The sequence below is a fragment of the Podarcis melisellensis genome, assembly GCF_964234715.1.
Source record: "Podarcis melisellensis genome assembly, chromosome: 5".
Classification (NCBI taxonomy): domain Eukaryota; kingdom Metazoa; phylum Chordata; class Lepidosauria; order Squamata; family Lacertidae; genus Podarcis; species Podarcis melisellensis.
The window spans coordinates 20947567-21019655 of record NC_138537.1 but is presented as its reverse complement, the minus strand read 5'-3'; positions in this window follow the sequence as shown (position 1 = coordinate 21019655).

Below are 72089 nucleotides of genomic sequence, written 5' to 3'. Positions count from 1 at the left end.
TAAATTGTATCCATGCGGGGAATGGGAGCCAACCCCAACCACCTTACCCCAACCTCCCCGCAATGGGAAAAGGGAAATTGCAGGCACATTTTGCTGGATCCATTAACAGACCTACCTGCAATCAGAAACCTGTGCAATCAGCATACTCATGCTGGGAAAGGGTTGCAAGGATGCAATTTAAGAATGCCCAAAGTGGCTTTTCAGTGGCATCCGCTGATACATTTCTCTTTGAGTCTTTGAACAAATAATAATAAAATATAGAGGAACCGATCCTATGCAAGTTTACTCAGAAGGAAGCCCCACTGTGTTACACCCAGGAAAGTATGCATGCAATTGCAGCCCATAGGTGAACCAACCCTGTGGCTCCAAAGAACTCAAGGCCTATTACAAACAACGTATTAAATTTGGCATTCAACATAATGGCTCTGCAAACTGTGTCAATAGGAACCCCAAAACCTCTAGACTCCGGCTGTTACTTTTCCCCCACTCGCAATCAGGCCGTCATCACTTTGAAGAGAGAAATCAACAAGGTAAGATTCTTCCCACTCCTGCATCTCCAGATCAGGAAGGGCTTCACCTTTGACTTCTGCCCACCTTGGAGCTGTCAGAAGGGTTGACCATAAGTAAGATGGCCGCTCTAATTTTGACAGTGCTGCATTCTGGTATACTGGAGCTGCAGGACGTGCTGTGTAAACACGGCTAAGCAGAACAATTAGCTTGTCTGGTGAGCTGCATAGATGGGCTCACACGGGCAGCTGCTTCAAAGCAGCTCTTCCTAATTGCATGCAGAGTTGTTGGCTCCAGGACAATAGTCAATTTGATTGCTCTTGGGGAATGGGAACACAAACTGGTAGCCCTGGAGCAAAAGAAACTTGATCTGAAGCTGCAGTTGCATGGGAGCAAGTCCCAGATCTGTCAAAGGACTGTCCCAGTTTTATGTGCATTATCCAAAATGCTTATTGAGCTTGCTGTAAGTGAGGCAAATATGTTAACTACAGGGCAATTGATATAAAAAGAGAGAGAGTGGTCTTTTTTCTGCCTGTTGTTCTCTTCCTGGAGAAATCAGGGAGGAGTATTTTTAAAATATTTCTGCTTTGAACCAGAAATATTAGGGTTGTCATTGGATATTCTGGATCATTTTAAAAGAGAAAATGCTAAAAGAAGCTACTTCTCTTTGCTTGCAAAAATCATAACCTGAGACCCGAGGAAGGGTAGTAATTCTACTAGATAATAATTTATGTTACGTACAACAGATAGATAGATGATGATGATGGTAGGTAGGTAGGTAGGTAGGTAGGTAGAGATACAGTGGTACCTCGGGTTACATACGCTTCAGGTTACAGACTCCGCTAACCCAGAAATAGTACCTCAGGTTGAGAACTTTGCTTCAGGATGAGAACAGAAATCGTGCTCCAGCAGCACAGCGGCAGCAGGTGGCCCGATTAGCTAAAGTGGCACTTCAGGTTAAGAACAGTTTCAGGTTAAGAACGGACCTCCAGGACGAATTAAGTACTTAACCCGAGGTACCACTGTAGATAGATAGATAGATGATAGATGATAGATATAGATAGATAGATAGATAGATAGATAGATGATAGATAGATAGATAGATAGATAGATAGATAGATAGATAGATAGATGATAGATAGATGATAGATAGATAGATGATAGATAGATAGATAGATAGATAGATAGATAGATAGATGATAGATAGATATAGATAGATAGATAGAAAGATAGATAGATCTTGTAGACTTGTTGAGCAAGTTGCATCTTGTAGACTCTTGAGCAACGTTTCAGGGAAGACATCACCTGTGCTGTTCCAGAGGGTTCCCCGACCCTCTTAAGCAGAATTTCAGGCAGCTGAGCGGGGAAATACGAAGTCAGCCAAGATTGCTTTCCTCCCCTTCCTCCAGCAGCAGTGTCCCACTGAGCTCACAGGAACTCTGGATCTCAGCCACAATATTACATTACATGACTGACAATTTGCTGGCCTTATCTCAAAAATCAGCTGCCTGAAGCAGACTGCCTCACTTGGAGCACAGAGACCGCTTTCCCATCCCTAATGGTTTTAAAAGCTTCTTCTCTCTCTCCCTCTAGTCTGAATGAATGAAAACCACATCTTATTTATTTTAAGTTACTGTTGGGAACTCATTGTTCCAACAAATTATTGAACAAGATCTCTTTGGGTTCTGAACCTCACACCCTTCTGAAGTCATACCTATGCAGTGGACAAGATAAAATTATTTTTGGCTCTCCATTTATAACATCCTTATCAGCATGTAGGATGAGGAGGCAAGACTGGAGTCACCCAGTGAGGGTGGCATTCAGACAGCATTATTAGCAAACTCTCCATTACAATCTAGACATGTCTTTATGTAGACTAATCATATTATAGGGCTAGGGGAGATTTACAATCAGATTTGCCACATCAGACTCCATGTAATCTTCACTGAAGACTGACACCATTTTATCTTCACGTGGTTCCCTGTTTCTCACACAAGTAATTCTGTCCCTTCTGCATTGTCAGTTCTGACAGGCTGATTTAATCTGCCGTATTCTGAATGCCTCTGACCACTGCGCCGAGTCATTAACCTTGACTCGCGTAATTGAATTCAAGGTTGATTGCCTGTGACCCTCCTCGCTGAGGTCCTCAAAATGTACATATTCATTACGCGCGGCATTGCTAAACGGATTGCACAGCCAACGCTGAAGCCGGACGCCTCGCTTGGTATGCAGAGGGCGAAGAGGGCACTAATTGCATGTTAGAGCTGAGGATTAGATTATGAAAAGAGTGAGAAAATGAAGATAGATCCTTCTGACACTGTCAGATTAAGGGCAGCGACGTACAGGAATATGACATTGAAATTTACTGTGACATTAATGGGAGGGGGGCAGAATTAGATGGAGTGCAGGAGTTTCCTTTGTTTTGCTTAAATACATTTGCTTAAATTCCCACACATTTGCGGAAGTCAACAACTGTGTTGTTAATAGAAATGCATTTGAATAACTGCTTGGCTTTGGCGTGATAGTTTTAAAATAAATTTGAACATGCACCTCATTGCTTTTAGATACCAGCTTTGAATTCAGTTTGTTGATGATTGTGGCACACCATTCTGTTATACACAAACTGCCCAGGGCACCTTTGGGAGGAAAGGTGGGGTATCAATTTAATAAATAAATAAAGACACCCCCCCCTCTCTCTTCTCTCCCCTCCGCCAGCCTGAGAAAGAGCCTTTGCAGCAGTGGCACTCACTTTGCAGAACAATCTTCTTGGAGAAGTCTGACAGGCTTAGTTTTATCGGCAGGTAAACACATTTTGGAGTTGTTGTTTAGGACGGCTTTCCCTGACCATTACTAAACTCTGCAGTTGCCATGATGGAGCTTTCTATTTACACATTGTCGGGCTTGGTGGAGTCTCTCTTTAAAAAATTGGCAAGAGGAGACTGCTTTTCAGGAAGGCAAAAATGTGCACATACATTGATCTCCCGTTCGACTCAGCTCTTTTCCCCAGAATGCATCTTCACTGCCAAGGCAAATGCATCATCTCTCTCTTGCTCTCTCGCTTATACTGTGCTGCACTGAAACTACCTCAGTGCAACATGGCAAAATAAGGAGCGCTGGTCCAGCTGCCGTGGCAACGGGGATGCTGAGTTCTACTCCCTCTCCGTGAGTTCTAGCCTATCACATGGAGTAGTCACGTGTGTACTGCAGCAATTCATGTACAGTAGTACCTCAGGTTACAGGTGCTTCAGGTTACAGACTCCACTAACACTAAGAAATAGTACCTCTGGTTAAGAACTTTGCTTCAGGATGAGAACAGAAATTGTGCTCCGGTGGCGCAGCAGCAGCAGCTGGAGGCCCCATTATGTAAAGTGCTGCTTCAGGTTAAGAACAGTTTCAGGTTAAGAACGGACCTCCAGAACGAATTAAGTTCTTAACCCAACGTATCACTGTACATGCTCCATTGCAGTTAGGCTTGCCATGGATTCTTTCTTTACAAGAGATCAGCCCTCTGTTTGAAGTTATCCTCTCTTTGAAGGGCTGTGTTGTTCAAGTCTGGTTTAAAGATAAAGAAGCATCAGGAGGAAGAACAGGGTCCCTGTAGTTGCCCATCTAGGGTTAGTTTTTGGGCAGCAAACTGAGCAAGCAAACAAGTCACCAGATCATGGTTTTCCCCACTAAGGTGAAATGTGTTACATTTCTCTTTACGTTATGGTAATTATTTCTAAATTTGCTTCTGTACACACAACATAAATTAGCCCATGCAAGTTTTGTTTGAATTGGTGTCCTCTTTTGTCATCTTTTTTGGTGATACATTTCCTCTTTTTTTGGCAGTGTGCAAGTGGCCACCCTTAACAGATATTCTGGTGAACATGTGGCAGGTGGACAGGATGAGTAGGACGAGTAACATCAGGTGCACTCGCCACTCACACCCACCCACACATTTAGTCACTACTTGGAGGAACACCTGGAACTGGCTAAAGTCATCTAAACACAGTGGTTAGCATGTAAGCCAAACCATGTCTTAGCATGAATACACAGGCATGTGGACTCCCAGAGAGGCGATTGCCATAGCTTTGCTCCTTCTCCTGTCTTGCTGCTGCTGCACTAAGTCATGGTTTGGTTTGGCATGTCATCTGAACCTGGGCTCATGGTTTGTCTCATTCCAGAGAGTACTTGGGCTTACAGTTCATGGTTTTTCTGGAGTGAGAGAAACTATGAGCACAGGTTAGGAGAACTTCAGCAGAGATCTTCAGTGGAGGCTGAAGAGGCTGTGTCCAGCCAGAGGGGGAAAGCAACTGAACAAAGCTAGAAACTGTAGGGTCTTTTGCCTAAAACCAGACACTCCCGTTGCAGATGAGAGAAGACCTATCTGCGCTGATGGACCATACAGTTGCAATCCTGGCATTTCTGCAAGGTTAGCAAGACTCATAAGTGAGTGTACCATGGCTCATCCTTAAAAGCTTGGTGAGTGGGGTGTGGAAACGTACTGGGACATCTTCAGAACTTGTTAGGGCATCTGCACTTCTTCTCTTGATCTTGAGCTTGCACCATTACCTACCTGAATAATGATCTCATTCTTACATACAAGGAAGAGCTCTGTCTTTTTGTCTTGGGCAGAAGGAGGACATGGAAATCTCTCTGGGAACCTCCATGCTCATGTCAGGAGCCTGCCTACTCTTGAGTAGGACTCTGGCAGAGACACTGGCATGTTCTCTCCCTCCTGGTCGATCATTTGGGAACTTCAAAAGCCTTCTTCTGCCCAAACATCACAGCGACTGATGTCAACAGACATTGGCACACTTAGGGATCCGAAGAGTTCGTAGTTACGTAACAGAACTCAGTAGCTCAGCATTTGGCTAATCTACGTTTATTGGTACATATAAAACATTTGGAGCATTCTGACTTAGCTCCATCCTCTTTTTCATCAGACAGCAAAGAGAAAGAACAAAGGACAATAGTCCCACTTCACGGAACACAGTAACACAAACATCCTGTCTCTATCACTTCCCACACTGTGGAGTCAAAACATACACCGTCATGTGATAGACAACAATCCCATGACTGCAATCATGGAGCAGGAATCTTAACAGCTCGTGCATTCACGTGAAGCTTTGGTTTGGCTTATCTTATGTGCAAACTGAGCCACTGTTTGAATGATGTTCTGTGGTGTCTTTAAGCCATGTTCCTCTTTATCCAAAGAGCTGTTTCTCCATATCTTTTGGGTGTCCTCCAGTATTTTGTTGCAGGCCCCACTTGTCTAAATACAATAACATCAACGCTGTTCATCAGCTCTGGGTGTGTTATGTGACAATGTAGTTGAAAAAAAGCAGTGGGTGTTGAGCAGCTTCGGAAAGATCCCTTTAGTTGCATGGACCCCAACAGTAGTCATTGACCAGGCTTGGCTGCTGCCAAGGAATCACAATCCCCAGCTGGTCTCCAGCTGCACAAATGGCCACCTGGGAATAAAAGCAATCAGGCATATTCTAAAGCCATCATATAAATCTAACATAATCTGAGGGTTTAGAGTGGAATAGCTCAGGACCAAGCAAGCATACCATGGGTTAGGTTAGTCAGTTTTTATTTGACATTACAAATTAATAGGCTGTATATAAACTATCATCTTGTCCAAGGACACAAGAAGGAAGAAAGGGGTTTTAGAAGATTTCCGATATACAAACAATGACTGTGTTAAAAGGTCCTTTCTCCATCCTGAGGTAGAGATTATCATTCTGACAGTGTACAGATAGAAACCTTTTATTGGGGCGGGTTGATTTGTTGCCTTCCCTTGTTCTTTCCAAATTAATTAATTTTGCACTTACTTTTTATTCTTAATTTGTTATTTGTAAATTTAACAAAGGAAGAAGGGAAAGAAGAAAAGGTAGCATTATCATTAGTATTAACAACAACAAAAAGTCACTGTCCATTCATATTACAGATATACTAACCCTCAGCATCTTACATTAAACAAATGAATTAATACAAGCTATCCAGATGTCCAAACAGGTATCAAAATCAAATTGATGTCTATATATTCAGATGCAGCCAGGCTCAAAAATATAAGGACGTAATGTGAGTTGTGAATCTTTTATGCCTCCTTAATTTCCCCCTCGTCCCTGTGGTGTTTTCCTCCAACTACTGTTTTTCCTCACTGTCTCCTTGCTCAGTCTGAACAGGAGAACTACATCAATTGCACAGGGAATCTATGGTTTTAGGGAACAGAAAAGTGTGGCACCCTCTGGATGAGAGAGAATTAAAAGGGGCACAAGGTCTTCACAGAACCACAGTGGTTCTGATGAATGCCTGATGCTGGATTGGGACCTTCTAATACATGTTTCATCACACAGATGAAAATCATGTTTCCAGACCCCTTCTGAATGAGTCGTTTTGCATTTTTTAAAGTGTTGTTGGACTTGATTTCCATAAATGATATTAAGAGCTAGGAAAGCAGGTCATCAGTTTAAATGGATTGAATCTCCCAGCGTCCCCCATTCTCCTGAAACAGAAATGTGCAGAAAGTTAGGCACGCCTAAATCTCGCTGAAATCAATGCAATCCAGTGCCTAACAATTTCTAGACGTCAGTGCACATTAGAATAATTTTAAAGCAATGCCCCCTATTCAAATACAATTCTGTCTCCCCTTAATCTACTCTGAAAAGAAATAAATAAAAGTAATATGCAGTGCAATGAAAGAGATATTCAAAACAATGGAGTCAAATACAATAACAAGTTCCCAAAGAAATGCAATGTTTGTTAACCACCAAAAGCTAGGCTGGGAGAGAATGTCAGACTTTCAGGATGTTGTGATTTGTTATGCCAGACAATGGGGCAGGAAAAGCCCAAAAGATGGGGATTTTGAAGTCACTTACAATATTGCTATTGACATCTGCTATTTGGTGTCTATAGTACGTTGCTTTTCAGCATAAGGTGGCCAATTTACTTGGTGGGCAAAGTACTGGACATGATCCTGGGGGTAATTCTGTTTTCTGCTAAAGGGGCAACCATGTGCAAGTGACTTAATTCACAAGGGCGCTGGACAGCCGGAGAAGGGAAATGCTGTAAGCTCTGCAAAGGCCTTTCAGCAGGAGAGGTACTGTACAAATCAAGAACACATGACTGTTTGAACTGGCTGAATCTCCAGCTCATAAAAAAACTGTATATTGTATATATATTTTTCAGGGAGTTTGATGTCTGTTCCCAGTCCTTCAGCTTTAGTTAATATATGCACGTGCAGTACCAGAAACAGAACAACGATATACTAGCTGCTTCTCTTCTGAGGATTCGCAGCAAAGTGTTAGAGCTCATGCTTTGCATGCAGTTTCACTCCCTGGCAGCTCCAGTTAAAAGGGGCAGAGAGGAATCCTATGCAGGGGTGGATGTGCTGTAAAACTAATGAAGCTTAAGCTTCAGGGGTCCTAGTCCTGGAGGGGCCCCAGAAGCAACGTGTGTCCACATTGCTTTAAAAATGGGGTTTAGTAGACCCAGTTTCGATTACATGGGATGCTGGTGGCGCTGTGGTCTAAACCACTGAGCCTCTTGGGCTTGCCGATCAGAAAGTCGGCAGCTCAAATCTCCGTGGCGGGCTGAGCTCCCGTTGCTTGATCCCTGCTCCTGCCATCCTAGCAGTTCAAAAGCACGCCAAAAAGTGCAAGTAGATAAATAGGTACTGCTCTGGCGGGAAGGTAAACGGCATTTCCGTGCGCTGCTCTGGTTTCAGTGTTCCATTGCGCCAGAAGCAGCTTAGTCATGCTGGCCCTATGACCTGGAAAAACTGTCGCGGACAAACGCCAGCTCCCTCAGCCTCTAAGGCGAGATGAGCACCGCAACCCCAGTGTCGTCTGTGACTGGACTTAACTGTCCTTTACCTTTACTTTTTTAGACCCAATTTGAGTTGAGTGACTCAAGTTGATTAATCTTTCGTTGTATATATTCAACACTCCCAAAGTTTGAGACTCAGTAGCACAGATGTTGTAAAGGTGTGGTGATCTGTCGTGGAACAACCCAACAGTGGTTACCCAGATCTTGTTGCTGATTGTGAAGGAGCCCCCATAACAGTTCAAGCTTCAGGGCCCCCAAAACATAGGTCCGCCATTGGTGATGTGAAAGCTCTCTGCTAGAGACCCAAGAGAGAACCTGATGGTCCAAGTATACATTACAGTGCTAGATAGACCAATGAGCTGAGTTCCTGTAAGTTGACTTCCTATATTCCTATGATTTCCCTCCAAGACTAGTGTTTTGGGCACAAGGGACAACCATCCAAAATGCTTGAAATGGAAGCCAAGCAGCTGCAGTGCAGCCGCAGGATGGACTCCCTCACAACTTCCAGTGGTGATCACGTGAGGAGAAGCTGCAATGATGACCAGGTAGTGGCATGCTGGACAAGGGAGGCTCAGTTTAAATGTACAAAGCTATGATTTCGGGTCAGGATAGAGAAGGGAAGGGAAGGGTGAGCAACTATTAGAAGGAAGTGTACTGGGCCACTCCCAATTGATTTAGGCAGACTCTGCAACTTCCTAATATGTAATGTAAATTGTACATAAGGAAAATAATGTATTGCTTCTGTTCCACCTTATATACATTGCATGCAAAGCTGTTTCCATTCCACTGCAATTCACCTTCCACCAAAAACTACTTTATTAGTCTCACTGTGACGAAATTACACAACTTGTGTTGATTCAGGCAACTTTATTTTTGCAACTCATTATCGAGGTATCAAGGTTAAAGACTCCAAACTAAAATAGTAATTGCTATTTTATTTTATTTATTATTGCATTTCTATTCTGTCTTTTTTTCCCAGAGAGCTCAAGGTGGCATGCATCCCCATGTTATTCTTACAGCAACCCTGTGAGGCAGGTTAGGCTGAGAGGCTGTGACTAGCCCAACGTCAACCAGTGAGGCTGATGGCTTAGTTAAGATTTGAGTCTGGTCCCCTTTGTCATAGTCCAACACTCTAAGCGTTACATCAAACTGAATATTAGTTGTATATGTGTGTGTGTGTGTGTGTGTGTACATAGGGACGCGGGTGGCGCTGTGGGTTAAACCACAGAGCCTAGGACTTGCGATTAGAAGGTCAGCGGTTCGAATCCCTGCAACAGGCTGAGCTCCCGTTGCTCGGTCCCTGCTCCTGCCAACCTAGCAGTTCGAAAGCACATCAAAGTGCAAGTAGATAAATAGGTACCGCTCTGGCGGGAAGGTAAACGGCGTTTCCGTGTGCTGCTCTGGTTCGCCAGAAGCGGCTTAGTCATGCTGGCCACATAACCCGGAAGCTGTACGCCGGCTCCCTCGGCCAATAAACTGAGATGAGCGCCGCAACCCCAGAGTCGGCCACGATTGGACCTAATGGTCAGGGGTCCCTTTACCCTTTACCTATGTATGTATGTACCGGTAATTCATTTCTGTACCACAGCTATGTGGTGTACGGGATCTCAATACCAATCAAAACAATATAATGGGGGGAAATGTCAAAGAGAATACATTAAAGAAGCAGAAATACAAAAATATGTCATCTGGCAAGAAGGTTAGAAAGACTATAAATCATTTTCATAAGAAGACTTGCAGAAATAATCAAGTTGGCGCCCAAAGCTCATTATAGATGATGCCAACTTGATTTCACTAAGTAGTGAGTTCCATAACTGTGGAGCTTCCACATTAAATGCATATTTTCTTGCCGAGAACAGTCTGACGCTGCCAGGCACCTTCAGAAGTGCTTCTGTGGCAGATCACAGAGCTCAGACAGAGGTGTAAGGAGTAAGACCATCTTTTAAATACACTCGCCATGTGGCAACATCATATCATGCTTTTATATCATCAGATGCTGCAGGGCCAGCCCAACCATGAGGCAAGGTGAGGCGACTGCCTCGGGTGGCAGGGTCCACGGGGGCAGCAGATCTGGGCTCCAAGGAATGCATTGGCTGCTGCTGCTGCTGCTGCTGCTGCCGCCCCCACGGTGGCAGTGACAGCTGAGGCACAGTCCCTAGAGGCTGGATCTGTAGCAGCCTCTTGGCAACAAAGGGGCACTGCTGGTCTCCACCCCCACCCCATGTTCCTAAAATAGATCTTTATTCACCCTTCTTCCCTGGTGGGGGGGGGGATGCCATTTTGTGGTTTTCTTCAGGTGCCAAAATGTATTGTGTTGGCCCTGAGGTGTTGTGTTGGAGAGATGAAAAGCAGACATGAATGCTTTGTAATCACCACCCTACAACCTCTAAGCAACAATCTTTAATCAGGAAACAATTCTTATTGGCTTAGGTTCCTCATTTCTTTCCCCCTCAGTTGCCCTGGGGCTTTTTAGTTCAGCGGCCTATTAATAAGCCAAGCTGAACAATCGCTATCAGGGCTACCACCAATTCTGACTTGGTTAACCATTTTTTATCACAGACCCTCCAAGTGTCCCTGTTTTCCAGGGACACCCCTGATTTAAAGAAGCCATCCCGGTTTGTGATTTGATCCTGGAATGCCTGCCTTCCCTTAGGATGTCCCTATTTTCATTTGAGAAATGTTGGACGGTATGGAGTTATCCAACCGTCTGAGGGCAATCCTATATAAGGAAGTTTTTCAAATGTTTAATGTTTTATTATGTTCTTATATAGCTGCCCAGAGTGGCTGGGGCAACCCAGTAAGATGTGTGGGGTATAAATAGTAAAATTATCATTATGGAATGGGACATCCCTATTTTCATTGGAGAAATGTTGGAGGGTGTGTTATTATGAGGCTGTGGGACATTGTCTTCATTTCTCCTCCCATTGCTCAAGCTCCCTAGATTCAAGTTACTTCATTTGTCTTTGGAACAAATACTACTTGAAGACTGGATTCTGAAGCATTGGGGTAAACATATTGTTGCATCCCCATCAAGAGAAATTGCTTGCCAGGATTAGAGCTGCAGCGGTCCAAACTGGCAGCAGGTTTTATTGTTCACCATTTGTGGTTAATATTGCTCATAACAATACATTGATTTCCTGCAAGCATCTTCCCCAGAGCCTGGGGTACCTAAGCTCATTGGAGACCCTGTTTGTGTTTGCTGCAGATGTATGCTCTTTTTGGCTTCCTCTTCTCCCCCCCCCCGTGCCCCCTCTCAGTGACCCAAGTGGCTACTATGGTGTCCTAATTAGGAAACGATAGTAACCTAACAAACCCTTCCAGGCATATAAATCATTCAGTTCCATGGCACTTATTGCTAGAAGAGTCACCCGACTTTAATCCCTTCAATCATTTTACCATTTTGACAGTTGCTCCATTAAATACTTGGTTCCTGCCAAATCAATCTCGTGTCCTTTGTGATGAGAAAGGGGAGAAATTATAGGTTTTAGGCAGCATAATCTTGTTACACAAGTGCAAATGAGAAGAGAATTTCTCGCCGGCTCACTTCAGGATCTCAGCCAATGCAGTATTTGGCCTAGAGTCCTTGTTTGTTTTTATCCTTTTCCAGAATATCAGTTTTGATTTTATTTTCTTTCTTTTTTTTCTGAGAGAGACAGAGATGTTTCTAGGCTATCTTGGATTAAAAGAGGCTTTTCGTCTCCATGTAAAACCAATGATCTCTCTCTTCTGAAACGACACCGCAGCAGGCTGAAATAACAGTCATATTAGCAGGACAGATGTGAGCTTCCTCCGTTTATCATAATAATTAGCACCCACATAATGCCAAAACTGTTTGCCTCTAAACAAAGTGCTTGAGACAGCCAGCAAATGCACTTTTGCCCAGTATGGAATTACTGTCCACTCCCCCCCTGCCCCCCACAGAATCAACAATTGCTGTCAGAAAGCAAATTCCAAAAAGCATTCACATGAAGAAGTCATGCAAGCAGTGTGACTAGTAATGGACCCATTCCTAAATCTGGATTGTTGGCACTTTGTGCCATCTGTAAACCAAAGAATGCATGAAACACAAAGAGACACCTTTTTCAGATCTTCCTGCAAATGCAGAAAAGTTCAAGGCTAGTATTGGTGCACTAAGTCATACACATCTTGGGTCCAGGATACAAAAGATGGTCTCATCCCTTATATACCCAACCAATCACTGCGCTCTGCAGGAGAAGACTTCCTGCAGATTACATCTGATCAGGAGATCTCTTCTATACAATACAGGGATCTTGTCTTTACCATGGTAGTACCTACCTTTTGGAACTCCCATTATCACTAGACATTGCTGGGGGAGATTGCAAGGTTGCTCCCTGATGAAATGCGAGAGACCCCATCAGCACTGGCATCCCGCCGGCACCTGAAGACATACCTGTTTAGGCAAGTGATTCCCTGAACTGAACGCCTGATTTTATTACAGTATTTTAGGCAGTGCTTTTTTCTAGGGGTACTCAAAGGTATACAGTACCGGCACCTTTTAATCCCCAAATGTTAAAAGTGTGGCACTTACTGTAACAACTTTGTGGTGAATACCGGCACCTTTTTTCTAATTAAAAAAAAAAAGCACTGGTTTTACCCATTTTTTTAACTGTTCTGCATGCAAATCTGTTACTAAGCCACACCCCTTCCCAATCAGCACTCATTGATGAGCAGATCTGTAGAGGTGATCACATGTGGGATAGCTCATCCGCAACTTCCCAACTCTCTCTGCATTCCAGGGTGCAGTCCCACTTCCACTTGTGGCAACAGAGCATCCAGTAACCAAAGCAAACTCTATACTTCCGAGGCTTTTAGTGTGACTGCCCCTATTTTGTGCAACAGCATTTCTCTTGAGAAATGCCCACTATCTGCACTTTCCAGAAACAATTGAGAACATTTTTAATTCTGACAGGCTTTCCCAATAAATTGGCATTTGCCATGCGTGCCTATTTTGTGTTGTTTTGGTTTAAATGTATCAGCTGTTTTTGGCCTTTTAACCGCCGGAGCACAATTTCTGTTCTCATCCTGAAGCAAAGTTCTTAACCCAGGGTAATATTTCTGGGTTAGCGGTGTCTGTAACCTGAAGAGTATGTAACCTGAGGTACCACTGTACATTTTGTTGAGACAATAGTGTAGAAGGTTGTATAACAACAACAACAACAACAACAACAACAACAACAACAACAACAACAACAACACCCTAGAACAGTGTTTTTCAGTCCCCAGATATTGCTGGGTTTACAGCCCCCACATGCCACTGCCCAGCCATCTTAACCAATTGTCAGGGGTCATGTCAGTTTTAGTCCAACACCTGGGAACCCAGGAGGAACACTGGCTGAAGTCATATCCCAGAATCCTCTGCTCTCTTCTTAGGCTCCTTGACAAAGAAACCCTGAAGGCTTCCCTGGAAAGGGAATGTTTGAAAACCAGTGCCACACACATTCCTGGCATCTGAGGTATTCGTTGTGTCCATAGAATGATCAAGTCTTTCCTTTTGACTCTGACCAAAGGATCAACTTTACTTTCTAACCCACAACCAGAGCTGTTCGTTGCTGAGCTTGCCTTAGATTGACTTCAGCGGCTGATTTTCTGATAACTGGGCATGGTTCTCTGATCTCTTCCCGGAGCCCCAGCCATTTGTAATTTTGAACTAAATGGAAGTTAAGCATAAAAACGTTTTGCCCACAGGGAGTTCAGATTCACAATGTGCTTTTAATAACTATTTGTAAAACATCTAGGAAAATCTATGCCAACATGTTTAAGGGGGAAAAACTAAATTACTATTGCCTTAAGATGTTATTTTAGTATCTAAACTTTATGAATCAGCTTGTGTGGCCCAATTATTGAGCTAATCTACTCAGCAATGCTCTACAATGCATTGTAAATAAAGAGGCCTTTATTTAATTTGTCTAATATTTTCTTTAATAAAGATGCTTGTTAGTGACTCTTTCTTAGCATCCAATAACTTGCCATTTATGCAGTCAATCACACACAATTTGAACTGGAGTTCTCTTTGGGAACATCGGCAGTGTTTCATATTTCACAATGGGCTTATAGCCAGCAGTGGTGCTGTAGAGGATTTTTTTCATTAGATGCTGCTTTGCATGGGAAGATGGTAAAGGTAAAGGGACCCCTGACTGTTAGGTCCAGTTGTGGCCGACTCTGGGGTTGCAGCACTCATCTCGCTTTATTGGCCAAGGGAGCCGGCGTACAGCTTCTGGGTCATGTGGCCAGCATGACTAAACCACTGCTGGCGAACCAGAGCAGCGCACGGAAATGCCATTTACCTTCCCGCCGGAGCGGTACCTATTTATCTACTTGCACTTTGACGTGCTTTCGAACTGCTAAGTTGGCAGGAGCTGGGACCGAGCAACGGGAGCTCACCCCGTCATGGGGATTCGAACCGCTGACCTTCTGATTAGCAAGTCCTATGCTCTGTGGTTCAACCCACAGCGCCACCTGTGGAAAAAGCTTGGGGCAAAAAAGAACCCCACACTCTGACATGGAACGTTAAAGCAGTCTTCCTCAATCTCGGCCCTCCAGATGTTTTGAGACTACAATTCCCATCATCCCTGACAACTGGTCCTGCTAGCTAGGGATCGTGGGAGTTGTAGGCCAAAAACATCTGGAGGGCCGAGTTTGAGGAAGCCTGAGTTAAAGCATGGACCTCTGGCTGGAAAGAAAAGAGCGAAAAGTAAATGTGGAAAACCCAGACATGGGACACAAGGCATTAATGCTCAGCAGCTCACAGACAGACAGGGGTGCTGAAGTGTAGGTGGGTTCCCATGAGGCAAGACACGGTGATAACAGCAAGAACCTTTATTGAACTACATAACTGGGAAACAGGGGCAAAGCAACTGCTTATATACATTCCTGAGCGCCTGGGCCACTCCCACTCCCAACATGATTGGCTGTCTAAACTTCCAAGCTGCGAATCACAACTCAGAGTTCAAGGGCCAATGGTAGAGGCCCAAATACTGAAATGTTCTGTGATTGGACATCATGTATCAAATCCAAATACAGGAGCTCAGAATCCGGAGTCCAGACTCAAGATCAGGCAAGCACAGACCACTGAATACATGTTGTTGTTGTTGTTGTTGTTTAGTCATTTAGTCATGTCACAACAGGTGCCAACTTGAATAAAATATTGGGAAGGCCTAGGTAAGCCCCATCCCATGTAATCAATCACAAGACGCTGTGCACACACACTATTTGAATGGCAAGGCTCACCAACAGGTCTCTGGCCCCCTCGATTATTTTATTGGGAGGGCCAAAGTCCCTAGGAGTCGGACAGACCACAGAGATCCATCTGCCCCAGATGCCATACACACCTCTGTTTTCTTAATATGTGTGACTTTTTCCTCTTTTATAATCCACAGAAACAGAGCGCCTTCCCAAAGACGAGGCTGGATACCCTCAACCAAATTTCTTCAAGGAGATCATCTGACAGCTTGTGAGACCATAGGAGTAAATGCCCTGTTGCTGGCCAATACTGATTTCATTTCATGCAGTGAAAATCACAGGGCCTTTGTTGAAGATCTTAAGAGGTGAGAGGCTCCTACAATCTGCAACCAATCGTCTGCCCTGTAAAAGACCTCTAACACTTGCTCTGTCCGTAAGTGGGGGGGGCAGGGATGGGGGGGCTGCTGCATTCATCATCCACTTTGTGTTACTTTCCCACAGATGGTGGAAGAGTTTAAATATGTTTATGGTGATGCCAGGAAGACTTAACAGTCTGTATATAATCAGTGTCCTCAGTCGGAATTTTCCTGGGAATGCAGATATATTCTCCTTCTCCTCCTCTTGGCATGGCCAGGTGGAAAGTTTGCAGCTCTTCTGTATCTCAAACTGCATCTATGCCACTGGCAGTTCCAGATGTCAGGGAAGTAGGTTTTGGGAAGCTGTCATGAAAAATGCATTTTTCTAGCAATTCAGTCACTGTCTTCACAAGAATCTTCGTTGCTAATGGAACTGGTATTTCTTTGAGGGGGGCGGGCAGCAGTTCTGTCCACAGAAAGCATAGAAACTGGCACGGTGAAAGAAAAAAGCATCTTGTTTTATTTGCAGACACAAATTAGATTGCTATGCAAAACCCTAGCAAGCTCACTTATTAGAATACCATGCTAGTCCTATCCAAGCTTTTCCATTCCACTGTTGCAAGGAGGAGGGGCCATGCTGATCAGCCCCACCCCTGATGTCAAACACTCATCCCTCAATATCCATGCCAAACAGCATAGACATCTGTTAGGAGGCTGCCTTCGGATCACTATGAGTTCTAGATTCCAAGCAAGCAGTTGCATACACTAAAATGTGCATTAAAACCTCCTTCTGACAGGTGTTTGTGCTTTATGTGCAGCCACGAGAAAGGAATATGTTCCTCTGCTGTGTTCAGTGTGGGGGCAAAGAGAGCCCAAATAAGGCTACTGAAATGTTTTATATATACATATATAATTAAGTTTTTTTAACATATCATTTTCAACAGTAATTAAACATACTTTTACATCTTATTCAAATTTTTGACTTCCATCAATCCTGTCTGAAAATTTTCCAATCTTATCTCTCAGTATGCATTTCTTATCTTCCCTATTACATTTCAAACTCATAACCAATTATCTCTATCTTTTTCTACTTTGTAACACTTCGTATATTTCTCCTTACAAAACTTCTTGTAGTTCTACTAGCGTACTTTATTGATTATAGTTGCTCTTCAAATAATTCATATTTTTCTTCCAATCTTCTATAAATCTCTGGTCCCACAGGTTTCGAATCCTTCCTGTCATTTTGTCCAATTCTGCAGGAAAGGCTACTGAAATGTTCTGATCTTAGACTGCACTCCCGATTCTTACTTAGCAACAACCACAGCTTGAGCATTCCCGAACCTGAGGTCATTTAGAGAGAGAGAATGGAGTGTACCTCCAAGGGTTAAGTCAAACCACTGTGTTAGCAGCACCGAGTAGATGACCCTTTATGTTCCCTTCCAACTCTACAATTTTATGATTCTATGAAATTAGGCCTATGGGCCAGATGTTCCACCATCACAGCTGGAGAATCAGTTATTTACTCAGATGCAAAATCCAAAAGAACGTTGAGTAAGCTGAGCTCCACAGCTAAGTTACACCGAGAACAGAAGTTACGCTCTGCGTGTTGTAAAATAACCATATTATAAAACTTGTGCCAGCAGCAAGAGGACTAATTTGTCAGTCTTATTCAACTTGAGTCATCTGTTGGTAACCTATCATCTTCTGCAATCCGGAATTGTCAGTCATCAATGATCCGCCTTGACTCCGGGCACTTATAAAGTCACAGAGTGTAGTCATTTAATGAGGGCTAGATAAAAATTCCAGTCAGACTCAAACCTGTGATGGTCCTGACATGTCATTTGCTTAGAGTAAAGCCCTCTCTTCTGTCATTCAGATGTAAATCATCTCAGTAATCCATGGTTAATTATATTAACCAATGGCGACTGTGTGGCATCTTGAAATTTATGGATTAATGTTTTCTGTGCCTTTTAATAGCAGCAGCAGCAATTCCCCCAAAACCAGGCTGGTACGAAAGGGGCTAAACCAGGGTGGGAAAACTAATTTTTACTCTCCTATTATTTTTTGACCGGGTATTCATGCTCCTGGCATGAGATTTAGGAGGTGCTAGGAACAGAAAAATCTCATTATCCACAGGCCACAATGGCAACCATCCCCTTTATGGTTGAAAGGTGGTGTTAGCACACATCTCATGTTAACTTATATCTTATGCCAGAGATGCTGTCCAGGCATTTGAAATGCACCACCCCTCTCCCCTCAATGCCCCTCTCCTTCCTGCAGCTGAACGTTGTGGCTATATTGTTGCTGCAAAGCAATTAAACCGGATAAAGCAGCTGAGAGCTTGCTGGAGATCTTACAAAAAATACAAAGTTAATATGGGATATAAGTACACAAATAATTCATATTTTTTTCGGCAGCAAGAATAATATTAATTGGAGACTATGGGTTCAAGATCCACGAGGATGAGCACTTTAGGATGCAGGCTCAGCCAGTGTCAGGCTTCAAGGAATCAACTTCCTCCCCTGTGGCAGTCAATAAGAAGATCAAACGAAGGGAACGTCTTACCAGTTAGATTCTTTAATAATCACAGTGAGAGACAAAAGAACACTTCTCCCTAGAAATGGCGGTGCTCCCAATTAAGGCTCACTCCCCGCACCTTCCGTGCCTATTAATCTACGTCGCTCCTACTTCTTGTAATCTGATCTTGTACCCTCTGCTCTTTCTGTTCTGAGACCTTCTGAGCTCTTCTCGACCTTGGGGAGGGCGGTGGAGGAATGCTGCCCAAAGACTGTGAATCTGTTAACCCTCTCTCTCCCAGTGTTTCTTCTTCTTCTAGCTGTTCTCCCATCCATTATTTCCCAGCTTCTGCCTTCTGAACTATGCCCCTCTGCAAACCACTGTTCCAAATCTACGCTGTCCTCCTGCTGCTGGGAAGATTCAGGAGGAAGGGGAGGGGGAGACTCCCACCATTCCTCCTCAATGCAGCCCTCCTCAGCACAGTCCCTCACAGCCAGGTTAAGACCTCAACCCCAGCTCAGCCAAAGATGTTGTTGTTGTTGTTTAGTCGTTTAGTCGTGTCTGACTCTTCGTGACCCCATGGACCAGAGCACGCCAGGCATTCCTGTCTTCCACTGCCTCCCGCAGTTTGGTCAAACTCATGCTGGTAGCTTCGAGAACACTGTCCAACCATCTCATCCTCTGTCGTCCCTTCTCCTTGTGCCCTCCATCTTTCCCAACATCAGGGTCTTTTCCAAGGAGTCTTCTTTTCTCATGAGGTGGCCAAAGTATTGGAGCCTCAGCTTCAGGACCTGTCCTTCCAGTGAGTATTCAGGGCTGATTTCCTTCAGAATGGATAGGTTTGATCTTCTTGCCTTCTTGTCTTCATGGGACTCTCAAGAGTCTCCTCCAGGACCATAATTCGAAAACATCAATTCTTCGGCGATCAGCCTTCTTTATGGTCCAGCTCTCACTTCTATACATCACTGCTGGGAAAACCATAGCTTTTGCTATATGGACTTTTGTTGGCAAGGTGATGTCTCTGCTTTTTAAGATGCTGTCTAGGTTTGTCATTGCTTTTCTCCCAAGAAGCAGGTGTATTTTAATTTCGTAATAGATTGGCATAATTTGCTCATCCCAGCTGAGCCTAAGCTGCCTGACCTGAGGGGGAAGGGGAGTTCCTGGCGTCTGGCAGGGGCAGAACCAGAGTGGACTTGGGCTGCATCATAAACCCGTTCAGCTCGGTCATGGGACCTGGCAACCCAGCATATAACACTACTCTAAGGACTTGTGATCAGTCTGCCAGGCTTAGGCCAAACAGAATCAGCAGCAACCTGCTAAATTTACACTGGCTTGCTTTGATATGTGCTGGTATCAGCAAATGGCAAAAGTATTGCTTTCTGGTAGCAGTCAATGGGTAGTGGCTTTATTTACATAAAATTTGTAATCATAAGCTTTATAGCATCAAGGTAACTTTCCATGGAGTTTAAACATCCATGGAGGGGGATTCATGTGAGCCTTGTAATGAAAAAAGTTGAACCTCAACACACACCAGTGTGAGAAGCTAGTTACTTGAGGCATGGCAGTCAAAAACCGAGAAGTAACTTGTTTTTTAACTTTACAAAAATGAATTAATCCATTTCGTAGAGTGATAGCAGTGCATGAAAAGAAATACATGAACAGGCTACATCTTTATCCGTTAAAAAAAAAAAGTAGTGATTTATACTGAGAAACTTTAACTAAAGAGTTATGGGCATCTCATAAATCCTAACCCTAACCAAAGACAGATCCTCTCATTCACTATTGCTGAAATTTCATTTACTCATCTACCACACTAATGAGCCATTGCTCAAGGATTACTAATTAGATCCAGTTTATTTTTGTCACCAAAATTAATTTCTCCAGCTCAATTCCTAGAACTAATCTGATATTTTCCCAGGTTTAAGTGGGATGAAGACAAAGCTTTCTGCGAGCAATAAAAATGCTTCTGCGTTCATGTTTGTTTTACATTTTTAATATGACAGCGCATAGAATATTTATCTGCAGATTCAGGCTTAGAAAATGTCCGGGTTACATAAGAAAGTGCAGGGCCATATTCCTGATGCTTTGAGAATGTTGGTGATGCTTCACCACAAAGCTCTCAAGCTCCACCTTCTAGGGGGAAGGCAGCCAGAAAAAGAGTGACCAGGTCATTATGGGAAAAGGTCTTCTGTAATTTTGGTGCAGCCACTGAGAAGGCCCTGTCTTCTACGCCAGCCTATGAGTGAACTGAAAGAAGGCGCTTCAACTTTTTGGGCAGAAGTCAGTGTAAGCCACTGGACCCAATTCAGTCTATATGTAGAATGAGTTACGTTGAACCTACAATCAAAGGTTACTACCCTGAGGACTGCAAATTCCCCTACCATCTCAGTTAGGGACATAAGAAATTGCCTCGTACTAAGTGGCTCTCCTGGGTTCTTCTTCTACCTCAGCTCTACATGAAGATGCCAGCAATTGACCTTAGGGCTTTTTGCATGCAAAACAGATGCTCAGCGGAGTTGCAGCCCTTCACCTTGTGAGCTGCTGATTTCATTTTTTTTTAACTAATATTTTATTAATTTTCCAAAAATAACAAAAACAAAAGAACAATACAAATTCATAACCAAACACAGAAAAATTGACTTCCCCATAGTCCCATCCCTGGTTCCATTATTTGTCTGCCTACCTTATGTCCATTGTAAATTTTAAAAAACCATTAGAATTACTTATTGTCCATTCATTATTACTGTACAAGTAGTTCTAGAATTCTGCTAATGTATTAACCTGTGTACATTGCTTCTGTATATATGCAATAAAGTCCTTCCAATCTTCCTTAAATTCACTGTTGTCTCTTTCTCTTAGTTTAATTGCCAGTTTTGCCATTTCAGCATATTCCATTAATTTGGCTTTCCAGTCTTCTTTAGCTAAGACACCTTCTTCTTTCCAATGTTGTGGTAGCAGTATTCGTGCAGCCGTAGTTGCGTACATAAATCCTGATATATCTACTCCTATAATACCTAGTAGGAAAGCTTCTGGTTTTTTAACAAAAGTTATTTTAAACGTCTTTTTCATTTCGTTATAAATTACCATATTTTTCTATCTATAAGACACCCCCATGTATAAAACGGCCCCTATTTTGGGGGGCTCCGATTTAAGAAAATGGGGGAAGATCTATCCATGTATAAGACACCCCCAAATTTTGGACATTATTTTTTAGGGGGGAACCCTAGTCTTATACATGGAAAAATACGGTATTTCCCAATAATTCTTTACAATTTTCCAATCCCACCACATATGAAAAAATGTCCCTTCTGCTGTTTCACATTTCCAACACTTGCTTTCTTTATATTTGTACATTTTTGCTAATTTGACTGGAGTTAGATACGATCTACTGATTTCCCAGGTAATCGTACTAATACATGGTTGCGTTGGGGGCCGGATAGCTGTGTGTGCTGCTGTTCTCACATATGAGAATGATGACTCCTGGTGCACTGAGGGAATTTTTCAGCAGGTGTGGCTTTTTCTTTATGCCAGCAGGTCCGGCTGCACCTGCCAAAACCCCAACCTCGTTTCCAGCTATTAATTAAAGGGGCGTGAACCCCGTCCTTTTGCATCGTGCCGCTCAAGCGGATTCACGACGCGCACTCAACACAAGAGCACTACTGTATTTGAACGGAGCCTTTCTAGGTGATAGATAACTGTCAGCTAATGACTAAAACCCCAGTCTCGGTAAACATGTCAGCAAATCACAAGCCCATCCAGACAATTTTGTTTTGTTAAAATAAATAATGCATTAACAACTGAACAGTTTGGACTCCATCCAAACCACTCTGCTGTAAGTGCTTTGTTCAGTTTTACCAATGATATTTACTTGGATAAACAATGCGTCGGTCTTTCTGTTTATTTGCTTGTTTTAGGATGGGTTCCCCCTCTTCCCCCTGCGCACTTTACTTCAGGTTTCACTGAATAAAGCGTAAAGAATATTTGAGGGGCTTGGCGACTCATTCAGAAAAGTAAGTTCCCAAGCAACCGATATGTTCAGTCATTCTTTTCACTCGGGGAAGTTTTAAGGCAGCAAGGTGCCAAACGTCGCCTGTGTACAAGCCCACATTTTATAAGAGACTTGACCAGGTATAAATGGCTCCAGATGTCTCAGGGCAGCCAGAAGTCAAGCTCTGAAAATGCCATTTCATGGCTATTTTTAGAGATGAAAAACCACCGTTAGAAGTGTGGTGGGCTTTAGTCCATCTCATTCTTGTGCTACCCAAAGTGTTATTTTGAGGTTCTTGACATCTGTGTTATTTAAAATTTGCTGACTGATAGATATCAGCTGTCATGCAATGGAAAAATAGTATTTTATTTTATTTTTGCTGAGTGCGCTGTCAGGTTCCATTAAACATCTGAAGCATTTCCCTGCAGTACTTAGCTTTGCCAGCCACATGTCTCTGGGAGCAACATAAGCACATCTTGGCCATGCTCAAGAAGGGGCTTGAGTGCCTCCTTGAAATTAAGAACCTGCTTTAAGAGAGTTTTTGCTAAAATGTATACATGCATACAGACACACAGTGAGAGAGCCCTGTGGCAGAATGCATAGTGGGGAGAGAGCTTATGTTCAGGGTTTCAACCACTCCATTGCATTCCTCCTCCCCAGTTTTCCATGCACCTGCCGGCCCTCAAATTCATTTGCCTCTCTTTCTGAAAACATCAGCATTTCCCCCGGACCCGCTAAAACCTACACTGTGTATTTGTGTTGTGCCATTTTGGCTATGTCATTAACAGCATTCACCTTGTGACTATTGGAAGGTGGGTGATATGTATACAGTGGACGCTTGGGTTCCGAACGTGATCCATGTGGAATGCAGGTTCGCAACCCACAGTGGCGCGTCTGCACACACATGGGTTGCGATTTGGCGCGTCTGCACACATGCGACCCCTGAAACCCAGAAGTAACCCGTTCCGGTACTTCCGGGTTTCGGCAGGTCCGTAACCCGAAAAAACGCAACCTGAAGCATCTGTAACCCGAGCTATGACAGAATTTCTCTTGCCACTGTTCTTTTGTTGGGGTTTCCTCATTCTTTAATCCTTGTGCTATCAAGACTCTTGCTGCTGATGTAGCATACATAAATAAATTCTTTATTTTCCTTGGCAGGTCTTGTCCTACAATCCCTAACAAAAATGCTTCTGGTTTTTTTTACAAATGTCATTTTAAACATTTTCTTCAATCCATTATATATCATTTCCCAAAAAGATTTAATTTCTCTACATTCCCACCACATATGATAAAAACGCAAACAAGTTTTACATACTGTAATCAATTCACTCTCCCTGTCTCCCCTCTGCCTCTAACTCACTCTGACTCCTATGCCTCCCACCCACAAGAAACCAACCAAACTAACTAACTGCCAAAACCCCTGTGTTGAGCCTTAAACACAGTCAGGCTCCGCCCCTGGGCGTTCTTATTGATCAGCCTATTAACCCTTTCTCTCTCCCCCCAGTACAAGGTCTCCATAATGAGTGGGCAAACGCCACACCAACGTACCTTTTCTGGAAGGGAATTCCATGTACAGAAAGGGAGGTGTACTCATGATGGACAGAATAATAAGTCATTGCGTTGTGGAAGAGCTAGGGAATGCGAGGTCATGGGAAGGGATATATCAAGATGTGGGGGCAGAGGAATAAAAGGCAGAGGGGCCATGGAGAGCTTTAAAGGAAATGACAAGGCATTTGTACCGTATGATCTCATCAGAAAGCATATGAAGATGTCGAAAGAGCTATCTTCTTCCAGTCATTCCGTTCTCCCGGAGGAAAGCTAGGTGAATGCAGGAATTAATGCGTACACCATCAGGATTTCTCTTTCGGTGGCAAAATACTCCGTTATTGCAGCCACCTTTATAGAAACAACCACAAAGAAATGAATCGACATCACTGGAAGAGAAGCAGGAAGCTTTCACGCTATCACACTAAACCTGATGTATAAAGCACTCAGGGGCACCCAGCAGCAAGGGGTTAATGCAATGCAGTTAGAGTAAACTGCTTGTTCAGATACAAGCATCCTGTTCCAGACAGCTCATCAACACACTAATGGGACTTAAAGCGGTTGATGCCTCTTGCACAGTAACATAATGATGGCTGGACAGCCTGGGAGACCCATTAACTCCCATCCAGGCTTCTAATTCTGTCTCATGATAATGATTTCTTAGGACAACAGCAGTGCATTGGAATTCCATTTCCTTCTGCACCATTGTATTTTAATAAATTCATCAAGGGACAAACTGATATATATCTATATATGTATCGTGCTGCAGGATCACACAGTTCGTAAAATGCAACCCACCGGATGTTCATCGTTTTGCCGTCCGAGCCCCCAAAGAAAAAGATCAAAGTAGAAATCCCCTCTCACATAATGACAGGTTTCCAAAAGGGAAACCTTTGAATGCAAATGGATGGGCAGGGGGAGGAGTTTTGTTTCTTTGTGTGTGTATTCCCCCCCCCCAAAAAAAATCTAGTATAATGTACCTTAGCTCTACTTGAAGGAGAATCTGATCAAAATCTTTTAAGCTAGGGGAAAGAATAGATAATTGTATTGATTTTGAACTGAACTGATCTTTCTGCAAATCAACAGTAGGGAACTCCAAGACCATGGACCTAATTTGGCCGGGCAGGACTCCTAATTTGTCTCTCACACAACTGTTTTGGACTGTTTTCTCCAAAAAAGGTGCCCACCTGCCCTACACCTGAAATGTAACGTCAGGCGGGAGCAGGTGAAGACACAGCCACAAAGGAACAACTGGGAGCCTTAAAATGCACTCCTGATCATGACATGCTAAAGGCGCTGGCTCCAGGGGGCCAAGCTGTCGGGAATTCAAGCCCATATCAGCAGAAACTGGCAACAATCCCAGGCACCCGGCTTGATTCCCTGTTGACCTCCCTGGCTGCACTCCCCATCAAGCGCAGGCTAGGTCTCGATCGGCGATTCTTCTCAAACGTGAGAAGAACACCCCCCTCTTTACTGCCCCCCTCCGGCAGGGGAAAGAGATAGACAGAAACGTATTTACATGCCTTTATTTCTGTCTTTGCAGCATTACAAAAAACATGACTGCTCTCTTCCAACTCCAGCAGTGTTGTAATAAACACTTCCTGCACTTCCTGGACAGGAATAAACGGAAGAGCTCATATTACACTCTGAGCTAATTCCGGTGCTTCGCACTGTGAATTGACTGTCCCTCTGTTTCCTACGGGCAGTCCCAACATTCCCATCACGTTTACTTTTCAAGCTAGGACTTTGCAGCAGCATTGCTTCAATATCGTAACCATGGTTGGAGTCAGGTGCAGAGCGACACCAGGACATCGTGTCAGGGCCCCTTCAATGTGCTTCAGAAGATGGCGCCTCTATGAGTGTCAACCACCCCTGCTGTAAATCCAAATAAGAAACACGAGGATGTCCTCAAGTCACATTGTGATTGATTGATTTTTTTATTCACTTGGGCTCGTAAACATTGCATAGTGCGGCCTGATTTCCTGCTTAGAGGCCTCAGTCCAGAGAAGAGACTCTGGCATGCATCTATAACCATTGCACTCCTAGGGGGAGCCTCTTCGACTTCTCAGACACCCCTGATCCTTGCAAGCACCCATGTCACGACAGTAAGAAACTTGGCAATGTGATCAGAACAAGGTAATGTAAAAACAGAGGATAGGGGCAAGTCACCTGATGTGGGGAAAATTTTCACACAAATTCTGCCACCCTCCATTCCTATTGGAATTCTGTGTCTTGCCCCTTTTATTTGGAGATCTGAAATGTTTTGTTTTGTTTTGTTTTGTCTTTTGCCAGGTGCCCTCCATGGAATATTGCTTCTTAGGGGGCACAGAGATTAACAAATGCTCTTCCTTGCTCTCTCTTGCTTTTCTGTAGTCTGTAGACTTGGAAGGTTTTAGGTTGCCAACAATACAACACTCTACCTCTGGAGCAGCCCTGTTGGATCACAGGCCGGGAGTGCTGACTTTGCAGTGGTGTCTATCTGCAGCTGTTATAGAGTTGACTCAAAAGACTGACCCACAGACCTGGGAAACCTCCAAAATATCAACTGTTAGCTCTGAAATAAACCACCAGCGTTGAGTGAGCATCGTAGAGCAACAAAATACATATGCTTTGGCCCAAAGAAGCACTGATCAGCACAGACATTCCAGTTAGCTTTATTTCATGCCAGCCTTCTAACATTCATCTGTATGCTCCTAATTAAATGCATATGTTTATTTCCACTTATGGATTATTCACAATGGTCGCCTAATACAGCTGAGCATTTTGCATGTAGTCTGTGTAACCGAGCCCCGTGATTCACTTTGTGCTTAGTGAAGCTCATGAGGGAAAATGTTTTCTCTCTTTTCTCTCAGTACAAACCTTCCATCTTGGATTCTTCTGTTTGTTTGCTATTATCCTAAGCTAAACTACCGAGGCTTTTAAAGTCACCCGTTGTGGTCACTGCATTTAAATGAAATGTAGCAACAAAAACAGAACTCTTCCTTTAAAAAAAAAGAAAAAGTAATTTGGAAGACAAGAATGCATTCTGCTTTCTTTGCCCTGCAATGCATAGACAGAATACTAAAAGGAATCATCAAGGATCTAGGAGACAAGTGTCCACACAGCTTCTTTCAATACCCTTCTAAGAGGATCTTCAGCTCCATGAAGATTTTCATCTGAATATTCCCAAGACTAGATTTCAAAGTACTTAAGGTTAAACATTTGTCGCTCTCGGGGAGAACATCTCTATGCGTGTTAAACCTTAAAGAAAAGGCATTCTATCCTGGAAGTATTCAAGGAGATAAAATTGCAATCTGCTTTGAGCCTGTTTGGATAGAAAAGAAGAATATAAATACAGCAGATGAGATTCTATTAATCTATTACCCAATAGCAGAAATAGTCTTCAAATATTTAAGAGGGCACCAGATACAGGATCGGAAGTAATTGTCCACCTTTATCCACCAAGGATAGGAGCTTGTATAGTTGCTCAGAACTTTCGTAGCTAGACTTTAGATAAATTCGTGAAGGGGTTATTTTAAACTACAAAGAGGTTGGTTTAGGCTATTTATTAGGAAAAACCTTTTTCATGGCACTTCTGGATGATTAAAAGACTGTGTTTTCCCCCTTAATCTGTTTCCCTCACAAGCAGGTAATGTGCAGAAGCATTTTCAATGGTGTTGGCAATGAGCAATAAAAAAAAAAACTTTGATGCTCAAATGATGTAACAACAAACACTAAAAGCATGAAACAGATAAAATCAGCAAGAGTTTTAAGAGCAGAAAGCTGTTGACATTTCAGTAAAGTAAGACAACAACCCTCCCTAATCTATCTCACTAGGATGTGGATTCATCATAAGCTTCCTGCTCTTTTCTTCAAAAAACAATATTGTGTGATCTTGTACAAACTGTCCCTTAGTGTGTTGATTATGGGCCCTGGCACTCCTTAAAAAGAAGGAGATGAGAATCACTGAAGAACTTCTAAGCAGCAGGATAAATCCTCAAGAGATGCATATGCTCTTCAGACAAAAACGTTAGGCTTCTCGAGGAGGGCAGTGCTTGAAAAGTGGCAGTAGTTGGAGGGCTGAATTTGGCAGTGTGAACTACTGCAGGAGGAAAGTGGGCAACACTGTTAAGCCGCAGAAAATAGAAAAGTCTGGTGAAGGGATGGGCAAATCCGTCCATTTCAGTTTGGCTCAGTTTCTCATTTTTCCAAACTTTAGTGTTGTTCACCACATTTCCAACTCAGTTTACTACTACTACTACTACCACTATTATTATTATTATTATTATTATTATTATTATTATTATTATTATTATTATTATCTTTAAAGAGGGAAATTCACCTGCACGTATTTGTATGCATTTTTACCTTTTGCATTTTTGTTTTTCCCTCCTAGGATGCATGTTTGCATGCTGTTCACTTATGCACGCTTTACCCTGGTGTAAGCATTTTTGTATACTTCACTTGGCTGCAGAACAGCAACTGCAAAATTCAAATCGGCACGAATTTCGAAGGACGCCTGTGTCTCTTGTTTGGGACAGTGCAAGTTAGGCGAGTTCGCCTTCGAATGCAAATTGAATCAATTTCTCCCCTATCCCTAGTTGTAGGATTCTTCATAAATTACTTTTGTCAGAGCACCTTCAGCACAGCACCTTGAGCCACAAGCTCTATTCAGACCTCACTTCAATGGGCATTGCCCATTGCATGATGGGAGGGGGGTGAAGGTGCAGGAGAGAGCCAGATCTATCAATCGAGGCTTCTCATTCAGTTTAGAACCTTGATCACACAGGGTTCCACACCGTGAAGAAAGCCTTCAAGGGCAGAGGTGGCTCTTTGTCAGAAACATTTAGTCTCTGACACGTGAAGGTTGACAGAGCCAAGCCATCATGAACATGATGGAAGGAGTAGGCTGGCAAGCACATCCAAGGTTTCTATTATTATTATTATTATTATTATTATTATGCCCCAGGGACGTCACTTTAGAGCTGCAAACACAGCGGTTTGACTTCACCTTCAGAGGCATATGCCATTGTTTGATGTATTACAGTATTTTAATATTTTTTTGGAAGCCGCCCAGAGTGGCTGAGGAAGCCCAGCCAGATGGGCGGGGTATAAATAATAAATTATTATTAATTATTATTATTAATTATTATTATTATTATTATTATTATTATTATTATTATTATTATTATCATCATCTCTCCCTTGACCTGTGGAGGAGGTTGAGCTCAAGAGGATCCTCACGATTAGCACCAGGGGATCTGCTGTTTTAATAATAATAATAAATTGTATTTATACCCCGCCCTCCCTGGCCAGAGCCAGGCTCAGAGCAGCTAACACCAGTAAAATTACAGTAAAAACATAATGGAGGGGGGGAACCAATTTAAAATACAGGTTAAAATGGAATTTAAAATGCAGCCTCATTTTAAAAGTAGCCCATAGATCAAAACCATAGGGGAGGGAAACATAAGGGTCAGATTGAGTCTAAACCAAAGACCAGGAGGAACAGCTCTGTCTTGCAGGCCCTGCAGAAAGATGTCAAGTCCCGCAGGGCCCTAGTCTCTTGTGACAGAGCATTCCACCAAGTCAGGGCAAGTACTGAAAAGGCCCTGGCCCTCGTTGAGACCAATCTAACCACCTTGCAACTTGGGACCTCCAAAATGTTGTCATTTGTGGACCTTAAGGTCCTCCGCGGGGCATACCAGGAGAGGCGGTCCCGTAGGTACGTGGGTCCTAGGCCGCATAGGGCTTTAAAGGTCAAAACCAGCACCTTAAACCTGACCCTGTACTCCACCGGGAGCCAATGCAGCTGGTAAAGTGAATGTGATCCTGCGGCAAGGACCCCGTAAGCAGCCTCGCCGCGGCATTCTGCACTAGCTGGAGTTTCTGGGTCAGCTTCAAGGGCAGCCCCATGTAGAGCAAGTTTTATCAGGGGAACAGGTGGGTTTATGGCTTCTGTGTGTCTCATTCATACCATCTCCATTTCTCAATTGTTAGGACAGCCTTGCTGTTCAGCCTCGGCCCCACCCTAGAGAGAGAGAGATGGCTGTACCCTGGTAGGTGAAGTGGAGTTGCTGACATCTTCTCCAAATAGTACTCATCTGGAACATCTTCAGCACCCCAAGCATAATTACTCCCTTTTTGTTTCAGGTGGGTTTGAAAAGGGTCGTCCCTAATATAACCACATAGGACTGAGAAGCAAAACAGCCCAGATATGTTACACCAGCAATAACATTGGTGGGAAAATGAGTCAAAAAGAGATCTATGGCAGTATTAACAGAACAAAACCAGAGACCTCAAAAAAAGAGAGTGCAAGACAATCCTCCCAGTATCATATATTTTTTAGCTTCTTTGACATAAAAAGTATATTAATACTGGAATTTTCCTGCTCTGATTAATTATTTAACAGCAGTGTTCTTATGTGATTTGCCCAGCTCCTTTTTTTCCTGTCTAAATTGTCTATGAAAACAAACACCATTCAGGCAGCAGGGAAAATAAATCACTTAAACAACACACACACACACACACACACACACATTATATATATGCGTCAGCAGAATAATCAGTGGATCTTTAGCACTAAAGAGTGCTAAAATTTAGCTCAGGTTCAACTTACACGTTTATTCTTATTTAAAAGAGAACGTCTGGACTATTGCCTGTCGTATGAGCCCAGGTAGGTTGCAACACAACAAAACCACACTAAACCAGCTTATACAAACATCACATTTTCTTATAAACACCCAGGGAACTACCTGAGTTCCCCACATGCAGCAGCCCCCGAAAGCCTAAGTAAACAGGCAGATTTTCGCATGGTGCTGAAACAGCAGATGCATTGATGCCAGGGGTGCCCATAGGGAAGGGCGTTCCAGAGGCCAGGAACAACTTCAAAAAAAAAGGCCCAACACAAAAAAGGCTCCATGGTGGAACAATGAGGAGGACCTCCCTTCCACATCTAAGAGGAAGGCATTTCCTCGGATAGTTGGGTCTCAAGTCATTTAGAGCATGATAGATTAACACAAGCACCTTAAAATTGCAGCTGGTAACATCCTGGCAGCCCCGTTCTGCTCTAATTGTGGCTTCCAGACTACCTTCATGGAGAGCTCATATGGAGTGGGTTCCAGTAAGTTACCAAAACAGAGGTGTGACCAAGCTATCTTTTTTTTAAATTATTTTTTATTCATTTTACAATACAAAAATATAAAAACACATAACACAATTTTTCACAAATACATTTTTTGGAGTTCCCTCAGCTCTTCTGCAAATCCTCCGTTTTAGTCCTTCTTCCGCATTTCTTAATCTAATATTGCCTTTTATTAAAAACCTCCTCCCTCTTATTCCCTTTTTAAACAATATTTCTAACATTATTTTCACAGAGCCTCTTGCAAACCTACAAGCGTTAATTGTTCATCGCAAATACTTTTCAAATAGTCTACAAATTTACTCCAGTCTTCAGTGAATCTGTGGTCTCGTAGGCCTCGGATCCTTCCTGTTAGGTTATCAAGTTCTGCGTATTCCATTAACTTCATTCTCCATTCTTTCATCGACGGTAATTCTTCTTGCTTCCATTTTGGGGCTAGCAGTGACCAAGCTATCTTGGTCCAGGAACGCCCATAGCTGGTGAGCCTGCCATTGCTGGGCAAAGTCATTCCACACCCCTGATTCCACTTGGGCCTCAAATGGCAGAAGAGGATGGAAGGATGCCTCTCGACTGCAACGCCATCTAGAACTGGTTGTCTATCCAAGTCCAAAGTTTGAAATCCATTAAAAAGTTGAACCACAGATATGAAAGCAAAAGAGTTGCCTAGGTAGCTTTCCGAAAGGTGTTTTTTTTTGTCCTTTTGTCCACCACTCATGGAAAATATTGATGCAAGTGGCATATAAGGGGAAAGCAGCAATAAAGAACCTCATCCTAAAAATTAACATTATTCTGTGACCAGCCTCTAGCCGAGGTAAATATAAAAATAACAAGAATAGAGAGCAGAAAGCACTTTAACACAAGTGTATAAAAAGGGACAAATCAATGCCAATAAACTGTTTGAGATAGTAATTAATTAATAGTAATTAATTTAAAAAGAAGGGCTTATTGACTTTGGTTGATGAGGGAACTAACCTTTAAGCAAGTCCGACAGGTTGTCTTTACTGCAGGAGTGATTAAAATCTGTAACATTAACACAAGGCCTAAACCTCTTCAACATGGCCCTGGGGCTGCTTTGAAACCTCCCCACCAACACGTTCGTCAATATACCAACACTTTATATTGTTTCATTGGTAACATTAAGAGGGGAAATGACTATTACCAACACAATCACAAGGACTCTTGATTAGGCATTTAGCTATACCATGTTGAATGTTCTCAGTTAACTCGTTTCTGTCCTGTTTCCCTTATGTTTTTGTGCCATATATGCTATAAGAGATGCAGGTTTTTCCTTCCCTTTAATAGTCTCTCGCTTGTCAGAACTCATGAATACATACCAGTGCAAACCAACAAGAGATTTTTTGCTTCCAGTAGGCTATTAAAATCCAATTAAGAGTCTATTAAAGATTAAATAATGTTAGAAGTTTAAATGTTTTCAGTGCTTCTTTGAAAGGGCTCACGAGAATCTTACCCACAGAGGAGGGCCCCAGTTTGAAAATAAATAGCTATTATTGGAATCATGTGTGTAACAATGGGAACTTTTGCTAAGCAACAAGCTAACCGGCTCCAGAGATATTGCAACAAAGCAAGCAATTCGGAGGGGGGGAGGGATTTCCTCTCTCCTCCCCTCCCCTCCCCAGCCCACCCCCCAACCGAATTACAAGGGAAGACTCTAAACACCAAAAGCATGCCTATCCCCCAGGAATACACATCATCCTAACAAAAGAGAATAGAACTGCCTTCCTTAGACTGCTGTTTCTGGGCCAACCAGACACAACACATACCACCTTACACGGAGAAGAAGTCTAAAAAAGAGGGGGCTGCAACCCTCTTAATTGGTTTAATCCATAAATTAATCAACTAATGCTGTAGTTGCTTTATCACTCCCGAATTCTCCATGCAACCCCACAGCCACTACTGGTCTCCTTGTTATTTAATAATACACAGAAACCATTATGTATGCATATACCTAATGAATTGTCAAATGCAACCATAAAATAATTTAAAAGCCTTACAGCTGGGGCAAGTTCCTATGAGCTGCAGTTTAACACAGAGATTTGTTGTTTTCGTTATAGTTTATCAAGGTTGGCAAAAAATGTGTGTTTGTGTTTTTTGCTTCTTCTTCTTGTCTAGTTGTATCCAGTGCTTTTTCCCCCTAGAAAAATAGGTGCCGGTACTCACCATGAAGTTGTTACAGTAAGTGCCACACTTTTTAAGAACAAAAAAAGAGGTGCAGGTAATCCCTTGTTTTCCCTTGGGGGGAATAGCACTGATTGTTTCTTGATTTTCCTCCCAGGAGCTCAAAGCAGTGAACATTGTCTTCCTCTTCCCCTTTTTATTTTCACAACAGCCTTGTGAGGTAGGGCTGGACTCAGAGCTGGTAATTCAGGCACCAAAGTTGTGAAACTGCACATAACTAGAGTATTTTATTTTATTTTTGCTCGGTGTTATTTATCAGGGTTAGCAAACATTTTGTTTGTTGTGGTATTTTGCTATAAGATTCCAAACTATAAAATGCTGTACTTAAAGCAAGGAAGCCTGGTGGCATCCCTGCCAGCAGGCAGACTTTGCAAGTGTCAATGATCAGCTGGTTGTTGCTGCTTGCAAAGGCACAGGACTTTTAAAATGCCCATAATCAACGAATCAGTGGTTCCTGTGAGCTCTGCTTTCAGCTAGGAGTCACGTCTTTACCTGCCACACTGCACAAGATCTTGGTTGAAATCTTGTCCAAATTGGGCGCAGTCTTTCCCCAAATCAGTCCACCCCGGCAGAGTCGGCAGGACACCCATGGAAGTGCCACCTGGGGGCTTTTCCCACCTGAAGCAGCGATCTCACCTGCCTTGTGGCTGGACTGGCTTTGCCTTGAACATGAGGCAGGTGAGACTGCTGCCAATTGGCAGTGTGTTGTTGTTTTTTTATGTGTCAAATTCTGATACACAAAACTCTTCCTCCACCAAATAATGAAATTCTGGCTTTCATGATGTGTTTCCCTGCCTTTTGTTTTTCTACATTATCTGCTCTCTTGTTATTTGGAAAATACAACCTATCTACTGCTCCTGTGTTTGATAACTTTGGTTTTCTTCCCCTTGTTTGTTTGTACCTTTGGTTTTTACATTAATTTAAAAACTTTATTATACTAGTTAAAATTGCAAACAAAAATTTTGGTCTTGGGGAAAATCCATTTTAAGATTTTCATGAGGACCTTACTAATTTTCTAAAAATGTAAGTCCCGTTGAACAGAGTGTAACTCACATAGTATGCTATAATTCCAGCTGTGATGTACATAGATACTCTCATAGGTTTATAGATTGCCAGACTGAACTCCATTTACTGCCTACCTGATATTTCTATGCCTTGGGGGTTATGGGGGTGAAATATACAGAAGTCAGTGGTTGTGTAAACAAAATATAAAAAGCAATGAGATATAGTAGACCACAGAGGGGGAAACCTGTGTTCTGTTAAACAAAGAGCTGCAACAAAAATTTTGTTGGTGTTATCATTAATTCTGATTTATTTATGTCTTTTAAATACTTGTATTTCTTCCAAATCTTTGGCTGCTGAAAATGAATTACATATTGGCAAAGGGGGAGGGGGATAGTGGATGGCAGACTGTCAGGTTGACTGCTGTTTTGACACATTATCTGTACAACATCTCACTGGAACCAGACACAAGCTTTCTTTTTTCTCATCTGCAAATACTAGCAAAATAACGACAAACAACAACAGGAGGGTCACAGCAGGTCGCAATCTAACATCAAAACCAAAATCAAGTCATATCAATTCCATCGTGATGGGAAGCCTCAGGTTGTAAATGTTTCAAGAAAAGCAAACAAAATGGACTGGGTATTGGAACAACGGCTGCCACAGTTTTCACAAGGCTGGAATGCCTTTCTGCCATGTTAGTCCAGGACTTCATAACAACTTCATCGAGCTCATTGCAGCTTTGGTAATACTTTTATCCGGGAGTTTCATCCAATCCAAACCGTTATAATCCGCATTGGCTGCATTTGCCCAGGCACGTAATACAAAAGAATTCAACCAAACGTTGCGATGTGTTTCAGCTCAACATTCAAAACATCGAAAATACAAACATGCAAAATACGCAACATGCCAATGAACACAGAAATGGTAAAAACTGATTAGCAAGCACAGAATAAATTCAATATTACAAAAAGAAAAACGAAAACCCGCCAATCTAGCCTAACGTACAAACATGCATCACAAAACAAGAGTTCACCATCAATATAGTTCCTGGTACTGGTCTTGCACCCTAAGGAGTCTGGCTTAAATATGGTTCAGAGGGGAGGGATAGATGACTTTGAGCCTGCACCCACATCCTTACTCCAGAGGAGGCTGACAACAGTGACAGTAAATCTCTGCTCCAGCCTCCTGGAAGTAACAACTGCTGACGCCAGTCTTATTGCACTTCCTAGTAAGCCAGCCATGTCCTTCTCCAGCGAGCCTTTCCATTCCACACCCCAAAGTTAACCACAGAGCCTAGGACTTGCTGATCAGAAGGTCGGCAGCTCAAATCCCCCTGACAGGGTGAGCTCCCGTTGCTCGGTCCCTGCTCCTGCCAATGTAGCAGTTCAAAAGCACGTCAAAGTTCAAGTAGATAAATAGGTTCCGCTCCAGCGGGAAGGTAAACTGTGTTTCCATGCGCTGCTCTGGTTCTACAGAAGTGGCTTAGTCATGCTGGCCACATGACCCGGAAGCTGTACGCCGGCTCCCTCGACCAATAAAGTGAGATGAGCGCCACAACCCCAGAGTAGGTCACGACTGGACCCAATGGTCAGGGGTCCCTTTACCTTTCTAATGCTCAACATTCCATAGCTATGGAGAATCCTCAATTCTCATTGCACTGTGTTTTTGTCCCCTAAAGTTTGCTTTTATGGAGGGGGGCGAGGCTGGTACTACTGCAAAACTTGGGATTCCCACGTACATACTTATATCTCCCTGTTGTTGTTTACTGACCAAACTCAGTCACTTGAGTTTGCATTTAGAGGAAATGTTGGAGGTGTAGAAGATCAACACTTGAGATTGGAGAACAGTACTGTTGAAGCTTCTGGATTGGCTAGTCCTAGTATATTTAGCAGGAACTGAGCCTTACCACATATAGTGTTTACTGGCAATTGCAGGCCCTTTAACTTGAATGAGCTAAATTTGATAGTCCGCGTTGCACTCATTAAGAAAGATTTCCAGGGCCGAGTTCACAAACAGCAAAGAGAACGTTATAATAATATTTTACTAGCTGTAACCTGTGTTTTATTTTATGGTTAGGAACAGTATAGGAAACATATGTGTAAACACTGCTTGCTCTACAAGATGCATTCCATCAACAACCATGGAAACATTTAACATTTGTAGCTGGTAATGAAAACTGAAATTAGAATAACAGATTTACAGATGTGTGTTTGTAAAGGCTTAATCATTAGCAGTTTTGAAAGTGTTTAATGTGCAGCATGACAATGCAAGACATTTCATCTTAACAAAATGAGAAAACAAGGTCAAGATGTTTAAAAGGAGGCCTGAGAAGTAATTACTTTTTATTAAAGTGCAATTGATTTTTATAGAAAACACACATGCATAATCAAAAGAATGCAAGACCTTACACAGACACACATACCTGCCAGTGAATGCAAAAAAGTGGGGTTTTCAAATGTTTACATTTCATCCCGTTTGTTTGTAGAGACGAATTTCTGCCTATCTCCACTTCAAGTCCTTAGACCTGCAATTTGCATCTGCTATGATGTTTGTAGACCATTTCATGAAAATCAATGAAATGTCTCCTGCAAAGTACAAAACAGGATATTCCTACTAAAGTATCATGAACAGAGCTGTGGCTCAGTGATGGAACACATGTTTAGCTGCACAAGGTGCTGGGTTCAGTCTCTGGCATCTCTAGGTAGGAAAAAGCTCCTCTCTGAAAACCTGCACAGCTGCTGCCAGTTAGTGCAGACACTAATGAGCCAAATGGACCTGCAACCTGACTTTGGCTGCATTCCGATAGCACTTTATTCCATTTCCCCCATGTTTCCTTACTTGTGCTTTATGTGATCTTTCACACAATGCAAAAGCCACTTCTAGAAACCGAGTGGAATCCAGCCCAATCATAGTGCTCATTTCCATGTTAATTGCTTCCAGAAGAAAATACATTTGCAACCTGAGCATGGCATGTGGTGTATCAATCAAAAAGCCAAAGTTCCATAATGCAACAGGTGATGCATTGCAAAAGCAATCTTAGAAACAGAATGGAAGAGCTTGCATCACAGCTAGGAAACCTAGCACAATAATCCCCATGTCTGAATGCACCCAGAGGATGAATCAGCTTCCTGCATGGAACCAGTGCAGTGGTTCTTAATCAGTATAAAAAGAGTGACCGACTCTGGGGTTGCGGCGCTCATCTCGCTTTATTGGCTGAGGGAGCCAGCGTACAGCTTCTGGGTCATGTGGCCAGCATGACTAAGCCGCTTCTGGTGAACCAGAGCAGTGCACAGAAACGCATTTACCTTCCTGCCAGAGTGGTACCTATTTATCTACTTGCACTTTGACATGCTTTTGAACTGCTAGGTTGGCAGGAGCAGGGACCGAGCAATGGGAGCTCACCCCATTGCGGGGATTCAAACCACTGACCTTCTGATCGGCAAGTCCTAGGCTCTGTGGTTTAACCCACAGCGCCACTCGCGTCCACATTAATTGTTAATCGGTATATCAGGACAATTAATGTGAACACCTGTTAGTTCTTCTGCTATAAATTTTTATTTATTTATTACATTTATATACCATCTTTAACTTCCAAGGATCTCAAGGTGGTGTCCATGCTTCTCCTCCTCCCCATTTCATCCTCACAACAACCCAATATTAGGGACTGGGCTGAGGAGGAATGGTGGAGACCACCCTCCCCTCCTTCTTCCCAGAGAAGAGGGAGACAGTATAGATTTAGAACAGTGGTTTGCAGAAGGTCACAGGTCAGAGGCTGCAGAGGGGAGAAGCTGGGAAATTTTGGGAGAGGAGCAGCAGGAAGAAGAATCACCAGGGGAGAGACACCTAACAGACTCAGTGTCTTTGGAAAGCATTCCAGACCCCCTCTCCCAGAACCCGGCAGGCATTGAAAGTAGGAAAACAGAAAGCTCAGAGGCAGAAAGCACAGATCAGCCGACACAGGGATGACATATAATAGAAGAGACGGAGGGGGTGGGACTTTACTCAGATCAACACAATTATCCAAGAGAGACACCATTTCTATGTCTCTCTGTGTGAATATTCAATAAAAGACTTGGTAAGAACTCTTCTTGTTTATCTGCTTCTTGGCTGCCTACCGTGGGAGACATAGGATTCCCTGACACCCTGTGAGGTAGGTTAAGTTAAGAGATACCAGCTGGCCCAAGGTTGCCCCCTGAGCTTCATGGCTGAGTGGGAGATTCGAACCCTGCTCTCCCAGGTCCTAGTCCAGCACTCTTTACCACACTTGGCTCTGTAGGAGACCCGAGCATCCTACAGTATGTGGCAGCACTCCAATGCAGTCAGTTCTAAACACTTAGAGGCACTTGGAAGATGAGCGAAGCTTTCGAGGACTAGGGAGAGAAAAGCGAGTCAGCCTTTAAAAGGTGTGATTGCCTTTCAACAAAGTGTGGGCTTTAATTATTTATTTAAAGTATTTATATCCCAACTCCCCAGTACAAATGCTTTCAGGGGTGATGCCCTGGACCTGGCCTCCTGGCAGCTGCATCATAGTACCAAGAAAAGTGGCAAGGTCAGTGTGGTTTGCATGCAGTAGCGAGAGTACTAAATTAGTTCCATTGGCGCACAACACTGATCTCAGCACCACCCTGACCCCTCACCAGACCAGGTCCATAGCACCACCCCTCTACACTAGTCACTTCTGGCAGCTAACAAAATGAAAGATTCTCCCCCACCCCTTTTATTCTCCCCCTCCTGAAAAACACCTCTGTAGTGAGGCCGGAGGCTCACCCAGTGAGCTACATAGCTGAATAAAGATTTGAACCTCATAGAGATGGGAGAGGAATCCATGAATGTACCAAATTCACTCTTCTTGAACCAGTATATGAACCAGGATGGAGCTATTCTTCCAAAATCGCACTCTCTGAATTTTGTAATGTAATTCTCCAACAATCAAAATGTAAAAAAAAAAAAAATCATATACTGAGAAAACATACCAAATGGCACTATAATAAGGGAAACTGCTGGTAAAAATGCACATATTAAGCAAAAATCTATACCAAAAAAAGTTTACTTGTTTTTGGGAAATGTTCACAAGATTATGGACAACATTTCATTTGAACTTTCATTTGAACTTAAAATCCGTTTTTCAAATGGATGTGGAAATGGGGCAAATTGAACTTTAGATTGGAAGAATGAAATCTTGCCAGTTGGAGAGATGGAAAGAGGTCAAGAGAAAGCTCTAAGTAGGGAAGGACAAGTCTGCCAATTTCACTTCTCATTTTTCCATCGTCAAATTCAGTTCTCCAGATTTCTGCCACAATTTACAATTTATTTATTGTTAAATATTCGTGGAAATTTTTCAGTGTTTCAGGGTGAAATTCCCCCAATGAACATAATAATAATTTTATTATTTATACCTCACCGATCTTGCTGAGTTGCCCGAGCCACATAAGCAGTTTGACAAATATATGCAATAAATTTCCCCTAACGTAATGCATTTCCTACATTATTTTCACTATTATATGAATTTTTAGGTACATTTTCCCCTAGTATATGAATTTTTGTGCACATTACTTGGGTGGAGAACTGCCCTGCAAAGTTCAGAGAAGTGTGGATTTCAAAGGATGTCTGTGCTTCAGTCTGCATATTGTTTCAAAAAGTGAGAATTTGGTAGATTCATCTATAAATGGGAACTGAATCTAATTTATCCCCCATCCCTAGCTGAAAGTACTTTGTGTTACATGCTCTCTCTGGGCATCTGATGTAGCAGATTTCATTCCTGTTGCTTCCCTCTCCTACCAGTATATTTCCCTGTAAAGGGAATGTTACAAATAAGCAGCATCCCCTTAAGTCTCATGGCCCTCCTTCTGTCTTGCTTTTAAAAGAACCCCAAATCCAAGTAGCACTGCCTCTGGAACTTTCCAAGTCGCTGAGGAAATGGAAAACAGGCAACAATTCCCAGATATAAATATGACAAGCAGTTTCAAAGTTAGTGACGTGATTACTTCACACCCAGCACCATCTAAGACTAGGCCGATCTCCTCACAACAAACAGCAGATTTTAAATCTACTAAAAATGCCTTTCCAAAAATAGACAATGGCATTTTTGTGAAGCTAAGAATAGTGCTCTTTGTGGTTCGAAATGAGAAGGATATTAGATCAAGATCACAGTTCCTAGACAGGAGTTAGCATGCTGAGGAACATTCTGAAACTCACACTATCAGCCTTCAGTGTCCGTCACAGTAATTCACATCAATCACCAGTCAACAGATCATTGAAAAGATCCGTGAAGTTTATACTTTTCCTATGCCAGCTTAACTCAAGAAAACCTAAAAAAAATGAAGTATTGCTGCACTCAGCCTTGGACTTTCTCAAGTCTCTATCAGAAGGAACATATGGAGCTGCCTCACGCTGAGTCAGAACATTGGTCCATCTAGCACAGTACTGTCTTCACTGAGTGGCAGCCGCTGTCCAATGTCTCAGGCAGCAGTCTCTCCCAACCCTGCCTGTAGATGCTGTGGATTGGGGTTTCCCAAACTTGGGTCTCCAGCTGTTTTTGGATTACAGCTCCCATCGTCCCTGACCACTGGTCCTGCTTATCTAGGGATGGTGAGAGTTGTGGTCCAAAAATAGCTGGAGACCCAAGTTTGGGAGACCCTGCTGTGGACTGAGCCCGAGACCTTCTGCACCCAAGCTAGATACTCTACCACTAAGCACTTGCACATGCTTCTTTGTGAATCCATCCTATGGATTTGGGGGGCAGATAATCAAGAGGGTGTTTCCAGAAGATGCAGGAAATTGCAGGATGCAGAGACAAGATAGATATAGATGATAGATAGATAGATGATAGAGATAGATAGATAGATAGATAGATAGATAGATAGATAGATAGATGATAGCTAGATAGATAGATGATAGATAGATGATAGATAGATAGATAGATAGATAGATAGATAGATAGATAGATAGATAGATGATAGATAGATAGATAGATAGATAGATAGATAGATAGATAGATAGATGATAGATAGATAGATAGATGATAGATAGATAGATAGATAGATATGATAGATAGATAGATAGATAGATGATAGATAGATAGATAGATAGATGATAGATAGATAGATAGATAGATGATAGATAGATAGATAGATAGATAGATAGATAGATAGATAGATAGATAGATAGATAGATGATAGATAGATAGATAGATGATAGATAGATGATAGATAGATAGATAGATAGATAGATAGATGATAGATAGATAGATAGATAGATAGATAGATAGATAGATAGATAGATGATAGATAGATAGATAGATAGATGATAGATAGATGATAGATAGATAGATAGATAGATAGATAGATAGATAGATAGATAGATAGATAGATAGATAGATGATATAGATAGATAGATAGATAGATAGATAGATGATAGATAGATAGATAGATAGATAGATAGATAGATAGATAGATAGATAGATAGATGATAGATAGATAGATGATAGATAGATAGATAGATAGATGATAGATAGATAGATAGATAGATAGATAGATTAGATAGATAGATAGATAGATAGATAGATAGTAGATAGATGATAGATAGATAGATAGATAGATGATAGATAGATAGATGATAGATGATAGATAGATAGATAGATAGATAGATAGATAGATAGATAGATAGATAGATAGATAGATGATAGATAGATAGATAGATGATAGATAGATGATAGATAGATGATTAGATAGATGATAGATGATAGATGATAGATAGATAGATAGATAGATAGATAGATAGATAGATAGATATAGATAGATAGATGATAGATAGATGATACTGACATTATGCAGAATATGTGGTAATGCTAAAAGTTTTTTTTAAGACATAGGCACTGCATAAATGAGTAGACCTTAAGTGTTCAGTAGCTGTTTGCCAGCAGAAGCACCAAATGAAGATAAGGGCCTACAACTAAGTGCTTTTACATGGAGAACAATGTACCCTCCAGCCTCTACCACCTATGATACAAGACTGCTTTTTATTGATTAGGTTGTACAGGATTGCTCTCTGATCGTAGTCACTGATATTAAAAAATACATGTTATGGAAGAGTTACAACTAAAGATATATAGGGTGTTATTGTACAGATTCACTGACATTTGGGGACCCGACACCAGCAAATCTTCCTTTGCCTCATGGTTGTTTTGTTTGAATGACGAGCTGAGCTCACAGAGATGTTACATCCATCTTTTATACAACCAGACACCTTAGCATAATTTGTCCCAGTGAAAGTTGGAACTGTGGATGGAAATAAGAGCTATCAAATGCCTTGGTCAGATGTGAAATGAAGCAGAAGACAACAACAGATCAGCGTCTCCCATTGCCATCCCTTTTCTCCCAAAGTGAGGGGGGAAGGGTAATATGTGTCACGTGCTTTAGTGAAATGTATACTTACAAAGATCATTTTGATATCTAGAACCTTATTTTTTCTCCAGTGCAAAGCTATACACAGCATAAGCTGCCCGGGTGTCTGAAAAGAGAACAGATTTGTATATGCACCTTAAAAAAAATAAAAATGATCATACAGACTTTCTTGAATTTAGGCTTATAGCATTTACACAATAATTCAATCTAATTGTGTGAGCAAGCTGAAAAACTGCTGTCTCTCTGATGGTTTACGGAGCAAAATAGCTGGCTGTGAAGCCTTCCTTGGTGACATCTAATGCTTCAGGTTTTTAAAAATATTGTATAAAGGCTGAGATTTATTTCCTAAGATGTTTCATTAATGGTTGTGGCAGGCAGCTGGCCTGAGGTTTGACACACAATAAAATCCATGTCAAGAATATTAAAGATAGTGCAAAAGATAACTATGAATTTACATTCAAACAGGCTTTTGACAAAGCCATTGCAACAGGCTCCTAATCAGGTCTTGAGACCTTGTGTGCCCTCTCTTTAAACCCGTGATCTTGAAAAGGAGCTTTAAATTGGAAATTATTACACATTAAAACCTCAACATGGGCTGGATCGAAGTGGATCGATATCTTGCCGAGCACAATAAATCAGCTTTCTGCTCTGCGGTTACTGTTTGCTGAACATATTTAAATTTTCTTGTAACAAATTAATTCCAACATTTTCTCTTGATTGAATTAGGGCAAGTGTTGGAGCTGTCACAAGTATTTCACTGCTTCAGGGAGACAAATTGCTCGTCTGGACATGGGTAACAAGCCAAAGTGTTGAGTCCCTGATAATCTTTCCACTAATTCTCCATTACAGCAAAATGAAGCCATAAATCACCGTGACAGCTGATCGATGTAAACATTGTTTCCGCCATGATTGCCAGAGCTCCCTGCGGAGTTACTGTCCGCTTACAATTCGCTGAAATTACTCCCAGTGCAGCCTCCCTGGAAACTAAGTGAGCCTTAGAACCAAAGTCACTCCTGTCTAAAAAGTAACCATCTCATTTCAGATCTCAGCCTCACTTACAAAATAGCAAATATTAATCAAAATGCCCTATTTAGCTACAGGCGAGGTAATCTTTTAAAGCTAAGAAGTATTCCTCGGGCAATCATTCTTGCTGCACGGGGAAAAAAATGAAATTTTAAACTCCTATTTTATAAAATATATTTGTGGAAATGTAACAGTGTCAGCTTCAAGTACTGTCATTTTCTTTTAGCTAACTAGTGGCAACTTGGATGAAATTACTTGACCCTTTATCGAGTTCTACTAATGTGTTCTAAAAAAGAAATTAAACCACCTTCTGCCTTGCCCTGTGGCAGCTATCCATGCACATTTAATTCTAGAAAAGATGCATTAAGTAGTTCTCTACAGAACTGTTTCACATACGGACCCTGGCGTGCAGGTGATCCGTCTGCATAATGCCACACTTCTTCGGGTGTCTTCCAATGTTTTAGCAAACAAGGGAGAGCATGTAGCATTGTCCTTGTGGCGCCGGAATGGGGATTAAAAATAGAAGCCATCTGAATTAAATAGTTAACGTTTTTTCCTAAATGGTCAAGACAGTAATGGAAAGAGAATTTAGCAAGGAGCCAGAATTCTAGTTAAAATGAAAAACACTTTGAAAGCATAGAATTCTACAGGGCAAATATTAGGTTCACAGCAGTAGATGAATATTCAGCCTATGCAACAAGTTCTTGACAATTGGTGCTTGCTTTTCAAACAAGACGCTACTAAAATGTTTGGAACTGATACATTGATTTTTTTTTCCCCCTTAACAAAGCAGGGTTGCCAAAGAGAAATAAAATATTAATTTTTGTATCTGCTATGGGAACACACGAAATGCAGGATGACACCTTGATTGATTGCACTTCAAGCTTCTTTATTATTTGGAGGATTTGCTCTTATGTGGGGGGAGATGTTTATAATAATAGTTGCATTTCCAGTTTTGCAGAAACAAAAATTCCACAAGCATTGGAGGCCGTATTCTTCATGTTTAATATCCCTGCTTTTCTGTTGAGGAAGACTCAGAGTAACCCTGAGAATGGGAGGAACAGATCTAGAAATGACTCAGACATCATCCTAAAGACCTTTCAGACGCCATAGAGCCATCTGCTTAATGGTTGGCATTAAGCTAGAAACTGTATGGTGCAGATTGCAACTAACACACTGCTTCCTGCGCACATAGCATGTGGCACATGTTGACACATCAACCCAAACTTCTCCATATACCATTCCAACTGTGCATATGTCAAGGTTTAGAGTATCTGTCCCAGTCCACCAGCATCAAGGTTCACATCAATGCTCTGATGTTCCTGCAAAGGCCCTACTATGCACATGGCATTTCATGCCCAGTGATGGTGTACACGAAGCATTTCCTGTCATTGAAGGATTGGATCAATGATCGCTCAAAGCAGCCCCAAGTACTGACCAGCTATTGGGCCAGCAAACCTTTCAGCCTGTGCAGCTGCAGAACTGAGAAACACTTAACAACGCTGAGATTTGTCCTAACAATAATAATAATAACAACAACAATAAATTTTATTTATACCCCGCCCTCCCTGGCCAAGACCGAGCTCAGCGTGGCTAACACCAGGTATAAAAACAATTGATTAAAATACAACTTAAAAACAAGATTAAAATACAGTGGTACCTCTGGTTAAGAACTTAATTCATTCTGGAGGTCTGTTCTTAACCTGAAACTGTTCTTAACCTGAAGCACCACTTTAGCTAATGGGGCCTCCCGCTGTCGCCGGAGCACAATTTCTGTTCTCATCTTGAAGCAAAGTTCTTAACCTGAGGTACTATTTCTGGGTTAGCGGAGTCTGTAACCTGAAGCGTATGTAACCCAAGGTACCACTGTACAACATTAAAATGCAGCCTCATTTCAGTAGAAACTCAAATCAAAAACTTTTTGGGGATGAAAACGTCAAATCTTCACCAAGGCCAGCTATCCAGACTGGTCCTACGTGGGCCAGAAAAAAGCCAGGGAAGTCCCCAGATAGGAGTTCCATCACAGAAGGAGAAAGGAAAAAGGAAAAAGGGGAAGGGGATCAAGTTGATTCCAAGCCAAAGGTCAGGCGGAACAACTCTGTATTACAGGCCCTGCAGAAAGAAATCTGATCCTGCAGCAGCAGAGGCAGCTGCGCCAGCTTTGCATATTCAGCCTTCATAAAGGAGTGTCCCAACCATGCAAATAGCTGTGCCCACCTTGTTCTTCAAAAAGAGAGGATGGGGGGAAGGACATGTCCAGTGTCGGAAGACCATCTTAGGCCTCATTCACATTCCTGGGAGATGTATCGTGGGAGATGTAGTTTGTTAAGCGTACTGAGCGTTGGAAGAAGGCGCCTATTCCCCTCACACAGCAACAATTCCCCAGGCGGTTTAACAATCAAACCCTCTTCCCAGTGAACTCTGGGAATTGTAGCTGTGTGAGGAGAACTGGTGTCTCTTTACCGCTGTCAGGACTCTTAACAAACTACAGCTCCCAGAATTCTTTGGGGAAAGCCATGACTGTTTAAAGTACAGTCATACCTCGGGATGAATACGCTTCAGCTTAAATATTTTTGGGTTGCGCTCCGCGGCGACCCAGAAGTAACGGAGCATGTTACTTCCAGGTTTCGCCGCTCGCACATGCACAGGCACTCAAAATGACGTCGCGCGCATGTGCGGAAGCGGCGAAACACGACCCATGCACTCGCAGACACGCAGACGCATCTTACGTTCGCTTCAGGATGTGAACAGGGCTCCGGAATGGATCCCGTTCGCATCCAGAGGTACCACTGTAGTATTTTAGTGCATTAGCTGTATGGTGTGAATGTGGCAACTCATCTCCCCAGTATCCCCGCAGTCCTCCAGAGCAGATTTGGGAAGCTCACAAGGCCCCCCAGGGAGAGGAAAGGGGACATTCTGTTGCACAAATAGAAATCCTTGTGCAAATGGAGTACAGTGGTACCTCAGGTTAAGTACTTAATTCGTTCCGGAGGTCCGTTCTTAACCTGAAACTGTTCTTAATCTGAAGCACCACTTTAGCTAATGGGGCCTCCTGCTGCTGCTGCTGCGCCACCGGAGCCCGATTTCTGTTCTCATCCTGAAGCAAAGTTCTTAACCCGAGGTACTATTTCTGGGTTAGCAGAGTCTGTAACCTGAAGCGTATGTAACCTGAAGCATATGTAACCCGAGGTACCACTGTACTTCATTGGATACTGCCCAAGGTTTTTGTAATTTTAAGTTTCTTGGTATATCACCCTAAAGTCTTTTGGGGAGGGGTCAAGAGCAGTTTAAACATTTTAAAGTGAATAACTAAATTGCCTATCCAGGAGGCTAGTGTTATGAGGATAAAGTGGCAGGTGGGAAGGAAATATCTGTATCTATCTTAGTTCTTTGAAGAAAGAGTGGCCTTTTATACATATAAATGGTCAATATCATTTATGATATTGCCTTCTAGGAATTCTTCATTTCTGCCTTGGGGTGGGGGGGAATTATCAAACTGTCAAATATGCTGTTAGAAACAAAAGCCTTATGTGCCTGGTTTTAAAATCCCTCCAATAAATTAATAAACACAAAACAATGAACAGGTTTTTCAGTTATTGTGGATGTTCCTATATATCACCTGCCGTCTAGCCACAAATGTACGAAGGTGTTTTGGAAAGTAATGGCAGCTTTCAGCACCAAAAGTGGGCAGCCGTTTTGCCATTACGTTCTGAAACACCCTCATAATAATGAAAACATAATGACATATTCTTTTATTCCAGGTGCCTTAAATACCACCGGTTTGACAGGTGCCTCCGTCATTAAACTCGGGGCCAAGTAAACAAAGGTATGTGTTACCAGGAATTAAGATGAAAACAATAAAGTTAATAAGGCAAATGTTTTTAAAGGGAGGCACTTCCTAAGCGTGAGATAAAATTCTCCTGAGAAACGGACAATCAACCCTTAACAGAAGTATTGGGTGGGAGGGAGGTAACAGTCACACACAAAAAACCTTCAAGTCGCACCTCTGCAGTTTTAGCCACACATTTTATGAGTTCATCAGAGTATTGGAACCGAAAGGGGAAATGGTTAAAATGCATTCATCAATGTCTGTCTCAAAGTTGGCTTCAACCAGTCATGAGTTCAGATCAATGAGTAATCATTACAGAAGAGAGAAAGATGTTAGAGGTGACTATACAAAGATAAAAGAAACCAAAGTGTAATGATAAATCATAACATTTTTAGTTTTGACTTTGGAGAAGGGGTTGAGTGAATATATTTTTGTCTCTTGGTTCTCTGCTACATGCTGCAAGTTTCCCTAAAAGAGCATATATTATAATTGACATAACACTCAACCGAGTTCCTAATTTGGACTAATTGAAACTCAACTACCCTTTACGAAGTACAATATTTTTTATCAAATAGGACCGATTTTCTTCATTCCGAATCTTTAGACGTATTTATAATGAAAGCAGCCAAAGTCTGTTTTGTGTTAATCTGTGTTGTTTTTAAGATTTGCTTTCGATTGCTCTAATATTGGTCACATAAATATATTTTATGGTGATTTACACAAAAAAATCCCTACGAGAACTTCACTTACCATTTTATTGCCTGATTTCTTGTAGAAAATTGTTTGCAGCTAATCTGTCACTGCAGTTGTATGGGACGCACAATTAAACAAAGGGTTTTATATTTGTTCAACTATGTTTAAAAATGACACAATATCTTTTTCCAAAATAAATCCTTTAATAAATATATTTTTCTTCCATCCTGTAGCTTTTCTTCTTCTTTTTTCCTGTTATTGGTGAGTTTGATGTTTTCCCCCCTCTAAGGAGGTCAGCAATATGGAAACATAAAGGCCAATTTAATTTGTGCATCTGTGGCTGCCAAGTATTTTAATTCAGACAGCTGTGACTGAAGAGTTAATATTTTACTTGTCAAAATCCTAAAGAAGGCCAGTGAATCACTCTAATCCTCATTAAGAGGCTTTCCCCTAGTAGCACCCTAATTCAAAATAATGAAAGTAGAGACTGAGTGCGATTCTAATACCAGTTGAGACCTATCTTTTAATATTTCTCCAGTGATGGATTAGGGATCGGGGAAATTCATCTCAGATCATAGAGACTAATTTAATAAGGGATCATTCCAAGAGTATTGCATTTTATAATAATGTCATTTAATGTGTCGTCTTCCATTTTTACTGTCCCATATGTATGCTTACATGATGGTGCCATAGGGATAAACTTGGAAAGTACCAGAATCATTTCAGGTTTTAGGTCCTTCATAACTAGCAAGTTTATCAATGATATCATCTAATAGCGGCTCCATTATTACAAAGTGCTTAAAAAAAAATAGCGGGGGGGCGGGGAGAAAGGAAAGAATGGTAAAATAAACATAATCAGCTTTTCACATGATTGAAAACATTGCGGGGGGGCTGTTTAAAAGCAGACTTAAATCAGATTGCACGGAAAGCTACAATATTGATATAATGTGAAGAATGCAATAAAACCTTGTTGCGTAAAAACACACGATTAGGAGCATTTAAAATGCATTGCCAGGTTTTTTTTCTGATGCAACAGTATGTGCACTAGAACATTGGAAGTAAAGTATTCCGACCACTTAAGTGGAGGCAGGAAACCAGCCAGCCAATGGTATGCAAAGAAAACCCCATGGAGTTCAACAGTGAGATTTGGGCATGTTCTTGACTCTCTCACTGAAACGAACGAGGCTTAAAAGCAAACCAGCTATGTCTCTGCACTGAGACATGGGCTTGTGACAACTCAGAACACGAGCAAAATGGTCCCTGTTCTAGCTCCTCTTTTTCATGCTTGTCGGCTTATTTACCATCAGGGCCAGGCATTTGGCTTTCCTCAGGAGACAAATGGACAGAATCCTAACATATGTTCAGCCATTTTAATTTTATGGTGGCACATAATATTCTGGTTACACTTAGTTATGCAGCAGACCCCCCGCCCTTACCGCCAAGCACTCCCCTGAACGTAAAACCATTGGCGACTATAATAGCAACACTTAAAGCACTCGGGGGCTGCGGAAACATGCCCACATAAATGTCAATACATTATTATTGGTCATAACTCCTATGGCGGCTCCACTAGCTCTGCTTAATCACAATTACGTTTTATGAAGCCTCCAGGACAACTGGCCTACTAATAAGTATTTCTTTTCCAAAGTCATTCTCGGGTGAAGGCATTTCTTTCCAGAGAGCAACTCAACAGCTTCCCTGCAGTAACTGAGAGAATGCATTTCGTGTGGTGTAAAACTGATGTAAATTCAAATTAACCATTTGAACAATAACACACCAAACGCAAAACCAGGCTTTGCTTTGAAATCTTGAATGCCTTTTTGATGCATCCTGTTGTGTTTTTCCAATGGTTATTTGTTGATTTTCCAAGCATCTCTCTTTTCAGGTACCTTTCTTTAGACTCTTTCCCAACATGTGCATTGCCTGCTTGTTTATCTTTTTTATTATTATTATTATTTATTACCCTAAATGCATATACATAGGCACAGTTGGCTTTAACAGAGTACGTACCATAACTTCAGTCCATTTTAATCGCATCGGCAGGTTTCTCCACAACCTATTGTGACTTGCACTTCCATTGTCTGAAATCCAAAAGTTTTCTCACTTTCACCCATAGAAACTTGAAATGTTATTTCCCATGACCATTTGTCTTTCTTTACAATTATTCATTGTATAGATCTTCCTCCGTATTTCCAAAAGCAAGTTTGATGGGTATTTGTTGATTCTACTATTTTATATTGTGTTTTGATTGATTCATTGTATTTATGAAACTCACATTGTATTAATATGTTGTCCCCTCCTTTGGAGGCCTTTGGTATATAAATGAACCATAACATGACACTTACTGGGTCAAATTCCAAGGCTCCCTCCAGTGAAAGGTGTCTTCCTCCATCAGAAGATATTCTCCCATCGAAGGAAGGGAACCTTTGGATGCAACACAATATTTACCTACCGCTATAGGATGTGCAAAGCCCGACAATATGATCTCAATCATCCTTACGACAACCCAGTAAAGCAAATCAGTATTGCTGTCGTCATATTGCCAGTAATCTGAGACTGAGAGATAATGGCTTTCTAGAGCAGGGGCAGGCTTTGGTAATCTGTGGTCATATGGCACCCTGAGCAAGGCCAAAAAATGGCACCCCCAAAGGGATCTTCTCAATTATGGATCTTCTCAATTTTGCTCCTCCTCAGTCAGTGCCCTGAGCAGGGGAACCATCCCCATTGCCCTAAATCTGGCACTGTCTTAAGGCCACGTAATGAACTCATGTCTCAGGCAAGTTGAACCTGGACTTTACTGATCGAGACTAAGCTCAGTCTCTAAACTACCAGACTATACCATACTATAGGCATGTCCATGGGGAATTTAAACTCTGGTGCAGCAGGGAGGCCCACCTCTCGCACCCTTCGCCAGATCTCCCACCCTCCTCGCCCTCTTTTTTCTGCTTTGATGCATTACGACCTTGCTATGGACTAATGTCGGTCATCATATTGTTGGGAGCGGGCTGGAATTCTCCCACTTGGCAAATTGGCTCCACCATTTGGTTTTTGCCTACTTCGTACCACTCGTCACAACTTTGTGAGGATAGCCTTTGAGTAAGCCTTTGTTTGGTTAGAGGATTTGGGAACCACATCTTCAGGAACTCATTAATAGATGTATGGGACAGGTATAAAAACCTTCTCGAACCAAGAGTACCACATTGGTTATCTCCATTAGAGGTTATGACTGTAAAGAAAACTAATATGAGAGGGAAATGGGCCACATATGGAGAATTAACAATTAAAGAAGGAGGAAAATGGAAACTAAAACCATATGAGTATGTCAAAGATTATGTCTATGATTGGGTGCATTACTTCCAGGTCAATGAAATGCTTTAAAAAGACATAAAGGAAAGTGGATACGCAGATAAAGACTCAAAGTTCCAAATAGAGATAATAAACAATGAATATAAAACTCTGTCAAAAATGTATAAGATATTGTTAGAATGGTATACGAAAGATGAGGTTAAATCGGTAATGATACAGTGGGCCAAAGATTTTGGATATAATATTCAATTTGAATAATTATGGAAGGAAAGCTTAAAATTTACTGCATGTATGGGATTGAAGGAAAATGTAATGAAAATGTTTTATAGATGGTATATTACACCGGTAAAATTGGCAAAAATGTATAAAACATGTAATAAGTGCTGGAAATGTAAAGAGAAAGAAGGAACATTCTACCATGCGTGGTGGGAATGTAAGAAAGTAAAGGGTTTCTGGGAAGCAATATATAATGAATTGAAAAAGATGTTAAAATACACTTTTGTTAAGAAACCAGAAGCCTTTCTTTTAGGGATTACAGGAAAAGAAATAAGAAGAAATGACTATAAACTTTCCCAGTATGCAGTTACGGCCGCAAGAATTCTATTGGCCCAGAAATGGAAGGAAGAGGAAATACCGACGATTCAAGAATGGAGAATGAAAATGACTGACTATGCGGAACTGGATAAACTGACTGGGAAAATAAGATATGTCCGAAACCAAAAGTTCATCGAAGATTGGGGAAAATTTGTAGATTATCTGAAAAATATATGTGAGGTGCAAACAACGCTGGTGGGGTTCCAAGAGGCACTGTAAAATTTTAAGAGGTATTGTTGAAAGGAAATAGAAAAGGGAGGGAAGACAAATGGCAATGCAACCAAAGGAATGTGTACTGAAGGGTAAAAAATGGATGATTACCAGAGAAGCTGAAGGAAGACCAAAATTTGTATTTTATTAAAATCAGTTAAAATTTGGCTAAAATTGTATGTTTGAATTGAAAACCAATAAAAATTTATTATAAAAAAATAATAAATAAAAAGCCTTTGTTTGGTTAGAGGGGAGGTTGTAGCCTCCGCCTGCCCCTCCTCATCAAGGGTATACTGTACTGTTAAAGGGATCCGAGGGTGTGAATATTGCCTGAAGCTGCCTGAAGCTAGGGCCACTACCACTACCCTTGGGGTGCCCCTATTTGTTGTAAATCTTAGGGCTCCCCTATTGGTGGTTTACCCCTAGTTGGACTCCCAGCAGATGGGCAGGAGTAAAGATATAGTCCAGCTTCACCCAAAGCCTGAGCCAAACCACTCACATCTGTAACCAATAAAGTTGTGGCCTGTTTGAACCCATGAACCAAAATCTGCTTGCTCGTGTGCTTTATTTATCCACTAGGGGACCGCGGGTCACAGGGCTTTGGTATACAACTTATATTCAGAGCCATTTTGTTAAACTACAAAGGAAAAAAATGTGAATATTAACATACCACAGCAATTATCACTTCCAATTTTGCAATACAAAAATAGTGGAACAATACGTGAGGAGGAATGCTACATGCGTCGAAAACATTTTAAAAAAATATTTCACCACTTTCAATTCTACCACCTCTCTTTTTTCCACCCATAACAATGTAATTATGTCACTTTGCTTACAAAACTGTGCCTTCAGTGTGGACAGCACAATTGGTCACACGTCCTTTTAATGATTCTTTGCAGCAGAATCTTGGAAACACTACTGCCAGAAATGCGAACAGAACTTTCAGCCAAATATCCCATGCACCAAGACTTCGTGACTTCTGCCAGATCAACTTTTGAGTGAGTCCAGAGCTATGGCGGAAGTGGGGGTGGGAAGGTTACTCAGCCAGCAGGAGCGACAGATGACAGGAAACATGGGAAGCTGAATAGGAGAGTGAGCGCAATAGAGTCTTCGAAGCTAAAGAGTAAGAAACATTGCAAAGTTTATGATTTAACTATAATTGATCTCCCAGGTGTCTCAGCTTTTTAAAGAAGAAAAAAAGCCGGAATATTACTTTTATCTCCTTTGGGCAATTGTTATGTGTAGGTACGTCCCTTATAGATTTCTAAGCCTATAAGCTGGAACTAAAAAATGGATCTCTTCACTGAAATCACTATAGGAACCTGAAAATCTGCAGCTTTACAGAGACAAGGACACCTGGAGGGTAAAGCTAAAAGGACGTATTAAGGAGCCTTGGAAGAGAGGCGATGATTTCTAACTGCTTGTGGAAGAGACTGGGAGTGAAATGTCTTGGGTTCTCTCCCTGGAATGAGTGAAAATTCATTTAAATCCTTCCCTGAGCACAAGAGCTTTTTAGCTCTTGTTACAGATGTGCAACTTTAACCACTTATCGCTCGGTGCGTTGAAGATTCAACAGTTTCTTCCAGCCGCCTCATATCCCCTTTTGCCATTTATGTCACTCTGAACCGAATTGATGTGTCCTGACAGTTCTTGAACAGAGTTAGCACCACGGAAAGATTTGCCTGCAGAATGTCATCAGTGGTCCAGTCAGCCAGCCACCTTTACCTTTCCTGCCACAGAAGGAAGGAAGGAAGGAAGGAAGGAAGGAAGGAAGGAAGGAAGGAAGGAAGGAAGGAAGGAAGGCATACCTTGCATAACAAAATATTTCCCTCAAAGGGCCACGTTGCTTAATAAGCTTCACAAGCCTATTATAAGTCAGCTCAACCAAGAAAGTTGTATGGTGTTTCTGAAAGGATGCAGTCTAGGACTTTGATGGATGTCTAAGAAAACAGTTTTTCAATTGACTTGAGCTGCATGAGAACCAGGCTGAGAGCTGAGATGAGCTGTTCATCAGCAGGGTACTGGCAGTCTTGGAATAGCCATTCTTTTTTTTCTAATTCCTCTTAAGTACCTCCAAAGGGACACAATGCCCTAAAGCGCAAGTGTGGGGAAATTGTAGGGTGCTCCTAATGAAGTCCCCAGTCCCTATCCATTTTAGTCAAATGATGCTGCTTCTGGTAACCTTCTAAGAATAACAGCACAACAGGTAGAGGACAAGGACATGCAACTCACCTACCTCTGTAACCAGAGCACTAATGTCATTCCCAATGAGTGAATGCATGACCTGAAAAATCTTAGCACTGATGGTCATGGACAAGCAAGTGAGAGTTGGCCTTGCTGGTCTGGAGCAGTATCAGTGGCTAGGTATACCAATGAGGCAGTCAGGTAACCTGACCAATCAGGTAACCAGTACAAAAATCTGAAAATTCAGTAAAGCCCTAGATTCCACCAATAATGTTCTAGACTCTACCTAATTAGGCATTACAAATATAGGCCATTTGAAAACATACATATACAAAATTTTAAAATATATACAAAAACAGCCATGTAAAATATGTAATAACGAGGAGTTTCATTGGAGCTTCTTCCCGCTAAATAGTGCCATTCACCACTCTAAGAGATGCTATTGACAAAAACTCAGCCACCCTTGCAGTTAAAAAGGTAAAGGTAAAGGACCCCTGACAGTTAAGTCCACTAGCGAACGATTCTGGGGTTGCAGCGCTCATCTCACTTTACTGACTGAGGGAGCCGACGTTTGTCCACAGACAGTTTTTCCAGGTCATGTGGCCAGCAGCTCACGGAAAGCAGAGCAGCGCATGGAAATGCCGTTTACCTTCCCGCCGGAGCGGTACCTATTTATCTACTTTCACTTGATGTGCTTTTAAACTGCTAGGTTGGCAGGAGCAGGGACCGAGCAACGGGAGCTCACCCCGTCGCAGGGATTCGAACCACCGACCTTCCGATTGGCAAGCCCAAGGCTCAGTGGTTTGCACCACAGCACCACCCGTGCCCTTGCAGTTACTTCCAGGTTAATGTCAGATAGAATCTGATGTTTTCATTGTGCTGTGATGTTAGCAAACATTGGCCCTGCCCAGGAGACTAGAATTTTTAAAATAAAAAACTGGCAAGCCTAGCAGGGACCCAAAGCCTTTGAAAGCCCTTCTAGCTCAAAATATATGGCCCAACAGCCTTCCTGATTTTTATACCTTCTGCCTTCCCGATCTCTCTCCGTCAGTCATGCCTCTGTATCCCTAAACTTTCCCCAGTCAATTCTAATTTTCCTTTCTGAGCCCCTGAGTCCTGTTGCCTATTCCAAGTCTTTGCCCAAATGTCCCTAACTGTTCTTTTTCTTTTCTTTTCCCCCCTCAAACAATGTTAAACAAACCTCCAATTTGATTTCCCCTTTTTAAGGCCTTTTATTGAATGTGAAAGGAATATGTATTTTGTTTGTGCCGTAAGAAATCTGCATGTAAGTGAGAATGGCACTTTAACCTAAGTAGCCGCATCAAACTGATATGAGGCTGCAGGGTTGTGGTCAATCTGGTATTTGTTTATTTCAAAATACAGTCTTTCCCCACCCCACCCCTCTGCACATTTCCCGAATTTCCAAATTATTAACTACAGATACATGCATATAAATTCCAAAGCCACCTATTTTAGTTTCAAACCTCGTTTTTCTTGTCCTGTGCTTTCTCAAACTAAACATTTCAAATATTCATTTATTTTTTCCAAAAAAATTATTAGTTTTCACAATATTATAAACAAACAAACAAAAACACAAGACAAACAAACATAAATCATAGCCTTATTGAAAATTACACTTATTAACTTTGTTAAGTGACTTCCTCGCTTCCCCTTGGTTGAATTTCATTGCATATCCTTTTAACGGTTTTCCAAATCCCACTTCTTATGAAATTTAACTTAAACATTAACATCCTTAGATCTTCACCTTATGGAATTAAACATATTAATACATCACTTAATATAAATAAAATCCTAAGCCCATTAGGTATCTGCAAGCTATTAAACATTTCAAATATTCAAATTCAGCATACAGTGCTATGGCAAGTGCTTTGCTGGACAGGTGATTTTCACACCAGTGACCATTAGCACAGCTGTCAGCAAAAGAGAAACAGTGGTCAGAGTGATCTAAAGCAAACCGGTGTCTCCAGCTGTTGTTGGACTGCAATTCCCATTATCCCTGACCACTGGTCCTGCTACCTAGGGATGGTGGGAGGTGTAGTTCAAAAACAGCTGGAGACCCAAGTTTGGGGAACACTGGTTATATGACGCAGCAGTCTTTCTGAAGCTAAGCAAGTCTGGGTCCACCTAATGGCCATATGGGTGACTGTCCAAAAGCTCTGTGTCTATTCCCCTCCTCTTCCAAAAGGAAGAATGGGAAATAAATAAATGTAGCAGGGACTGTGGAAAATGAGCAATAAGAGTGGCCATGATTCCCAGACATCATGCATGATACATGGCTTCTGAATTAGACTGCAAGCTTTCATTACGGGAGTTTTCTCTAATCTGGTGTCATCCAAAGGTTTTGAACTCCAGTTCCCATCATCCCTGACTATTAACAATGCCGACTGAGGTAGATGGGCAGGGACATCCGAAACATCTGGAGCCAGAGGATATCAAGCTGGGGAAGGCTGACTTCCATTTCACTTCCATTTTTGTCATTCACTATTGGCCTTTGATATCCAGTGACATGAAACTGGATGGGGATGGATAAAGCTAGCAGGAAGGAATAATTCATGTGACTAGTAAGGGAAGGGAAGCTAACCTGAGAAAACCAATCCTGAGAAAGTCTAGGCCAAGGATGGAGAACCTGGGGCCCTCCAGAAGTTGATGGACTACACTTCCCATAATCCCTGACCATTGACCATGTTGGCTGGGGATGATAGAGACTGGAGTCCAACAACTGGATAGCTCAGTTGGTTAGAGCATTATTATCATTATTTCAATTTATACACCGGCCTATACCTGGAGGTCTCAGGGCGGTTCACAACAAGACCACAACATATAAAATCAAACCAAAAGCAAAAAAAAAAGCCACATTCTAAAAGGGTGTTGTATGTCAATAAGATCAACCAAAGGCCTGGTTAAAAAGGAACGTTTTTGCCTGGTGCCTAATGGTGTATAATGAAGGCGCCAGGCAAACTTCCCTGGGGAGAGCATTCCACAGATGGGGAGCCACTGCAGAGAAGGCCCGTTCTCGTGTTGCCACCCTCTGGACCTCTGGAGGAGGAGACACACGAAGGAGGGCCTCAGAAGATGATCTCAGGGACCGGGTAGGTTCATATGGGAAAAGACGGTCCTTGAGGTATTGCGGTCCTGAGCTATTTAAGGCTTTATATCAGCATGGTGCTGATAACACCAAGATTGCAGGTTCGATCTGTTAAGTTGTGGGTAGACATAGCAGACGACACAGCGACTCTTCCAAAGCAGCTCTTTATTTGTAAGCTGGAACAGAACTGACTGAGGAGCTCAGTCAGCCTGCTTATATAGAGCTCCAGAACAATGTAACTGCTGCTATTTTCTAAAACTATCCAATCACTGAACGTCACTTTCGATCCTTCATTTGCATAACTATCTACAGTATCCCCTTGCTGGCCCAGGGTGTGAACTTCAGTACATAACACAATCCCTGTATGGGACAGCTGCATATCCCTGCATTGTAGGGGGTTGAACCAGATGATCCTCAGGGTCCCTTCCAACTCTACGGTATGATTCTGTGATTTCTGTGATAACTTATGGAGTTTCACAGGCTCTCCACTCATGATCTAGTGGTGAATGAAGTCAATAACTACTTCCTGTTTGCTGCAGCATCCAATGACCAGGGACGTTCTAGATATAAGACATAAAGTACTGAGTCCAAAACTTGTTCCTTAACTGCTACAGCACCACTCACTCAATGGGGATTTCACATTCTGAACCTTAATATAATCTTAGCCCCTGAAAAGGGATTTGTTGAGCAGGACTTAATTTGACCCTAGACCCCCGCCATGGACTTTGCAGGAAAGAACTCTCCTACTTACCCCACCCCACCCCGATCTTATGAAGAGACAGGCTACAAAGCACAGAGGACTGATGTGCCCTTAAAATATGTTTTACTTCTTCTAAGACCTTTGTCCTATTGCTACTGACAAAGCCATATTTCTCCAGGTTGTCAGAGAAAGCAATATATAATGTTACCCACAGGGTCTGTCATATTTGATGGTGTTGCCCATAGGGCAACAGAGGTTGCTTCATTCTTGTTCGCTATTCTGTCAGCTCTGAAGAAGTGCAGAGACAGAATCATCGGGAAGATGTAAGACGTTCTGCACAACAGTTTGCTGCCATATTTTTTTTATCGCATTCGAGTCTACAAAACCTCTTGTGTTTGGACTTTGGGCTTTCAATATGCAATGATTAAGCTATCTGTTACTGCTTAAAATATATGTGTGTATATAAATGTGCTTAATCACTGGTAATGCCACACAAGAAATCATCATCATCATCATCATCATTTTATTTGTATGCCGACTTTCCACAGTTAAAAACAACACTCAAGGCGGCTTACAACATGACAAGATTTACATAATTACAAAAGGCATAAACAATAAATAAACCACATCAAAAAAAATACACAACCAAATGGAAAACAATTTCCACATAAATCAAAATCTAAAACTAAGAATATAGCATTAATATCACAGCTTAAAATGACATAGGTAAAATATAACAGCAATTAAAAAACAAAAAAACGGAGCCCTCTCTGCCCAGCAGCAACGGCAGCAGTCCTTTATGGAGCCTGTCAGGCCCCGCCCTAGGCCAGGTGGTGAGTAATAATAATAATAATAATAATAATAATAATAATAATAATAATAATTTATTTATACCCTGCCCATCTGGCCGAGTTTCCCCAGCCACTCTGGGCAGCTCTCAAACATGTGTTAAAAACAATACAGCATTAAATATTAAAAACTTTCCTAAACAGGGCTGCCTTCAGATGTCTTTTAAAAATAGGATAGCTGCTTATTTCCTTGACATCTGCTGGGAGGGCGTTCCACAGGGCGGGCGCCACTACCGAGAAGGCCCTCTGTCTGGTTCCCTGTAACCTCACCACTTGCGATGAGGGAACCGCCAGAAGGCCCTTGGCGCTGGACCTCAAGTGTCCAGGCTAAATGATGAGGGTGGAGATGCTCCTTCAGGTATACAGGACCGAGGCCATTTAGGGCTTTAAAGGTCAGCACCAATACTTTGAATTGTGCTCGGAAACGTACTGGGAGCCAATGCAGATCTCTCAGGACTGACAGGACTGGGGCCCTCAGGCACTGAGCAGGGGAGTCCTCCTGGGTATGAGTATCTGGGACCATTACACATGACAAGAAGATTCAAGGCACTCAGCTGATTGTATTCATTTTGGTGTGGTAGGTGAAAATGTTAAATTTTTTACTTCATGTGTTAGAACCTACAGCATGTGTCACTGGGACCCAGAAGCAGGGGGAGACCTTGGTAATATGGCGCCCTGCGTGATGCCAAAATTTCACACACACACACAAAATTTCACACACACACTCCTTCCCAACGCTGGGCAATATCACCTCATGACTCCCACAGCATCTCAGCAAGGTTGGTCTCTTGCCAACTACTTGCTTCAAGAGATGCACATTATTAAAAACAAGTCACTCCCAGTGGAACACGCAACCTGCCAGGAACCAATGGCAAAGTAAACTTAGAAGGGAATGACTTGATTTATTTATTTTGCTTTTTCATAGATACAACACGCAATATTGTTGCACAACAAACAAGGGATTTAAAAGAGACAAATAGCTGTAGTTGTTTTATACATTTCTACTTTGATAATACTTGCTTTTAGTGTTACTTTGAATACAACCTTTTCTCATGCACATATGCACACACACTTTCTTGTATGAGAAAACGTTTTTCTTTACAAAACAGCATTCAAAATGCATGAACATTGGGGTGGGGGGAGGCAGAATAACCAGAGTTTGGGAGAGGAAGGGGCGTCCAACACAACCTGTTTGTTGCTGAGTCCTTGATAGCTCAGAACAATAGATCCTCATGCTTTGAAAACAAGTCTGTATGTAGACAGCAAATGGCTAGATACTTTCCTTTCTGCCACTATATGCTATGTGCACTATAAGCTCAGTCCATTGTACTATCGGAGGTGTTGATCTGTCATTCCAACACCAAAGTACCAGTTGTTTTGCCACCATAACTGCTCTGAGAGGCCAGATTCACTTCCCTTTTATCTGGTTCCAGAGGATATAGTTCAGCAGCATATTCACAACTTTAGATTTCAAAGACATCTCTTTCCTGACATTAACTTACCTGAACTAAGCTGTTGAGGGTGTAAAATCTCTCTCCTGAAAGAGAATACCCCTGTTCCTCTCTAGATTGCCTCTCTCAGAAAACTCCACCAGCAACATCTGCTAAAAATCAAGCCAGAAAGCCATAAAACGAGGAAGGCCCCACTAAGTACATGGAAATCTAGGGTCCTCTTCCAGCCCTCCCTTCACTTAACGTAAAGGACTTCCCACCAAAGTTACACAGACAAAAATACTCCTTGCTCGGTTTGCAGAAGGTGAGAGTCTTTCCACTTACCGTTAAGTAGTAGGTACAATGTTTGTGGACAGATCCGTTCTGAGATCCAGGCCAGGATTTCAGAATGCCTTGCATTCATCACAGGCTGGTCCTTGGAATTTAGAACTAGACAGAAAGGACATGGTAGAACCTGTTGCTGTGAATTCTGAAAGGAAGGCTAGCTGCCTGCTCATGGTTGTATACAACTTCCCACATGGCTCCAAAATCTGCTCCAGGCAGTCTCCCAAGCCTCAGGAGCAGATCTGTAGACTGCAGGGCAGGAGGAGAGGAAGGAGAAGTCCCATTGCATGAGTGGAATGCCCACCAACTCTCAGCCTATTTCTGTAGGTCTCAGGATAGGGTGATTACGATTATGATCCACCCTCCACCACGTAAAATATAATATTGAAAACAGTTGAAAGAAAATTGCATTGGTCTGAAGGCAGGCCACCATCTTGTTGCAGCTAAGACAATCTGGTTCTGGTTCAGTGGGTGATCAGGTGGGAGCCACTGTTATGCCACCGTGAATTTCACGATGGAGGAAAGATAGTGTAAGAAAACAAATAGAAAGGCATTGCCATTGACTTCGAAAACATCTGTATCTGTTAAGCGTAATCGACACTCAGATCCTTATTCCTAGGAGTTCCAGGCCCTCTGAACACAACAGTAAGATTAGAAAAAAGTATTTCATAGTGTGCTACGTATGTTTTTTTACCAAATATACCAAATCATTCCATTACTCTGGCTCTTTTGACCACAATGGTATAGAGGTTGAGAGAGGTTGGTGTGAGAGTTTAGTAACCCTTGGTTAGTTCCAGTGATGTCGTGGGGACAATGTGTGGTGATGATAGATGATAGATAGATAGATGATAGATAGATAGATAGATAGATAGATAGATAGATAGATAGATAGATAGATGATAGATAGATAGATAGATAGATGATAGATAGATAGATGATAGATAGATAGATGATAGATAGATAGATAGATAGATAGATAGATAGATAGATAGATAGATAGATATAGATAGATTAGATAGATAGATAGATAGATGATAGATAGATAGATAGATAGATAGATAGATAGATAGATAGATAGATAATGCAGTATACTCTCAAAAGTAGTGTAACAGGACCCACAAGCTCACACAAAACTACAACATTCCTTCCATGAGGAGGGAGGGAATGAGGGAATAGGGTTGCATCCAACTAAGTTACATTCAGAGTAGACCTAGTTAAATTCATAAGCCTAAGTTAGTAATGTATATTGATTTCAATGTATTTACTCTCATAGAATTATAGAACTGGAAGGGATTCCAAGGGTCATCTAGTCCAACCCCCTGCAGTGCAGGAATCCTGCCCACAGCCGTCCCTGGTTGGGCTTGATCCAGCAACCTTCTGGTTAACAGCCGAAGCACTGACCCATAGCACCACAGAGACTTGAGTTCACAATCCATACGAGAAGGCTTTTTCTCACATTAGTCATGATTAAAATGAAATAATCTGGATTTAACACATGGAAATTACAAGTGAAAACCAGGATTAAATTTGGAAAGCTGTTTATGTAAAATGCATAAATAAAAAATAATAATTCTAAGTTTTTCCAGGTTTTTGTATACAATCGGACACCACTTTGAATCAAGATGGAGGACTAAATATTTCAGAACTGCACTAATTCTAACCACCAGTTTTGAAACTGAAATTATATTCTAGTGTCTTAGAATTCCCAAGGATTGCTGAGTACAAGGCTGCTAGTAAAGAAATAAATATCAAGCTAACCCATGCTACTATTACTATAATTTTGTTTTACTCCAGGAGGTCACAAGAGTCTGGCTTAACATACAGTTCAGAGTGAGTGAGACTCTTCCTACCAGGCTAGACAGTTCACAGCTAGCTCCTCATCTCTTCTCCAAAGAAGGTTGGTGGCATCAAAAGGAAAAAGCCACAAAAGATAATAACTGTAATAACTCTTCTTCCCCAGCCTCCCAGGTGTTTGGGCTGCTTGTCCTAGTTTTATTAACTAATGATACAAAAAAATAATAATGGGAGGTTATGATACAGAAAGCCTAAAAGAGGGATAGCCAACATGGTCTACAGATGTTGTAGACCATAACTCCCATCACCCCTGGCAGTTAGACATGCTGGGTAGGGCTGGTGGGAGTTGTTGGAAACTTCTGGAGGGCCAAATGTTCCTCATCCCTGGTCTAGAGTGAAGTCTGGCCAGGCCACATTAATCACTGGTGTTTCAGAACTGGAGACCCCTAATACAGCCCATCCTGCAATTCCGTCAACAGACCTGCGGTCTTGAAGGCCTTGAAGGAAAGGAGGACCTGTGTTCTAACCTGTGCAGGTGCCTGCAATTACTTAGCCATTAAGGTTTTATTTATGGTCAGACTCGCTAGCCCTTAAGAGGTTAATGATTTAGTGTGCATTCAAGCCGAAACGTGTGTTTTTTTCTGATTAACAGCTTACCATGCAATCTTATATTTATCTTCTCCGAATTAAATCTAATTGTTTCCAGGGCTGAAATTTCAGGGCTGTGCGTGTGTGTGGTTAAGTGTGACACATTTTCAGATTCCTGATATGGGAAGCTGAATATACAACAACAATGTGCCCATTAACTAGGTGATTGCAGAACAGGATTATTTCACACTCCAGAACTGGTGGGGTGATGCAGTGCACTGAAATATCCAGTATAAACCATGTTCTTCGTTGTTTTTCCTCATACTGAGAAGAACTGTATCTTTGACATCATCCTGTCCCTTTTGAGGGGAGGCGAATCACCTGTGTTCACAGTAGGATAAGAATGTTTGTGTTGTTGTTGCTTAGTCGTTTAGTCGTGTCCGACTCTTCGTGACCCCATGGACCAGAGCACGCCAGGCACTTCTGTCTTCCACTGCCTCCCGCAGTTTGGTCAAACTCATGCTGGTAGCTTCGAGAACACTGTCCAACCATCTCATCCTCTGTCGTCCCCTTCTCCTTGTGCCTTTCTCTTTCCCAACATCAGGGTCTTTTCCAGGGAGTCTTCTCTTCTCATGAGGTGGCCAAAGCTTCATGATCTGTCCTTCCAGTGAGCACTCAGGGCTGATTTCCTTCAGAATGGATAGGTTTGATCTTCTTGCAGTCCATGGGACTCTCAAGAGTCTCCTCCAGCACCATAATTCAAAAGCATCAATTCTTCGGCGATCAGCCTTCTTTATGGTCCAGCTCTCACTTCCATACATCACTCGTGGGAAAACCATGGCTTTAACTATAAGGACCTTTGTTGGCAAGGTTATGTCTCTGCTTTTTAAGATGCTGTCTAGGTTTGTCATCGCTTTTCTCCCAAGAAGCAGGCATCTTTTAATTTCGTGGCTGCTGTCACCATCTGCAGTGATCATGGAGCCCAAGAAAGAATGGATAAGAATGTATTTGGGGCCAAACATGACTGCACTTAATCTGTCGAGTTTTCCCTCCTTTTAAATAGAAGCTGAGAGGAGTGGACACTTCAAATTTGGAGCTGCAGCACATGAGGCCTGTTGCATTCCTGACAACTATGCCCTCTCCCCAGGCTTATATTTACACCAGAAAGGAAACTGCCATTGACTTCTCCTTCCTGCAAATAGCAGCCGGGGGGGGGGGTCAATAGAAACTGCAGCAGGCAGGATTGTTTTTGTAAAACCCTTCCTTCATATCAAAGTCCCAGCTCATGGGAACCATAGAGACAATTGTCTGCACTGACATATGAAAAGTGTCCATGAAAGAGAGCCATGAAGCCATGAAGAGAAGACAGGCCAAAGTTTTCAAAAGAGGTCCTGCATGAACACAAGTTGATGTTAGGGAAGCTAAAATGCCACATCATCTCCTTGACACCTTCTGGGTTTTTTAATGAAAATGCGCCCTCGATGCAAACTGTATGTTTCCATATTCATCACGGCCCCAACAAATGTTCCAAGCTCTTTGAAGTCCCATTGTTCACATTGGGATGAGGAAACACAGAAAGCTGCCTTATGTCAAGTCAGACCATTGGTCCATTTACCTCAATATTGTCTACACTGACTGGCAGCAGCTCTCCAGGGTTTCACACCAGAGTCTCTCTCCCAGCTCTACCTGGAGGTGACAGGGATTGAACCTGGGACCTTCTGCATGCAAGGCCGATGCTCTTCCACTGAGCTATGGCCCTTCTGATATAAAGCACAAATATTTCCTATTGAAATCAACAGGACTTTCTGGTGGTATCCTTACACGAAATATTTCCTATTGAAATCAACAGGACTTTCTGGTGGTATCCTTACACGGGGAGCCGCCCAGGGATTCAATGATTTCGGACGGTGGATGTAAGATGCTCACATTAGTAGTCATAGGACCTTTGTTTTGCAAGGCCTCCTCCGGAGGATGTTCTGTCTGGTTGAAACCTAGTTCCTCCTCGTCTAGATGTCTCATTTTAGTCCAAAAGCCCGGAGAGATCTCCTTTGGGGTGGTTTTCCTTTTAGGGGGCGATATACTGCCCTCCCTTATGTGTTGTGCTTTCATAATTAAAGGAGGGTTTATCTCTCGCTTTTCCTGGAGGTTATGTGGGCCACAGTCTGCTGAGTTATATTCCTGTGTAGGAATCATTTTGGAGGAAATATGGTCCTGTTTTAGGTCATCCTCCTGGAATGGGACATTAAACAGTGCAATGCTATACACATCCACTGTGAATAGTTCACAATTCAATTAAACTGACTCCCAGGTAAGCATGTGTAGGATTACACTCCTAACATGGCTAGATACAGCTATATTCCATTATTTTTACTGACTGGCTTTATCTACTTTTTCTCTTCTTTTTCTTATTTTGCAATGTGGGTGATACAATGTCGTTTGGGTCCCCCTGTGCCCTAAACTCGATCTTCACCCATCAACATACCTTTCTAACCTCAATCCTAGGTGCGGATGCTCAGAAAGCAAGTCTCTCTGGATTTAATTCGGTGGGATACTTCCTAGTAGGCATCTTTGGAGTCACGGCCTAATTATCTGGCAAAGGAACCTGGCTGTTGTAATGCTGCGCTTTTTAAAGCGTAGTGCATATACAAGCTGTTTCCGTTGCCAACTGATATTCCAACGCAGCAAAAGAAGAAGGAACCAAGGAAAAGGTCAACACTATACTTAGAGATGACACAGAGGGCTTCTGTGAGCCAAGGTTAGTCCTGAAGTGATTTTCCACAAGGTAAGGGAATGAACTTGCCATCTGCAAGGCTAAGAAATCAGGCGTACTTTTTTTTTTTTTTGAAAAATAAATAAGGCAGCAAAGTCAATGGCTTATGAAGAGTGTATAGTGGTACCTCGGGTTACAGACTCTTCAGGTTACAGATGCTTCAGGTTACAGACTCCGCTAACCCAGAAATAGTACCTTGCGTAAGAACTTTGCTTCAGGATGAGAACAGAAATGGTGCGCCGGTGGCGTGGCGGCAGCGAGAGGCCCCATTAGCTAAAGTGGTACCTCAGGTTAAGAAAAGTTTAAGGTTAAGAACAGACCTCCAGAATGAATTAAGTTCTTAACCTGAGGTAAAGGTAAAGGGACCCCTGACCCTTAGGTCCAGTCGCGGACGACTCTGGGGTTGCGGTGCTCATCTCGCTTTATTGGCCGAGGGAGGTGGCGTACAGCTTCAGGGTCATGTGGCCAGCATGACTAAGCTGCTCCTGGCGAACCAGAGCAGCGCACGGAAACGCCATTTACCTTCCCGCCAGAGTGGTACCTATCTATCTACTTCCACTTTGACGTGCTTTCAAACTGCTAGGTTGGCAGGAGCAGGGACCGAGCAATGGGAGCTCACCCCATTGCGAGGATTTGAACTGCCAACCTTCTGATCGGCAAGTCCTAGGCTCTGTGGTTTAACCCACAGCGCCACCCGAGGTCCCATTGTATATATAAGAAAATAAGATGAGACTGCTGGATCAGGTCAATGGCCCTTGTGACCCAGCATCACAGTGACCTACCAGATGCCTGTGGGAAGCCTGCAAGATGGACATGAGTGCAGCAGCACTCTGCCCCCCAAGCAGGTCCCGGCAACTCGTATTCAGGCACATATTGCCTCTGATAGCCTTGACCTGCTTGAATTTGTCTAATCTTATTTTATTTTATTAAAAGATATTTATTGAAATTTCAAAAAATATACAAAAAAACCAACAACAGTAAAAGCAAAACACAAACACAAAAAACAGAAAAACAAAATACAAAACTAAAAACTATTTAAAAACAAGTAAAGTTTCATTCCCTTATTTTCTTATAACTTACTTCCCCGACCTCCTCATACCTCCCCTTTTTGTATTCCAATTTCTAATTGTTAATTCAGCAAATCCTCTCCCTTAATTTTCATTTAATTTCAACCCTTCTTTTATTTTTACTTAATCATTACAGCTGAAAAACCCCTTAATTTTCTAAACCAACATCTTTCTAACATTCATTAATTTTGCAATATTTCCCAAGATAGTCCTTAAATTTCTTCCAATCTTCTTCCGTCGTCTCTCTTCCCTGGTCTTGGATTCTGCTAGTCATTTCTGCCAGTCCCATATAGTCGATCACCTTCATCTGCCATTCTTCCAAGGTAGGTAGATCTTGTGTCTTCCAATACTTTGCGATGAGTATTCTTGCTGCTGTTGTAGCGTACATAAAGAATGTTCTATCCTTCTTTGGCACCAATTGGCCGACCATGCCCAGGAGAAAGGCCTCTGGTTTCTGTCTAATCTTATTTTAAAGCCATCCAAGTTAGTAGCTACCAATGCCTCATGAGTACCATAGTTTAACCACGTATTTCATGAAGAAATATGGACCTACCAACATTCAGCTTACGGTAATTGGATGTGTGCAAGTTCTAGTATAAGTAGAGAGGGAGACAAACTCTACTCTATCCACTTTCTCTGTGCCATGCACAATTTTATAAACTTATATAATGTCACCTCTTACTTGCCTTTTCTCTAAAATAAAATGTCCCGAAAACTGCAATCTTTCCTCATAGAGGAAACTTTCCTTTTTATTATTTTTTTTTAAAAAAGTTTTGTAGTCAGGGAGCAGCCAGCCAGGCATGTCCATGGTTACAGATGCTCTTTTTATTATTGTTACTTTTAAAATATATTACCCTTTTCTACAACAAAATGGTTCTTATTATTCCCGAGTAAATGTGTTTAGCATTAAAGCAGGGGAGGCGAGCTCCGTTGTATTCCTGTAAGTCATGATGGTGCTATGATTTAGGTGAGTTTTTAAAATATGAAACTCACATGCTCAGAGTGTTTCTTTAAATAAATAAAACAAACTGTAATCAGAAAGAAAGAAAGAAAGAAAGAAAGAAAGAAAGAAAGAAAGAAAGAAAGAAAGAAAGAAAGAAAGAAAGAAAGAAAGAGGTTCTAAGCAGTATTTTCCACTGATTTTATTGTGATTGAACTCAGGGACCTTTTATGGGCCAGATGAGGAGTAAAACAGTAAGGTATTTATAAAATATAACCATAAAATGTGATTTTACAAGGGCGGGATGCAAATAACTACACAACCTTAGTTCTGTGCCCACAAGAAGGCTTTGTGCTTATGTCTCATCATAAGACCCTTTTTCCAAATGTCAGACAGCAAGACACTTTCAGAAGTGATGAAACTGTCCAGAGTAGCTTCTGATATTGGGCACAGCAAGGATCTGTCACTCAAAGCAGGTAGGAACATCCAGAAACCCTCAGGTCCACATACAAGCAGAAGTGGGCCCATAATTGAAATATGTGATGTGGGGTTGTGTCCAATGTTATTCCTACTCAGAACAGTCCCATTGAAGTTAGTGAACAGGGAAAACTCAGATTTGTTGATTTAGGAGATTTAGGGTATAATCCACTGTTTGCATAATGATAAAGAGTGTGATGTATTTTATTTGGTTTCCATTCCTGAAAAACCAATAAAGGAAAAGGAAAAATTGGTGGGCTTTCGCATCTCCCAGAAATGCAAATTCCCCAATTTTACTCATTCCTTAATGAGGCTTTGTACATGAAAGAATGTTCCAAATGTAGGATCACTTTTTCAGAGAATAAGAATTTACATGAATGCCTGCTAATGGCATGTGATCAGCCCTTCTAAGATCAGGAATGGGCATTTACATCTGCCTATATAATTTATTTGAGCGCCTTTTCTTAATGGGTCTACAGCATCAGGTTCCAGAACAACCCCATGCAAATATTATGCTAAACTCTTGTACAAAAAAGGGGGGGAACCAGCCTATGGCACATAACTTAGTTTGTTCATAAAATATCCATCACAGAATTTCACAAGTCTTGAGCAGCTTGATATAAATGAGGACATTGTAGAAAATATGAAACTAGATACGTGTTTGATATAGGCTTATATTATTCGTCTCCCCAATTTCTCGTGTTAAGAATATTTTCTGCCTTGTCCATTCCCGTGCAAAAAAAAAAATGCATTATCCCCTTATGCCTTCCAATCACCTCTGCCCATTATGGTAAAAGAACATTTTTCATTTTTTTATTACAATCATCTCGAAGACAGGAAGAATGAGCACCTTGAACATACTGTAAAGATTTAAAATTCATACTGTGTGCATCAATCATCTTGTGAGTTACATATATCAACAGCCTCCAAGTAATGTTAAGAATATGAACCAACTACTGTATTCAAGCGAGTCTTATTGGAAACATGTCAGATAAGAAGCGGGTGTTGAATATATTTGGTGGGTACCAGGCAGTTGCCTAGGATGAAAGTGTAGAATTAGAATAGCTGCATGTAGCATTAGTTAGTTTTCACATATAATACTAGGTACCCATTCACATAAATATATATCACCAATCAGCTGAGTCTTCTGGAATTTTGAATTAGCTAGGTATCCCCCAATTTATTTGGAGAAAGCTGTTGGTTTGGTGCAGGTTGTGGCTTTTTTTAATGTCAGAACCTAGCATTCCATTGGCACTATGAGCATTTTCTCCAGCACTGTGTGTTCGTGTGTGTGCAAACTGAGCAAATATAACTTTTACAATTCCCTTGCTAGTTCCGTCTAATGTGTTTTTAAAATCTGAGTGCCAGGCCTTTGCTTGGAAGTTTGACTCACATTTCTTTTACAAGCTAAGCCGGAGTATGTTTGCGCAGAAGTAAGCACCATGGTGGTTGAGGGGGGAGGTTTCCTCAATCCCAGGAAAATGCATAGGAAAATGATGGCAAACCAAAAATTAACATTTTAAAAATTGTTGTTGTCTTTGTAATGCTCATAGCTTAGGCCACCTTGCTGCGCTTTCCTCATTCTGCTCCACTGAGGACTTGATGTCTTTCCTGACAAACAGGCGGCTTCTCATACCTAATAAAGCAAAATGACAGGACAGGAAGATTTAAACTGCCCCACAGCCTAACTTTGGGAACTCACTCCAGAGCTTGTATTCCTCTCGTAGTAACGCTCACTTGAGCGGAATTACTCTAGAGGAAGTGACTTGGGGGGCTGATCCTTTACCCTTTTTGAACTGGATCCTGTGCATGCTTCGCTTAGCCACTGAGTCCCGTTGAGCCCAGTAGGGCTTAAAGGTAAAGAAGAAGAAGAAGAAGAAGAAGAAGAAGAAGAAGAAGAAGAAGAAGAAGAAGAAGAAGAAGAAGAAGAAGAAGAAGAAGAAGAAGAAGAGTAGTAGTAGTAGTAGTAGTAGTAGTAGTTTGGATTTGATATCCCGCTTTATCACTACCCGAAGGAGTCTCAAAGCGGCTAACATTCTCCTTTCCCTTCCTCCCCCACAACAAACACTCTGTGAGGTGAGTGGGGCTGAGAGACTTCAGAGAAGTGTGACTAGCCCAAGGTCACCCAGCAGCTGCATGTGGAGGAGCGGAGACGCGAACCCGGTTCCCCAGATTACAAATCTACCTCTCTTAACCACTACACCACACTCGCTCCTAAAGCCTCCTAAAGGTAAAGGGACCCCTGACCATTAGGTCCAGTCATGGCCAACTCTGGGGCTGTGGTGCTCATCTCACTTTACTGGCCGAGGAAGCTGGCGTACAACATGTGGCCAGCATGACTAAGCCGCTTCTGGCGAACCAGAGCAGCACACAGAAATACCGTTTACCTTCCCGCCGGAGCGGTACCTATTTATCTACTTGCACTTTGACGTGCTTTCGAACTGCTAGGTTGCCAGGAGCAGGGACCGAGAAACGGGAGCTCATCCCCTCGTGGGGATTCGAACCACTGACCTTCTGATCGGCAAGTCCTAGGCTCTGTGGTTTAACCCACAGCGCCACCTGCGTCCCTCCAGTATGAGTTCAAGCAGACTCCTTTCCTCCTTGGAAGTTCAACAGCATGGCAGCCTCACTGGGAAAATCACTCCTGCTGATGGATGCCCATGTCTTACAATGTGTTTCTCAGGGAATATGGGATCTAGGATGGGAGGGTTTGTTTTCCTTCCAGGTTCAAGGCTTTGGCTTCCGGTCACAAATGTCACATTTCTCTAGCAGAAAACTTGCACTTTTACTGACCCAAAGTGCTGTCAGCCTCCCTAGCAACCCTTGTGAAATGGATCGTCTGGAAGGGCAATTCCAGAACTCAGGAGAGGCCTTTAAAAGATGCCCATCTGAATACTCTTTTGTCTGTCTCATGTTTGCCCTTTCTCTTGTGGCCCTTAACTTCCCTGAAAGAAAAAAACTGAGAGATAGAGCATGTGCAGCCTAGTTCCTACTAGGTGTCTTTGCTTTTCGCTAATCTGTGTGTCTAGAGTCTTCCACGCTATACATTTCTATTTCATACAACATATTTAACACACATAATTTCCCTCAAAGAATCATGGGAACTGTAGTTTGCTAAGGGTGATGGAGATGCCTATCCACCTCACAGAAACTACAGTTCCCTGAGTTTCCTGGAAAGAGGCTTTGATTGTTAAAACCAGTTTAGGTTTGTGCTGTGGATGCCTGCCTTCATTTCTGTGCCAGAATGGCCACAGCCCTCGGATTCTATGCATGAAATTGAAGAGGAACCCCTAAAATAGAGAGAGGAGGGGGCAAGAATCTAGTGGGGTGGGGTATGTGTGTAGAAGGGATGCAAAGTATAAAATATCAGTTAAAATGTGTTTAAATGTAACTAGTCCTCATTATTTTAATTTTTAGGTACCTTTCATTTTAGGATCTCAATTCTTCCAAGCACAATTCCAGAGGTGAGGCTGACCTTGCCTCTCCAGCTGAAATCCAGCCCCTTCGCTTCAATCTCCTTAGGTCTGTCTTAAAAAC